This window comes from Cupressus sempervirens, chromosome 9 (assembly GCF_028749045.1).
Source record: "Cupressus sempervirens isolate cs-2001-9-10 chromosome 9, ASM2874904v1, whole genome shotgun sequence".
Taxonomy (NCBI): domain Eukaryota; kingdom Viridiplantae; phylum Streptophyta; class Pinopsida; order Cupressales; family Cupressaceae; genus Cupressus; species Cupressus sempervirens.
In genome coordinates, this window is record NC_143126.1 from 391781633 (window position 1) to 391853721 (window position 72089).

General features: G+C 34.1%; 1 pseudogene; it reads left to right on the forward strand.

Annotated features, from left to right (window-relative positions):
* Positions 1-11192: 11192 nt before the first annotated feature.
* LOC149538909 (U-box domain-containing protein 45-like) lies at positions 11193-34261 on the forward strand (annotated as a pseudogene).
* The last annotated feature ends 37828 nt before the right edge of the window (positions 34262-72089 follow it).

The window sequence follows — 72089 nt, forward strand, 5'->3', positions numbered from 1 at the left end:
TCAAAAAGCAAACATTAGCACCTAGGACTCCACCTTAGAATGGTATATCAGAGAGAAGGAATAGATTAGTTATTGACTATTTTAGGACCTTAATGATGGAGAAAAATGTTGCACTCAAGTACTGGAGAGAATGTGTGAGCACTGTAGTCTACACATTCAACAGAGTTCAAGTCAAGAAAGGTACAAATGCAACACCTTTTGAATTATGGTATGGACATTCTCCTAATGCAAAACATTTCAAAATATTTGGATGCAAATGCTATATATATAAAGAGTCTAGAAATAGAAAGTTTGATGCAAAGAGTGAGGAAGGAACATTTCTTGGTTATTCTACTAGAAGCAAAGTTTATAAGTGATTGAATGGTAACACTAACAAAGTAGTCGAAAGCACAAATGTGAAATTGGATGAGCTTGCAAAAGTTCAAAGTGTTGAAAACACCAAGAAAGTAGAAGAATAATAGACCTTTGTATACTTTTATGAAGGTATACCTAATAATGGTGAAGTTGCAACTCAGAATGACAATTAACAAAAAAATGTAGTATCTGTTGAGTCATAGATAGTGAATGCCGAATAGTAGACACATTCAGAAGCCGAGCTGTAGAATATAGAGAATGTTCATTCAAATTTTGAAGATAGCCAACATGAAGAAAACAAAAAAAATCCTGATGAAAATATACATGAAGATTCAGATTCTAAAAGACACAATATGCAAACAAGGAAAGAACCAGTATTGGAAAAGTATGTGAAAAGACATCATCCTGCAGATCAAATTATTGGAAATAAAGAGGTAGGACCAATGACAAGGAATAGACTTAGAAGTGATACATGCCTAATCAGAAAAATGGAACCAAGAACAGTAAGTGAAGCCATAACAAATGATGACTGGTACAATGCTATGAAAGAAGAAATAGAACAAATTGAGAAGAATAAGACATGAACCTTAGTCTCAAGACTAGTTGACAAGAATGTAATTGGAACCAAGTGGGTGTTCTGAAACAAGTTAGATGAGAATGGTGAAATCACAAGAAACAAGGCAAGACTAGTTTGTAAAGGATATACACAAGAAGAAGGACTAGACTATGGAGAAACTTTTTCTCAAGTTGCTAGAATGGAAGGAGTAAGGACCTTACTGGCATATGCAACCTTCAAAGGATTTAAAGTCTATCAAATGGATGTAAAGTCTACATTTTTGAATGGTATACTTGAAGAGGAAGTCTACATAGAGCAACGAGAAGGTTTTGTTGATGAAAAGAACAAAAATAAGGTATGCAAATTACACAAGGCTCTATATGGATTAAAGCAAGCCCCTAGAGCATGGTATGAAAGACTTCAAAAGTACTAGTGCAAATAGGATTTGAAAGAACTGATGACAACAACAAAATGTACATCAAATCAGAAGAAGGTAAGGATATTCTTGTATTTGAAACATTTGTGGATGACATAGTTTTTGGAGGAAAGGAAGTACTTTGCAAAAGTTTTACTAACAAAATGAAACATAAGTTTGAGATGTCTATGTTTGGAGAAATCAAATTCTTTGTAGGATTGCAAGTACATCAACTAAAACATGGCATATTTGTGACACAATCAAAATACATCAAGGAGATACTCAAGAAATTTGGATTGGAAGACTCCAAACCTGTTAGCACACCAATGGCAATAGGACATAAGCTATCCAAAAATGATGAATCAGCTAAAATCAAACAAACAATGTACAGATCCATGATTGGAAAAATACAATATGTTGCACATAGCAGACCAGACATAGCATTAGTAGTTGGAATAGTGGCTAGATTCTCTGCTAATCCTAGAGAAAATCATCTCATGGCAGTAAAAATGATAATGAGGTATCTCAAAGGAACTGATGATTTTGGCCTATATTACAAAAAGAATGAGAAGTTTGAAATCAATGCATACATAGACGCAGATTGGGGAGGCAACATTAATTACAGGAAAAGCACAAGTGGAGGAGCATTATTCTTAGGTAAGAGGTTAGTTACTTGGACTAGCAAGAAACAAACATGCACATCTTAGTCCACTGGAAAAGCAAACTATGTAGCAGCAATAGTCAATTGCACAAACATTGTGTGGCTCAAACATCTACTGAAAGAAATGAAAGAAGAGGTATTCAAACCCGTGACACTGTATTGTGATAATATAAGTGCTATAAACATATCCAAGAATCCAGTAATGCATGCAAAAAACAAGTATATTGCAATCGAGTATCACTACGTCAGAGAATTGGTGGAAGAGAAACAAGTGACGATGGAGTACATTCACACAAAGGAACAAACTGTAGATATCTTCACCAAACCATTGCCCAAGGATGCTTATGGATATCTTAGAGGCAAGTTGGGGTTAATGCCCCTAACTCAAGCAGTCTAAAGCAACAAAGAAGCTACCCTACATCAACAGGGGTAGATCATTGAAATATCATAAGAATGATGCAGAGGATGACAACAAGAGTAGAAACTCTAGATTAGTCACAAGCATGGTGATAGAGGGAGAGAAAATGAAGATGCAAAGCTTATATTTACCATGTTGAAGATGCTACATCTTTGGCATTTATGGCAAAGAGGGAGATACATGAGAAACTGATCAATATAAAGTAAGAGGGAGATATATATATGAGAGATGTATATGAAAGAGGGAGATTCAGAAGAGATAAGAATCAACAAGCAACTATGAAGGATCAGGAATACAAAGTAAGGATGCAACAGTCCAGAGGGAGAAGTAGAACAAAGGATTTAGTTTGTATCAGAAAAAGAAGGAGTTATATACCAAGTAGAAAATGTATGTAATTTTGGTGGTAACTAAGTTGATCAACTTAATCATTTGATCAGTTTGGTTTGCCATCAATGCCAAAGATGAAGATTGTTGGAAATGATTGAAAAGATCATGAATGAAGAGAGATGGAATTGGTAAAGAATATTTCAATCATTGTTTTTTCATTGATGTCAAACTTGCTACTTGTAGGAATGACAATTGCTTAAGTGATCCAAATACTATCAATTGGTTGATTGACAAGGAGGTGGCAATAAATAAGATGTAACTAGAGTACTAAGAGAAAGGTTGAAGTTATGATGTTGTAATGAAGTATTAGGATTAGCTAAGCCATTGATGAAATAATGTATTGATGACATACTCTAAGATACAGAGGATGGACACACTAAGATATATCAAAGATGTAAGGATTAATTAAGTTCATTGGAGAGAGCTTAGGAGATTCTCAGTTGAATCCAAGAAAGTTTAGCTTTAGTGTGTGCCGAGTGATCTTCAAGTGCCAAGTAGCCTTCAGGTGCCAAGTGAAGATCAAGTGTCGAGTGACTTCAAGTGACGAGCAAGATACAGGAGTCGAGTGATATTTAAGTGTCGAGTAATATTCGAGTGCCAAGGAAAGTAGAAATAATATAGGTGCCGAGCACCAGTAAAATAACAATAGAAGCTGAGTAACACAGAAGGAGCCAAGCATTAGTAAATCAATGATGCTAAGTTGTTGCATTATTTGTTAAAGTCAAAGATTTTCTAGATCAACAGTGATAAGTTTGTTACATCAAATTTTGTGAATTAATTGGATGATAAGGATGATGAGTAGATGTCACAGAATTTTATGTAAACCATGCAAACCAATTCAAGTTGAATGCTAATAGATTTATCATGAAGTTTCTAGAAGAAGCAAATTGGAGGGAAAACAATGCCTTTTTCTCAAAAGATTTGAGTAGGAAAATTGAGAACAAAACTTCTTTATAAGGAGTTGCAGGTTTGAGATCAAATGCACATGCATGAGATGGAGTTGGTCATAAGTGTGATCATGCAAAGAAGCCAAGAGGAGTAAGAATAGAGTATCAAGACTCTGAGTTGATCAAGCGACCATAGAATGCATTAGCATAACAAGTGAAAGAACTCAAGGAGACAGATCTTGAAGGGTGAACAAGCTATCAACACTGCAAAGGAGGAAAGCCAAGCAAAGAAGAGAATTGAAGAGTGATAAAAAATTTGCACAGTTAGGGTTGCAATCTGTATTAGGTCAAAACCCTTCTAATACTTTCTTACCATTGTATTAGATATTGAAATCCTACATTGCTACGTTAGCTTAACAGCTAGGTGGATAAGCCTCAGGAAAAGGATAAAGAGATCCCTAGGAGAAGGACAAAGAGATCCTTAGGAAAAGGATAAAAAGATCCTTAGGAGAAGGATAAGAGATCCTTAGGAGAAGGATAGGAGATCCTTAGAGAGGGATGAAAGATTCTTTTGAGAAGGTGACTGTAAATCCCATAGACTTGGGTGAGCCTAATAGCTCTATGTAAATCCTTTAACAGGGTGAAATTCCAAGTTGAATGTTCTTAAATCCTTTAACAAGGTCACATTTAACAATGTGTTGTAGCCTTTAACAAGGCAGGCCTTTAATAGGGCAGACCATCAGAAGTGGTTGAAATCAATTGCACAGTTATTCAGTGGGCATCATCCCCACTCTAGTTTTACCTTCTTATTCCTGGAGGGTTTTTGGGTCATCAAAATCCTTAGTGTTATGGTGTGATGCATGTTTACTTTTCATGATTGTTTAATGTTCAATTGCATGCATGATAATTTCAGTTATGTGCCATTAGGGATTAGAAGAAAAAGTTGTATTGGACATCATTGGACCTTGGATAACTGATTCACCCCCCCTCTTAGTTATTCTAAAGAATTCTAACAGTTATAACTTATAACTAAAAAAGTAAATAATAGTAAAACATAACACAAAGTCATGTAGTAATAACAGAAAGATTTTTAGTCTCACAAGAACCCTTGGTTAGAGTGCAAAATTGTAGTGGGGATTGTACCCACAACTCTCCATTGCAGTAGGAAAATGTTCCTGACTAAGAGCTACAAAATGTAACTTTCTAGGTGACTCACTTGATTAAGAGTGTCTGTTACATCATTAAGTGTATCTAATATTTTTTTATGGAATGACTCTATTAATATATTGTATCCCACCAATTTAGCATTCACTTGGTTAAAGAATTTACAAAAATATCATACATCGAACTTATCAATTTGGTTAGAGACTACCCGGTTAAGGGATTTTACAATACCTTGTAGAATTGTTAGGATCTTTACAAGATAGTAAATGACTTGTATCTACTTCCCTGTCAAATCTTCTCAAATCATTTCACTCCTCTTAATCTCTGATCTCAATCCTCTATCTTTATTCACTTCCCAGTTCTCTTATACACTTGATTAGTCCTCCTAGTCTCTTGCTCAATCTGCTCCTTAGTCTTTTATCCTTGATAATTATTCTTGGTTGTTGATCCTTGCAATTTGGACCTTTGATTTTAGGGTTCATCAAAATTTTAATCTTGAACTTTTTCTTAGATTATTTTCCTTCTCTTTCTTTTGTCAACTACTAAGCTATTTTTCCTTTGATCAATTGTTGTTAGCTTTTGATAGCTTCCTTTTTCTAATAGTTGTCTAGTTACCTCATAAATCTTCTTTATGTCAATAGTATACTTTATATGCCAATAAGAAAAAACTATTTATCTATTGGATTCTTCACCATCATCATATAGATTTCTTTAGCATTAGTAATTTAAAAATAAAATAAAATGATAATCATCATCATATGCCAACAATCTCCCCCTTTGGCGTTGATGGAAAAAACTTTATCATTCAAAATTTTCATGATCTTAACAATAGTTTTGTATGTTGATTTTTTGCCTTCTCCATGATTCTATGAATTTCCCCTATGATAATAAACCATTTTAGCAACAGTGCAAAAGATAAATAAATTGCACTCTTTAGGGTCATGCTAATTATAGTTTATCAAAGATAAACTTATATATGTCACCTACATTGTTCAAATCTTTTTTCCACGATTCTTTTAAATAATTTATACCAATCATATGACCTTTCAAGTCTAAGGCTAATTCCTTCAAGGTGTTAATTGGGCTCAATTTCTGTGTGTTTACTATTTTGTCTTACATTTCATCATTAGCCCACATGATGTGTATATGCGATGTTACGATTCCTTGCAATTCCAATATCCAAATTTTCATGCTCTTATCTTCTACTTTTAAATCCTATTCTTTTGAAATATTTTCCCTTATTTTTACTGAATATTCCATAAAATGAAAGCCTGAGAGCTGTAGGATGCTGATATATAGTGACAGTTCATTCTTTATTTCTACAGGTTTGATTTCAAAATTTCCTATAAATTCACTAAAATCGCATAAGAATCTATACATTACTTTTGCACTTTTCAAAGTTTCCTTGATTTCTTCAATTAATTATAACAATTCAACTTTCAAAATTGCAGTCATATCTAACAATTTTTGCATGAATTTCTCTTCCATCTTCTTCTCGACTTCTTTGGCCATATTTCCATCTAAATCCTATCCAAAATTTCTAATAACATCTAAATACACTTTAAATTGATCCATGAGTGCCTCTTCCTCATCCACTATGGCATTTGACACGAGGTCCTAAAAAAAGTCTAATGTTTTAATCGATATTCTCTTTTTCATCTTCTTCCTTTCTCTCTATTAATTGATATTTTTTCTCAACTACTTTAGGATAGGCTTCTTTATCATTTATTTTCTTTAATTTTCTTAGTTTTCCTTTAATATTTTATATTTAGAATTATCATCATCTGTAGGACTCTCTTTTCTTCATCTTCTTCTGGAACACTCTTTCTCTTGCCTTTGACATCTTTCTTTTCCTTCTTCTCTTATTTATTGGTATCGTTATCTTTATCTTTATCTTTATCATCTTTTCCTTCTTATTTATTTTCTCATTCATTCTTTTCATCACTTGTATTTGTATTGCTTGACTCTCTAAGGGCCCGAGAAGATTGATCATTAGAACTTTGTTCACCTTCACCCATGTCTCCTGTATCCTATTATTTTTTAATGTTTTCCTTGTTGGTGTTCTGTACTATGTTAGTTTCTATTGGCTATTAGATTTTGGGTGAATGATGTTGTTTTACTAATATAATGTTGTTCTTACGTGTATCTTCAACTTCTGTAGTTATAAATTTATCTATCTTCTTCATTTCCTATAATATCTTCTATGTATTCTATAATTTTGGATCAGACATATCCATTGGTTGTATTATTAGTATACTGACCTGTCCATGATCTTGTAAATATCCTTTGTCCATTTCAAAGGCTATGTTGATAGTGTTGTTAATTTTTTTAGTTTCTCATTCAATTATGTTTGCTTGTACAAGTGCTTCCATCTTTTCATTCTCCTTATATTTCCTTGTTGGTTCTTCTATTACTTTTTCAATGGCTTGTTCAATTTTTTCCATATACATGTCTTTTTGCACTTGGTGCATGACCAATTAACTCATTTATTATGAATGTATCATCAACACTAGATTGACCTACCTTCAGTAATTTCTTCTATAATTTTTTGATGTCATGTTCTAACATAATTTCTTCATCTATTAGAACCGTAGTTGTTAAAGTCTTTATTCTAAGCTCATTCTTATAATTATCCATAGTGGTCTCTACATCATAGTTTGATAGTTGTAGTGTAAGTAATTTCAATATTTTCATTCTAATTTTCTCAACTTTGTGATATGTTGAGGTCCATCTAGTTGTTACAATTTCATACAGTTCACTTAGTACATTGTCTTTAATATCTCTAGAATATTTATTGTACTTAATAAAATGTTTCAAAATAGTATCCTTAATCAATTTCTTTTCCTCCTTAAGTAATTCACCAAATGATATTATGTTAATCCTTCTAACCAATCTAGTTTTAGTTATATGCTTAGCTATTTCAATAAGCATCTTTGGAAAATTAAACATTTCCCTTCCTATGAACCTACCCTATTTGGTAATTTCTCTTTCTGATTCAATATCCTATTCCTCTATTTTGAATTATTTCAAAGTGGTCAGCAGAGTCCTTGTTTGAATATTAGTAGTTATTTTTTCATGTGCTTGATGTTGTGGTTACCTACTTGTAATCAATTTCCTTTTCAATGTCTTTTCAACTTATTTTTACTCTCCATCAATAGAAATCAATGTCTTCATTTCCAATTCTTCCTCTTGGGCTTTACTATTATCAATTTCTTGAATTGTTGGTAAGGCCTACGTCTCAGTGGATTTTTCATTGTGCTTTGTTCTTTCCTTCTTGATTGGTATGGTGAGGATCTCTAATAAATTTTCTTATGTTTTCCCCCTAATCTATAGGTTGCTTTCCCCTTTACCACTTCCATATTTTTCTTCCAAAAAAACCAACATTGCTTTATTTTTGTTCTAAAATTTGGGTATCTTTATGTCCAATGAAATTCTTTGGTAAGCTTCCTCATATGTACTAAATTTGTTATATATTATATCCTTAGGTAAACTTAGTAAATAATCAACACATCTAACTATATCTTTCTCAGTGACATCATATCCAATGTTGGTACCCAAGATGTTCTTGGTTCCACAGATTGTATGTTGTATGTATCAATATCTACAAGAAACAAAATTGTATCTCTATACTTTCTACAACCAATGGGGGTATTTGATAGCATTCTTACATCTTAATTTGAAATTCTTTGAAGTATCCCTGCATAATTTGATTAAAATCATTATACAATTGTGTGATATAATCAATAATTTGATATATTACATGTTTATCCAAACTCTAATTCACTTGAATTATTCCAAAAAAAATCTTAACATAGCAAAATAGGAAAATAAGTAAAGAACCATATCTAGCTTCTTGTTTTCTATCTTTCTTCAATCTCTTCATATTTTTAATCAACTATGTTAGAACCATTTGGACTAAGTCATAACACTTCCCTAACTTTTGAATCTCATAGGATACATGAGAAATACTACCTAGTACATTATTCAATTGGCTTGACTAGTAAACTTTGTATTTGACTATCATTGTGGCAAAAAAAATTCTACATCCTTGATCCTATCAACTCTTAAAGCTTGTCCATCTTTGGTTGTCTATATAATATACTTTATCTCATCAATATTATTTCATTGCAATGTGCACTCCTTATTGTCTATCAATAGACCAATAACCATACGAATTAAGTATTTGGAAATTCTCAATAGTTTCTCCTCTCCTAACCATAAAAATTCTTCATGTACTCAGCTCAACACATATTTGATCCACTCCTCATTGATGAATTTTGGTAAAAAGACCAAATGAGTTAAATCCTTAGTCTCAAGATGTTTGTGCATGTGCTTCAAATTTTTTTTGTCACATAAGTCCATGTAATAGAACATATTTTTTTCACTCTCACCCAATTCAATAATTATATTGTGAATGAAGTTTTAATATCATCAATCAACATGACTCTTTGAGGTAATGAAGATAACACTCCAACATTATCTTTTTATGTTGCCTTCAAGCGACACAACTTGAAATTTTGTGCAGGAGCACCTTAATCAAACTCCCTAGGATTAGTTCTTTATTTTGGTTTTGGCATGTACTTACTCTAACCAAGTTAGGAGGGTGAGTTTAGCCCTTACTATTTCATCTCTTTATTTGAGTTGGTTCCTAGATGAAGTTTCCATTCTAGGAGGTTTTGGTTTGATTGATTAAGGGTTGTTTGTGTTAGGGGTTATGGGTCTAGGAAAACAAAAGCATGAGGAAGGTATTGTTTTTAACCTATCTTGTCCTCCACAATTTTTTACATTCCTTTGCATGGATTGGAGATCCTCTATGTCATTTGGAGAAAGAGAGGAGAAATATGTCAAAAAGATGTCAATATTGACAAAGTGGTCAAAAGACATGTGCATTGATGCTCCAAAGGATAAATCATGCCTAGAAACTATAAATGGACCATGTTAGACCTACTTGGAAAGTTCCAAGTGATAAAGGTTTAGAAATTTCATAAACTCCAAAAGTTGTTAGCAACTTTGAAAAGTTTCTTGATAACATTTGAGCAAGAAGTGCATATGTCATGGTCTTGAGCTAGATTGTTTCCATAACTATATCAAACCTCTTGGTAGGCTTATAAAAACCAAGAAATGGCCTATTCCAAGGGTTGGAGACTATAAGAGGAAAGTTTTATCATTAAGAATTATGAATTCTACCCTATTTTGATAGTTTTTACTTGTTTTCAGTTTTCTATCCTCAAGAATAGACTGAAGTTCAAGTTTTTTCTTTGGATTAGTGTAGTTCATGTTCATACAGATATCTTTGTTTCATATTTCTAGGTTGTAGAAGTTCATCTAGATAGGTTTTGTAATTTTTTGGAAAATGGCTCCCCTATGAGTTCCTATTGTGAATTCATCATGAAATTAAGGGAAATGGAAATGGATATATTTTACATAGTGTATATAAATTCAAGGGCCTTGGAGATATGTGCAACTATTTTTAATGTGATGCCCTAGGCAAGTCACAGTTACTTGGTTAGGTAATCATAGTGTTTGCAGGAAGGATTGGGGGTCTAAATGTGATGGATAATTCAAAATAGGAGTTGTAGAATGGAGAGGGGTGAGAGAATCTATTTACCAAAGGGGGAAGTTAGACCTTAGCAAATGATGTCATTCATTTTGTGTAACCCTTAAATTTAGGCTTAAAAATTGCTTTCAGGTGTATGGATGGCTTAGAGACCCGAGACCCACAAAATCCTTGAGGTTTTCCAAAATGGAAATCACATATAATTTTTTTTTTTTGCATATTGTTTAGAGAAAATTGGAGTTAAAATCCAAAAACCCAGGTAGAAGGGCTAATTCAATTAGGCCCAATTAGTGTAACTTGGGCTTTTTTTCAATAATCAATAAAAACACCTATTGGACTTGAGTCTAGAAGGTTGGATGATGTTCAAAAACATCATAAGGGAGTCTCTTACTCTTTGAGGTCATTCAAATGAGAAATATTGATCAAAATCTCAATTTGACAATGTAGCTTGAACAATGCATTTGGTGAGTGCAAGAAGCCAATACATTGGTGTAATTAGGTAGTGAAGAGTTATAGGATAGGATAGAGATAATCTAGTGGTTAGAGAAATAAGGTGAAACCTAAGAGGTTGAGAGAAAGCTTGATTAAGTCCTAAAGAAGAATAGGGTTGAGTGAGCATACTACCTTGCGTTACATTAGAGTAGTACTAGAGCAAGAAGATTTGGGTTTGTGGTTAGATATTTTAGACTAAAGAATTAGTTGGAGAAAAAATCATGGTGACGAATGTAGAGTTGGCCAAAGAAGTGGGTGAGAAAAAGGAGAGAAAAAAATCCTTGAAGAAGCCCTGGATGAAATGAAAACCAAACTAGAAGAAGTAGCTGAGGCAGCTAAGAAGAAAGACCAAGAAGGTGAAAGCAACAGTAAGGGTAAAGAGAAGATTGATGAAGAAGATGTTATCACTAAAACACAATCTCCCATAGATGAAGATCCATTCCTAAAGTTCATCAAGACATTAGGTGTAAAATCACTAGAAGGGATTCCTTTATTTAGTGGGAAGATGGACATTAAACTTGTAATGGAGTGGATTGAAGGGATGGACAACCACTTTGAGTGTGAACGGGTAAGTGAAGCACAAAGAGTTAAGGTAGCCAAATCTAGGCTAAGGGGATCAACCCTAACATGGTGGAAGTACCTCCAAGAAGAGAGGGATAAAGTGGGAAAGAAATCAATTTCAAATTGGAAAGCCATGCTAACAAAGGTGAATGAACAATACTTACCAGATAACTATGAAGTTTATTTACATAAGAAGAGGTAGAGTTTAAAAAAAAAAGACACAGATGTGGCAACTTACACTGAATAGTTTTAGAAGTTGTGTCTAAGGTCAAGAGTAAAATAAGATGAAACTATCAAACTGGCTAGATATTTAGGAGGCTTGAAATGGAACATACAAGAAGAGATCAGCTTGTGGACTCCTACAACAGTCCACAAATGCTTCCAACTTACTCTAAAAGTGGAAGAGAAGAACAAAAAGAAGGCAAAATATAACTTTAGAGCTACAGGTAAAGACAAAGATGGAAGAGGTCAAATGGGATATGGTGGAAGAGGATTAGATTCTAGGCCACAAAGAGACAACAAGTTGATTGAAAAAGAAGAAGGAAGTTCATGAAGAGGAAGTTTCAATAGAGGTAGAGGCCCTAACACTATTTGGAGAGGAAGAAATGACAGCCAAGAGAGAGGCTCCTATTTTTCCACCATGAAGTTCTATCATTGCAATCAGCTATAAGGACACCCTACACATAGGTGCCCTAAAAAAGGCTTAACTTCCCAAGGAAATACAAAAAGGGTCAACTATGTCCAAGAAGAACTAGTAGTAGAAACAAACACTCTAAGGTACCCTAGAGTTAGAAGAAGGGAAAAATATAATGATCAAGAGGACCTTGATTAAGGATCCCATAAAGGAAGAACCAAGTCAAAGAGGACACTCTTTAGGATCAAATGCAAAATCATGAGGAAGGTGTAGTCATCATTGACTCAGGCTCAATTGATAACATAATTAGTGAAGAGGTAGTTAGCAAGCTGAAATTAAAAAGAATCCCTTGTGCCAACCCATATAAAGTCACATGGCTCAATAAAGGACAACATGTTCTTATGGGAGAGAAAGGACATGCAGAGTTAAACATAGGGAGGTACAAGGATAGAGAATTATGTGATATTCTACCCATGGATACATGCCATATTCTACTTGGAAGGCCCTACCAATTTGATAACCAAGCCATACATGATGGAACTAAAAGTGCCTACTCATTCAAAAAGGATGGGGTGACTTTCAAGATTTAGTCTTTGATAGAAGAAAGAGAAATGAAGACCTCAGATCCAAGTGTGCTCATGGTTGGTGAGAAAGAGTTCTTAAAGGCCCTAGAGGAAGGAGATGGAGTTGGGTTTGCATTGGTTTTGAAACCTAAGGATGAAATTTCTGCCAAGAAAATAGAGATACCAAGGGAAGTACAAGAATTTCTTGAAGAGTACAAAGCCATTGTTAGTGATGGACAACCTGCCACCCTACCTCCTAAGAGACTTGTTAACCACCAAATATAAGTTATCCTAAGAGCTATCCTACCCAGAAAATCTTCCTATAATATGACCCCTCAACAAAATAAGGAAATTGCCAAACAAATCCAAGAGCTCCTAACCCAAGGCCTAATTAGGAAAAGCATTAGCACATGTGCAGTCCCTATTATTTTAGTACCCAAGAAAGGAGAAAGTTGGAGACTTATACTAATTCTAGATCCATTAATAGAATCACCATTTGGTATAGGTTCCCAATACCAAGAATTGAAGACCTAACAGACTCTCTAGGAGGGGAAAAGTATTTTGATAAGATAGATTTGAAAATTGGCTACTATCAAATTTGAATAAATGAAGGGGATTGAAAAATAACCTTCAAAACTATTGAAGGTTTGTATGAGTAGATTTTAATGTCATTTGGTTTATCTAGTTCCCCATCTACCTTCATGAGGCTTATGAACAAGGTATTGGTAGATTACATTGGCAAATTTGTTGTTGTCTATTTAGATGACATCTTAATTTTTAACAAAACTAAAGAGGAGCATATCAAGCATTTGTAAATTGTTTTTAAGAATTGCATGAAGAAAAGCTAACGATCAATTTTGAGAAGTGTGACTTCTTGAAATAGGAGCTAGTTTATCTTTTTTTTTTTTTGTCTCAACGTAAACTTAAAATAGTTCAAGAGAAGGTGGATGCCATTCTAAGTTGGCTTACTCCCAAGACTACATCAGATGTGAGAATATTCCATGGTTTGGTACAATATTATAGGAATTTTATTAGAGATTCAATGGCATATGTGCTCCTATGTTGGATACAATCAAGGGTGGTATGAAGATAAAGTTCCACTAGACCCCACAAGCTGATAATGGTTTTGAGACACTAAAAAAGAAGATAACAAAATTGCCCACACTAGTGCTTCATAGTTTTGAGAAACTTTTCCAAGTGGAGTGTGATTCGATTAATGTAGCTATTGGGGATTTTCTAATCCAAGAAGAGAGGTCAGTGGCTTTTCATGGTGAGAAGCGCAATGATGCAAAAGGGAAATACTATTCCTATGACTTATAGTTGTATGCTCTAGTCTAGGCTCTAAGGAAGTAAAGGCACTATTTTCTTCCAAAAGGATTTTTTGTATACTTAGACAACCAAGCTCTCAATTTCCTTAACTCCCAAGATAAGCTCAACAACAAGCATATAAAATGGGTAGAATATCTACAAACCTAGATAGTTACAATCAAAGATAAGAAGGGAGTGTTGAATAAGGTAGCTAATGCATTGAGTAGGAGGCTCCTCACAATCCAAGAAGTTCAAATACAAATCATAGTCATTAAAAGCTTTAAAGACCTATACACTGATGATGAAGATTTTTCTCAAATCTACAAGGTACTAAAGGAGTTCAAAAACAACTTTCATGGCGAGTTTTCTGATTATACATTGCATAATGATATATTGTTTAAGGGGAGTCAAGTTTGTGTTCCTAGAGGGCAAATGAGGGAGAATTTGATCCTAGAAAAGAATAATGGAACACTTAGTGGTCATTTTGGAGTCAATAAGACTCAAGAGTTAGTCACTAGGTTCTATTATTGGCCTAGGATGACTAGAGATATTAGACAGTGTGTCAAAATTTTAATAGAGTGTCAAAAGGAAAAGGGAATATCTACCATTACTCATCTTTATCAACCACTTCCAATCCCTAGGAGCCCATGGGAATGCATTTCTATGGATTTTTTAGTTGGCTTATCCAAGACAAGGTAGGGGTATGATAGCATCTATGTGATTATGGATAGATTTAGTAAGATGGCCCATTTTGTACCTTGCAAGATTGTACATGATTCTTGTTAGATTGCTCATTTTTTTGTAGAGAGGTGGTTAGGATCCATGGAATACGTATGAGATTTATTTTATTCAGGGGCACCAAATTCATGAGCCAATTCTGGAAGAAACTGTGGAGAAGGCTTGGGACTAACTTATCTTTTTGCTCTTCCTATCACCCATGACTAGATGGCCAAATAGAGGTTATTAATAGGAGTCTTGGTAACCTAATCAGGTGTCTCACAAAGGATTATGGTTAGAAATGGGACCAACTCACTAGGTAGGATGAATATGCCTACAATGAAATAATGAATAAATTAATTGGTAAGAGCCCTTTTGAAATAGTTTATGGTTTGCATCCTAGAAAGATATTTAAATTGAGAGAGTTGAAGGATGGAGCACCAGGTAGTGGTTATGCTAAAGAGTTTACCCAATCCATGAGGGAAGCCTATGAAAATGTGAGGAAGACTCTAGCTAAAAATGGTGACAAACTGAAACAAAAGGTGGATGCATCAAAGAGAGAGGTACAGTTCTAGATAGGGGATCTTGTGATGGTACACCTAAAAAAATGTAGATTTCAAAAAGGGATACCACACAAGCTCCAACTGAAAAGGTTGGGTCCTTACAAAATACTTGTCAAGTATGAAAATAATGCTTACAAAATGGCAATTCCTGAAGACATCAGACTATCCCAAATCTTCAATGTTGTAGATTTGATTACCTACAAAGGACCTATCCATGATGTTGATTAGAGTCTTCAAGAGGTCACACAAGATGTAGCATACCTACACCTAACCCCTACTCCACCTTTGCAAGTAGATATGATTCTAGATTCAAGGGTTTACAAGCTGTCATGTCTCAAGTATTCAGAGGAAAACCAAGATTGTTAATATCCTCCCTTTCTAGACATGATGAATCTTCTACTGGCCTCCCTTTCCATTTGACCAAGTATTCATCATAAGTTTTGATCCTTGTACTTTTTCCAACACAACTATCTAGTATCTGCTCAATCTCCTTTATAGCTAAATTATCTATTGGAATACTCCACTGCACTTCTTCCACTTCATCTACATTACTCCTTCATAATACTTTGTCAAATTAGAAATGTTAAATATTGGTGAAAATTTTAATTCAATAGGCAACTCCGCTTCATAGGCATTTCCAAAATCATGCCTTTTCACTATCTTGCAATGTCTAAACTTCTTCATTTTTAGCTTATTATATGTACCCACTGGAAAATGATTCTTTCTCATATGAACCATGACTTATCTCCAATATAAAATTCCTTATACCTCATTTTAACATATGCCTTATCCTTGTAATATGTATTCATCTGTGTAATGTGCTTCCTCACCTCCTCATGAATATTCTTTATATGTTAAGAAAATTCATCTACTTCAACACTACTCATCTCTCCTTTATCAAATTACCTTAGTTCAGAAGCATTTCTAGGACTTCTCCCATATACAATTTGGAATAGTGATTTACCAATACTTCTATTGACAAAATTATTATATACAATTTTTTCTTGTGGTAAGACTAGATCCCAATCTTTTGGTTAATGAACTAAACTTCAAATTTGTCTTCAATTTCTTCCACAATGTATACCCAAAATACCCAAAAAATTTAGCATCTCGATCTAAAACTATACTCTTTGGCAAACCATGTAGTCTCACCACCTCTCTAAAAAAAACTCTACCACATGAACAACATCACTAGTCTTCTTGCAGGGAATGAAATGTGCAATTTTAGAAAGCCTATGAACAAAAAGAGAATCATGCCCTCATTGAGTCCTTGATAATCCAAGAATGATATCCATATTGGCATCCTCCCATAGTTTCTCTAGTAAAAGTAACGACTGATACAACCCCATATTATGCTTCACTCATTTTTCCATCTAACATACTTTACAACTCTGTAAATTTTTTTTGACATCTTGCTACAACTGTGGCCAATAATAGTTCTCAACAACTAAGGCAATGGTTTTATCTCTACCAAAGTGTCTAGCCAATCCTCCACTATGCTTCTCCTTAATGAGAATCTCTCTCATTTAACTTCTTGGAATGCACAAATGGCTTCCTTTGGACAACATACCATCTTGGATTATGAAATCCATCCACTTGGTCCTATCAAAAGTAACAAGTTCTGGACAAGCCTTCCATGCTTCACAAAAATCAAGATTCTCTTAATACAAATTAATGAGTTCCTTGAACCCAACCACCTCAATCTGCATCTCTATCAGAAAAAGTTATCTTCTACTAAGAGAATTTGCAACTCTATTAGACTTCCCACTCATGTCTTTCAAAAAAAATGTATAACTCTGCAAAAACTCTACCCACTTCAAATTCCTTTGGTTTAATTTTCATTGACTATTCAAATATTGCAAAGCTTGATGATCAGTATATAAAACAAAATCCTTACGAAGAAGAAAGTGTGTCCACTTCTTCAATGCTTGTATTATAACATAACATTCTTGATCATAAACAAAATAGTTTCTTTTGGCATAATTCAACTTCTCACTAAAATAAACAACATGTCTACCTTCTTGGTTCAAAAAAGCTCCTATTGTAGTACCACTAGCATCAAAATCTACTTGAAATACCTTGTTAATATTTAGAAGTACTTAAATAGGTTTCTTTTTAACTTTTTATTTCAATAGATTAAAACTCTTATATGCTCCTATAGTCCACTTAAATTATTTCCTATCCCCTCTTATTGTTTCAATCAAAGGTCCACAAATACTATTAAAACTAGCCAATCCATGAAAAGATCTTACCTTTGTAGCACTCTTTAGAGCAGGCCATTCAAGGATAGCCTTCACTTTCTTCGGGTCCATTTTCATACCTTTTGCCAAAAATAAAAGTCCTAGGTACACCAACTCCTTCAAAAAACTACACTTCTTCAGGTTTATCAACAACTCTTTTTTCCCTCAACTTATCAAATACCTTTCAAATGTGCATTAGATGCTCCTCCAATGTCTTACTAAAGATCAATATATTATCTAGGTAAACAATGACAAAATTACCTAGAAACTCCTTTGGTACCTCATTCATGAGCCTCATCAAAGGGCTTGGTGCATTGGTTAGCCCAAAAGGCATGACTAACTACTCATACAATCCTTCCCTTGTCTTGAAGATAGTCTTCCACTCATCTCCTTCTCTAATGTGAATCTAATGGTACCTACTCTTCAAATATATCTTTATGAACTACATAATTACACTCAAATAGTTGATAATATCATCCATCCTTGGCAATAGAAATCTATACTTGATTGTGATCTTGTTGACAACCAAAAATTTGTACACATCCTCCATTCTCCATTCTTGTTTGGTGCTAATACTGTTGATAGAACAAATGGAATTAGACTCTCTCTCAAATCAACCCCTTCTTCAATAACTTATGAAATTGTCTATTTAGATCTTCACTTTCTATTGGTATCATTTTGTGTGCTTCCTTATTTGGTGAGCTAGCTCCTAGAATCAAATCCATTTGGCATCTGATCTTCCTCATTGGGGGGAATCCATCAAGTACATTATTTGACACAATATAAAATTCTCCCAAAAAGTTTACAACTTTTTCAAGAACCTCCTCTACTTCTTATATACCATCTTTTTGGATTACAAAAAATACATATGCTCATGCTTCATACCTTTGAGAAACTATTTTCCATCGACAAAACATATTTTGGTAGCAGTACATACTTTTTCTTCTTTCTCCTTCAATGACTTCAACTTATCTTTTACTCCATCCTTGGTCAGAGTGTAGGTATTTTTTCATCCATCATGCACAACGTGTATGTCAAACTTCCATGGCCTACCTAGCAAAATATGAAATATGTACATACATATGACATTGCAAAGCACCTCATCTTGGTAGCTTCCAATCTTGACCTTCACTAGGAACTACTCATTGACCATGAGATTTAAGTTTGTGACCTTCTTTTTTGACACTAGATTATTAGTACTTTAATGAAGGATGCTCTGATACCACTGACGAAGGGCCACACCACCCTTACCAAATCACAACCAAGAATGCAACAATATGAAGACAATTTTATTATACTTGAAAATCCAATAGCAATTACAATAACATTTCTCCAAGATCTCTCAAGATCCAATCCAAGCCTAAGCTAGTCTAGATCCACACTCTGGTAGAAACCTATGAGATCTCAACTTGTGCTCGCAAGCCACCAAGCAACCTCCTTGTTTCTAAACCACAGTCACTAGCTCTTCTCCAACTTTATCCAAGATCCAAGTGTAAACTGCCTCACATTCGGCGCTCTGTCCACAGACTCAGGAAAACTCACTCTTCACATCCTCCTTCTCTTTCACACCTTGAAGCCTTCCAAGCTTTCCAAGCTTAACCTTCTTGAGCTTTTCCTTCTCAAGCTTCTACTCCTCGAGCTTCCACTTCTCAAGCTACTCCTTGAGCTTCTACTCCTCAAGCATCCCCTTGAGCTTGATTTAGAAATGCTCATATGCCTTGCTTAAATAGGCACTTACCACCCCATGCATGACTTATCCACAACCTTCTATAATTCCTTCACAACTTTCTACAACTTCCACAACCTTCTACATCTTCCACAACCTTCTAGAACTTCCAAAACTTTCTACAATATTCATAACTTTCTAGAATTCTTCCCACACACCTCGATAAATGGAATGCCAACCATTTATTTATTTATTTATTTTTATTATGCCACCTATACACCTCAAAAATAAAAATCCTCTTTTCTTTTCTTTTCTTCTTTTTCCCCTTTTTTATTTTTTAAAATTATTTCTCCTCTAATTTTTGTCACTTTCTCTCTCCTCCATAAATTTTTTTTTTTCAAATTTTTTTTTTTTCAATAATTTTCCCATGCAAGATGCTCCTGCATCATACTTCCAGCATCAATGATCACATCATAACACTTATCTTCACATATGCACCTTGTGCAAAACAAGCTCCTTACTTTGATGAGGTTCATTCTCACCAATCAACATGACTCTTCTAATAACTAGGACTTCTCCTCTTTTATTATCTTCAAAACGTGATGATTTGGCATCTATATCAACATGCACAAATCTGACCTAGCCTTCTATTCTTTGATATGTGCTTCCTTGGTGTTAGGAAATTCAAAATTTTTATGCCCTTCTTCTCCATAATGGAAGCATTTTTCATAGAAACCTCCTCTTCTAGATCCTTTCTCTCTTCATATTCCTCTCCAATCTCTATTGTTATGATCATGGAAGAAATTAGAATTATTTCCTGTCTAGATATGATTTCTACTACTTACCTCATCCTTGTTCTTTAAATCATCATTTTTCCTCCATAAGGCTATTGACCAGATATTCCACCGCAACCTCTTCCACTATTCTTGTTATCAAAATTTTTGTTTAGCTTCTCCTTAACTCTTAGAGAAATCTGGTATGCCTCCTCAATACTGGTCATTCAAACTAGACTCATCTCCTCTTGAATGCTTGGCCTTAACCCATTAAGATAATGAACAACTTTCTCCTTATCAGCTTCTGCATGGCTAGTTGTAATGAGAAATTAGTAGAACTCTTTAGTATAATTTTGAATAGATCTTCTTGCTTACTTTAACCCTTGCATTTTCTTTAGAAGTTCTAACTCATAATCCATGCGAATGAATTGTCTCTTCAATTTAGCTATCATCTAGTCCTATCTAGTGATGTTTTCCTTTCCCTTTCTATTTCACTCAACTTGAATCTCTGGCCTCTAGATCTTTTCATGTCCCTTCAATTTTTCCTTTGCAAACTTGACCCTGTTAGGATCCTCAATATCTTCATACTCAAACTATTCCTCAAATTCATTGATAAGAAATGTGGAAACCTTGAACTTAGGTCTTTTTCCAATCTTGGAGATGGCCTTAAAAAGCCTCTCCTCTTCTAGGTTTAAAATAACCTCCACTTTAGCATTTTCTTCTTCTTTGTCCTCATCCTCACTTTCATCTCTTATGAAAAGATTTATCACATTTTTTCTTCCAATGCTTGCATGTATCTTTTGAAGGCTCTAAAACCTTCAAGTGTAACACCTATAGCTCTTCCACCATGCTCTCTTTATGGAGGTATTTTCATGCTTTCATTGAAACCCTAGTGCAAACTACCTCAAAATCAACAATCTGTGTAGACACTCAACCCAAACCATAGTCTTGGTGTAACTGCTATTAGAAATAACAATTGGAAGTAAACTCTAGGGGGGAGGTGAATTAGTACTTCAAAACTCTAACCATTAAAACATTCACCACACATCCATCTAATAATTTTCATGCAAACTAAAATACCAAACTAAAAATATTCATCCATAGCATGAAACAATTAACACATATGACACAAGATATTTGGTTACCTAGAAACCATCCAATGAAAAGGTAAAATTGGGGTGGGGATGACACCCACAAATCTTCACTATAGTAGTTGTATAGTGTAGCCAATTAAGGTTACAATAAGTTTGATCATAAACTATGATCTACCCTATGAAAGGTCTTCCCTATTAAAGGCTTAAAAAGACTCTAAGGTCTCACCCTATTAAAGGATTTCAACACCCTACTAAAAGTGTATTTGGTTAAAGGACTTTAACTTACAATAAAGTAAACAACTTGTTAAATGATTTACAAAATCTTATTAAAACTACTTTGTTAGGAGATTTTGAATGATTCACCTATTAGAATGTTTCAGCCTTGATCCTTTGGTTAACACCTCTCTACTAGATATTATATTTTCTCTTTCCAATTATATCCTTGATCCTCTTGATTAGATGTTTCTTCTCTATATAGGTTTAGAACTTCCTCTACTTTAGCATTTTCTTCTTCTTCTTCCTCATCCTCACTTTCATCTCTTATGACAAGATTTATACTCCTACAAATTTGTTCTTCCAATGCTTACATCTATCTTTTGAGGGCTCTAAAACCCTCAATTGTAACACCTATAACTCTTCCACCATGCTCTCTTCATGGAGGTATTTTCATGCTTCCATTGAAACCCTAGTATAAACTGCCTCACAATCAGCAATCTATGTACACACTTAGCCCAAACCATAAACTTGGTATAACTACTATTGGAAATAACAATGGGAAGTGAATTTTAAGGGGGGAATGGGGGGGGATTGAACTAGTACTTCAAAGCTCTAACCATTAAAACATTCACCACACATCCATCTCATAATTTGCACGTAAACTAAAATACCAAACTAAACATATTCATCCATAGCATGAAACAATTAACACATATGACACAACATATTTGGTTACCCAAAAACACTCCACTGAGAAGGTAAAATTGGGGTGGGGATGACACTCACAAATCTTCACTACTACAATTATTAAGTGTAGCCAATTTAGGTTACAATAAGTTTGATCATAGACTATTATCTACCCTGTGAAAGGTCTATCATATGAAAGGCTTACAAAGACTCTTAGGTCTCACCCTATTAAAGGATTTCAACACCGTACTAAAAGTGTGCTTGATTAAAGGAATTTAACTTACAATAAAGTAAGTACCCTATTCAAGGATTTACAAAACCTTATTAAGACTAATTTATTAGGAGATTTTGATTGATTCACTTGTTAGAATATTTCAGGCTTGATCCTTTGGTTAGCACCTCTCTGATAGATATTAGATCTTCTCTTTCCAATTATATCCTTGATCCTCTTGATCAGATATTTCTTCTCTATCTAGTTTTAGAACTACTTCTACTTTAGCATTTTCTTCTTCTTCATCCTCATCCCCACTTTCATCTCTTATGCCAAGATTTATTATTCCTAAACATTTGTTCTTCCAATGCTTGCATCTATCTTTGGAGGGCTCTAAAAAACCTAGATATAACACCTATAGCTCTTCTACCATGCTCTCTTCATGGAGGCATTTTCATGCCTCTATTGAAACCCTAGTGCAAATTGCCTCACGATTGGAAATCTATGTACACAATCAACCCAAATCATAGTCTTGGTGTAACTGCTATTGGAAAAAATAATGGGAAGTAAACTCTTGGGGGGGAGGGGGGGGTGAATAAGTACTTCAAAAATCTAACCATTAAAACATTCACCACACATCCATCTCACAATCTGCATGTAAACTAAAATACCAAACTAAACATATTCATCCATAGCATGAAACAATTAACACATATGACACAAGATATTTGGTTACCTAGAAACCCTCCAATGAGAAAGTAAAATTGTATTAGGGATGACACCCACAAATCTTCACTACTGTAGTTGTAAAGTGTAGCCAATTAAGGTTACAATATGTTTTATCATAAACTATGATCTACCTTGTGAAAGGTCTACCCTTTTAAAGGCTTACAAGGAATCTTAGGTCTCACCCTGTTAAAGGATTTCAACACCCTACTAAAAGTGTGTTTGGTTAAAGAACTTTAACTTACAATAAAGTAAGCACCCTATTAAAGCATTTACAAAATCTTGTTAAGACTACTTTGTTTGGAGATTTTGACTAATATACCTGTTAGAATATTTCAGCCTTGATCCTTTGGTTAGCACTTCTCTTCTAGATATTTAATCTTCTCTTTCCAATTATATCCTTAATCCTCCTAATCAAATATTTTTTCTCTATCCTCTAACTACTCTGTTATGTTATCTCTAATTGATTCTACAACTCAATCCTTTCACATCTCCTTAGTCCTCATGAATTCTCTATCTATGCACACAAACCTCTCTGTTCACACAAGAAATCTTTTAGGGTTTTCCCTCTTTAATAAGACTTAAGTGACCTAAGGTTAGGTAGGAATCAACGACTATGATTCACCCATTTTGCTTCTTAATTCATCCCTTTATCTGATTGGTTGCATGTAATACATAGGGAACCTTAATGTAGATTCATTATTATCTTCTAGAATCATAAAAAAATTCTTAAGTCAGCCTAAAAATGGTTTACATAGGAGTTTGTGCCATTATAAACAATTATGTACAAAACTATTTACTTGGCACTTGAAGCCTTTGATTCTTGACATCCACTATATCTTAAATATTGTTGTAACATGACCTCTAAATGACTTAACATCCACTATTCATTTAGCATCTAAATCACTCAACATGTATTAGCTTGCTCATCACTAGAGTGACTCGACACTAACTATCTGCTTGACATATGCTAGTGCTTGGCACATACTATATATTTTGCTCGACATGCATTGTCTAACATCATATGCTTGACATACACTACTTGCTTGACATTCACTAAGTACTGTTAAGTAATGTCTTAAGTGTATTGTCACTCATATGTCAAAAACAAAATGAGATAAAAAATCTTCCCCTTTAACATGAGTGGCAAAAAAACTTTATCATGTATATATAACATTATATATGAGCATAACTCAGATAATCTATATTCTTTACTTGGCTCACATACACAATTTCAAAATGTCAAAATTTTGCAAAAAATGATGACTTATCAGTCATACCTTAAAACTTCATAACTCCTTCTGAGTTGAGTGTTTTTTGCTATATCTGATTCTGATACTCCTATTGAGTAAATTTTATAAACTATTATCTTCCTCTATTTTTGTACTTACTCCCCCTTTGTGTATTCTCTCCTTTTTATCTCAATACCCCCTTTTTTCTCAATATGCCCCTTTTTTCACACTTATGTCATGGGTGGTACACTAATAGTGTGTTTGTCCAAATTTTTTCTATGGACCTTCACTATAATCTTGAGTGATACATCCTAATTATTGCACGCTACCTCTAGAGATTAAAATTGATCATCTAGCTTTACAAAAAGGTCTACTAAGTCATCATGAGTGGAAAGATGAGAAACTTTCTTCATAAATGTTTTAGCAAAGGCTAATTCCTTGTGCAACATCTCCGTGTGGGATCAACATGGATTGAATACTTATCAAGGTAGCCCAAATGTTTGTATCTTGTGCATGTAATGTAACTAGCTGACCTTGAGTGTATAACAATATTTGAAAATGAGCTTGTCTCTGACTAGGAGACAATTTAAGAATGTTACCTATTGTTTGTAGGTCTCTATTAGCCAAAAATGCCCTCCTACCAAAAAATCAAATTCAAATAATAATCTGCTTAATGGTCACCTAGGGTTTTTTTTAATGAAATAATTTGACATTGGCTATATTCCTTAATTCATATTATGCCTTAGAATGTTTTAAGTTGTGACCATGCAATTTGCACAGCCACGATTGGTTAAGTGCTAACAAAGATCAAGATCATAAAGTTGTTATTGACTTATGTTCACATTGTCACAGAGTATATTGACTTAACCAAGGTTAGGATGGCAAAGACATGATTGCTTTATTTTTTCTTGATCACATAGTTGTATTAACATGCTATGGCTTAAGTTGCGATAGTGTGAAAAGGGAAAATCTTCAATGCTTTATGGACACATTTTGCACCATTAGATCTTTAAAATCTATGACCAACACATGGTCACAATAGGTTAAGAAGTGGTTAAGTCTTGAGTTGTGATCAAGAAATTCCCCTTTTTCACTTGGATGCAAGGATTAGAAGATGAACCTTGAGTTAAGGTGGTCATAGTGTAGATGTGGTTAGGATCCTAGTCTTCACATAGTCATGGTGGTTAATGAAAAATGTTAAGAGTGGGTTACAAAGCAATGATAACCAATGGGTCATGATTTTACAATAAGGAATTATTATTAGAGAAAGGTGGTGGTAAAGTTGCGATCATGGGTAGTCAAAACACGAAGTATAAAGCTGAATACTTACAAAGTGGTAAGATGCTAAGAGATGTTTGGTCCATGTGGCAAGGCTTGATGGATAACTCCAATTGACCAAATGACACGACTGATTTAGAAAATTAATGATAGTGAAAGTATCTCTTGATGATGAGTCTAATATTTTTGATCTCTTGCAACCACTTTCATCATTCCCTAGGTTTGATAAATGCAAAGAGATGCTCCACCACTACCTATTGATCCATCCATTCAGTTAGAAGTTAATGACTATTGTTCTTAACCTCTCAAAGCTTTATTTGGTGAGGAAGTGATCTTCTCATGTATGGATTTGTGCTATGATTATATCTTTCTAATTTTTGTAGTGATTATTCTCTATAGATTTGATTGTAGTAGTTGAAATTTATCTTATGATGGAAATTATCTAAGTTATGCTTACATATTAAGGTAAATGTTGTACTCTTTCTTAGGGTTAGATCTTCTCTATTTCTCTGGTATTGCCTTGGCATGCTAATATAAATTACTTCTTTGCCTCTGAGTTATATGACATCCTATCTTATCTCCTTTAACCACTGATCTACTGTGCAAGCTTTGTCTACCTCTCTTTGGTATACTGTGATTATCTATAATTTACATTTATATATCTCTATTGGCCTACGAATGATAAGAAGTGAAGCATTCTTTCCTTGTGTCACTCATGTGGTTGTTTGATCTTTATGTAGTTAATAGATTAAAGTAATTCTAAATCCATATATCTTTGGACTGTCATGATAATGGTACTATGTATGTATGGGTAGATATTCGTCTGAACACCCTATTTTGGTGCATCACCTCTTTAGAATAGATTAGGTAGTTACTTTCATGTATTCCTTCTCCATTTTCACTTCAAGAATAGTTTAAGTGCATCCTAATAGTAGAGAAAGCTAGCCTTCTCTAGATACTCAACCTCATAGTTCACATCCCATAGCTTAGAGGTTGTTTCCATGTTTCATAAGGTTGTTCTTAGGTAAAAAATTTGGACAAGGGTGCAAGCTTTTGTGGAAATAGTTTTTGGCATGCCTGGTGGGACCATATATTAAACATTTAAATTTCATTAGAGTTGAAGAAAAATTCTATGTTCATGCTGAGGACATATTACTACCTTCAATATAAAGCCTTCAAGAGGCTTATTATTCAAAAGTACTTGGCTACTCTAAGCTTCAAGAACAATCCAATTTTCAGACTAAAGTTGCTATGATTCATGTCCAAGAAACACAAAAGGGCATCTTCCAAAAGTATTTTCCAATACCAAGAGCTTTCTTTTTATAATCCAAGAAGAAAGGCTAGAGTATCTCTATCACCAATTAGGAGTGCGATAGTAACACATTACCCCTACAAGATCTATCTCCACTCCTCCTGTTGTTAGGTCTCAGCCTAGAATACCATTTGCTCATATCAATAGATCACTTTTTTACATGGTTGGAGCTCATGCTTTCACTACCTTTAATGGTGGAAGCCCCCTTTTATTAGCCCAAAGGCATGACATGCTAGTATTAGCTCTTAAGAGTATACCTAAGTTTACTAGCAAAACCTCCATCCCCCTTATTGAGCATATTTAGGAGGTGTCTAATATATGCAATATTCATAGTATCACCGAGGATGATGTAGTAGTTAGGCTTCTGGCCTCATCCTTGAAAGGGGCATATAATGGTATAGAGGTTTTCCTCATAACTCTATTATCAATTGGGATGGATTAGGGGCAGCCTTATGCAAGAATTTTGAGGACAAAGGTGATCACCTATCACTATTAGAATAGCTAAAAACTATCAAGAGGCCCCCCATGAATGTATGACTAATTTCAATTATAGATTTTAGAAGACATGGGATAGAATATCTACTACATTGAAGCTCTCTCCTAGTAATACATTCTTGTATTATCTCAGAGCCTTCAATAGTGATATTGCTACCAATCTACAATCTATGGGAGGGGGTACTCTACCAAATGCTTATGAGGTTTCTATAATAGCTAAAAATATTTTGATATGGGGAGGGAAGTTAGCTAGAAGGCCCCTAATGCATTTCTTCCCTAACTTGCCCAATCATCAACCTACTATAGCCCCTATTCATGTTTCCTATGTAAGTTAGCCTCTACATCCTCTAATGGAGTTGATAGGATTGAGGCTATGATGCAGAATGTAGAGAGGAGGATGTTGGATCAAGAAAATAAGATGGAGGACAATAGTTTAGTAGTACAAAAAATGAGAAATGAGTTCGTAACTATGAAGAGGCAATAAGCTCAAAATAATAAGCATCTCCAACTCCAGAGTCAAGGTCCCATTTATGGTAGACCTCCAAACCAGAGTTATGTCCCCTATAATTAGAATATACCTGACCTCCCTCATGATCAAAATAGACCTATCGACCATCCCTAGCCTTCAAACACCAACCTAAATAGGACTTTAGTCCCTCAAAACAACCTTGCCTAAGATCAAGATTTTTTCCCTTCTTGTAACTACTCCTATGGATATTCCATGTGTCATAAGGCAACATATTACTTGGCTTTAACTATACTAGAGCAAGTAGTTTCCCAACAACACAATGCTATTCAACTTGTTGAAACTATTCAACAGGATGATTATTCTTTCATGAACTATCTAGTAGAAGAGCATGGTAATGTAAACTAGGATTCCTATGCTTACAATACCAAAAGCAAGAGAAGAGCTATGGAAGAGGTTTCTCCTCAACCTCCTAATAGAACTTCAACATCAAGAGTAGTGCCATATGTACAAGAAATTTCCTAGCAACAAACTATGAATGAACTTGCTAATGTCCCTTGACAACAAAGGTAAGGTGAATGCAAAGATAATGTGGATAACCCACAGACTATCCCACCTCAAGCTTCTACTTCTAGGGCTTCTACTAGAACATCTAATGGCTCTTTTAGTGTGGTAGAATAGATGAAGAGGAAAAATGTGAATATTTCTATGTGGGATGTTGTAGCTACTATACCACACAAAGGAGGTTGCTGTAGCAAGAGTTGGAAAGTATCAAACTCAGAGATCAACCACCTAGCATGGAGAATGCTATGAGTTTGGTACAACCATAAAAGAAGGTAGAAATAAGTAAAAATGTTAGAACTCCTCCATTTTATGTTTCTTTAATTATAAGAGATAAGTTAGTCCACATCTGCATGATTGATTTAGGGGCTAGTAGTTTAGTAATACCCACACTAGTACATCTGAGACCATTTTTGACCATTATTGGTTGAAATTTTGACCCATTTTTCAACCAAAATTTGACCAAAGTCGACCAACCCATTGGTTGGAATTTTTCAAGTCAAAATTTTGACCAACACTTTGGTCAAAAAACTTCCATAGCCATTGTGCAAGTTTTGTCAAAAATTGGTCAAAATTTCGACCAAAAAAGGAAGAAATTTTTGACCAGAGAAGGTAGAAATTTCGACCAATGAAGGTCAAAAATTTTGACCATTGAAGGTAGAAATTTTGACCAATGAAGGTCAAAAATTTTGACCATTGAAGGTAGAAATTTTGACCAATGAAGGTCAAAATTTTTGACCATTAAAGGTAGAAATTTCGACCAATAAAGGTAGAAATTTCTACCAATGCCTGGGTGTAAATTTTTTTCAGGCATTCTATAAAATAGTTCACATGCCTTGCGTATGATATGAGATTTTGCATGCATCCTGCACTCTCTCATCCTATTGATGATGGATTACGGAGAGTGATATGAAACGATGACATTAAAAAACACACAATCAAATCCAAAATGAACTTGCATTACAAATGGATTGTGGAAATCTGATATTGTTGATTTTACACACCTGTCTACCAGGAAAATCACAATAAGTTGTGATTGTCCTAGTAGACATGCGTTCAAAATCAACAATATCAGATTTCCACAATCCATTTGTAATGCAAGTTCATTTTGGATTTGATTGTGTGTTTTTTAGCGTCATCATTTTAGATCACTCTCTGTAATCCATCATCAGCCAGATGAGAGAGTGCAAGATGCATGCAAAATCTCATATCATACGCAAGGCATGTGAACTGTTTTATAGAATGCCTAAAAAATATCGACAGTAACTAATATGATTCTTCATTAATATGCTCAATACAATAAGCAAACTTGGCAACTATGCACAAAAAGTTATACGCTAAAAGGAAATCATTTAGGAGATACAAAATTTGAACAACCATATGTTAAGATTCTACAATTATAAGAAAATTGTCCAACATTCTTTCTAATGGTAGGCTTTGTTACTATCAAGGGCATAATGAAGCACTTTGCAGTAATCACAAAGGAAATCTTCTAGTTTTCCATAAACCAAATCAAACTTAGATATATCTCGCTGATCTAACAACATCCCATCATTAAAAGTGCCAGAAAGGCATGCAAACATTTGTAGATCAGCATAAGATCCGTAATACTGAAATGTACTTGTAATATGCACTTGGAGATGATGCATAGAACCTCTATCTACAAGAGTCATTCTATGAAAATTCCTACAAAAATAGCAAAGTTCCAGATACAAGTAAACAATAATGTGCTACTCATCTTGCATCCTATGCCTTCCCACACCTGAGATATTAATATCTTTAATTTATGAAATAGTAAATGCTACCACCAGAATCTCTTCAAATTCTCAAGCTACCAACTAGTAGCTTGTATAATATTTCTGCACTTCGATTCTCATTTAGCAACCTCAAGCTACAAGAGCCTCTTCTCATATAAAAAGAATGTTGCCTTTAAAAAATTAAGTTATGCCTCTTAGAGCCTGATTCTATTCCAGGCTATGGCAGCCTCATGATCACATATCTTTATGCCATAGATAAGTGTTAAATAGACATCATACTAAGACAACTATGTAGTCTACTACTCAAACCATAGTAAGGTCTCACAAACAAAAGATTAGACTTTATTATTAGAGACTAAAATTTTACAATAGAAAATCTGACAATTATACTTATAGTTTAATAATAGGATGAGCCACGACCACTTAAGTATCTACCACCCATGCCATGACTTGAATACAAAGATGAGTAAGAACCTCCACCAATCTGAATACAACAAGAACTAGTTAATATTGTTACAAAATTAAACAAATCAAAACAGAAAGATATCAAGTTACATACATCAGCATTGCTAGATGACAAATAGTCAAACACATCACAACCTTTGTTTTCACACTGAGAAGATGTAGCATAGGAGATGAAAAAATAAAGGAATTAAGTCATTATTTATCTTCATCAAGCAATAGGCATACACATGATAGTTTCTAAACTGTAAATTATGTTGTCTTCAATCAGAGGTTGATGTGGATTTTGTTTATAGATGCATAAAAATCATTACAACTACCAACAAGACGAAAGGAGGAGCTCAAGTAGTTCATATATAGGCTTTCATCAGCATCAAACACTTTATGTTGTATGGGTAAACCATTCAAAAGGACAGTCAGCATGACATCTTCAAACTAGTCATCATGTAAATTGTAAAGTAATAACCATCACAAGATTATCCATGATCAAATGGTGAAGGATCCTCAGCATGACATCTAGTATTGAGCAATCATTCCTAGATGAAGGAAAGTACTCATATTAGAGAATCACAACTATGGATAAATCATCATTTAGAACTATTTTCACTAGTAGCTAAGATATCAATCTGCATCATACATGGAAGAAGTTGAAGAGCAGTCAATACACATCAACATCATGAGAAGAAGTGATTTGGTTAATGAACCAATTACTAAATCAATATGGAGTGCTACTTCTACTATCTTAATTACCTTAGACTAGGTAGATTCAGTTCAATCTTAGCTTTTTTCTTAAAAGCAAGAATATCATTTCAAAAAAATGCTACTCAAACTCAATGCATTAAATTTTTGGGGAGCTGTGACTTGAGCCTGTGCTTGGATCCTTAAAGAGTTCAAAATAGTCGAAGAAACCATTTCTAGTGAATATAACTATTCAAGTTTGTAAGCACAAGGGTCTTTTGATAACCCATGCAGATACTTTATCCTTCACTGCATGCTGCTAATAGAGTCAAAAACTGACAAATGCAACCATTCTCATACTGATCCCACCAATTTTTCGCTAGAAGACTATCATTTCAACCAAAGTTTCCTGTCATGCTCACCACATCACAAACTCATCCTTCACAAGGAAATGTGAGCATGACATTGGTACTATAGAATGTTTGTTAAAAGAAAAATATTTGACCTGGATGGATAAGATAGGTTAGTTAATATGGCCAAGATCAGACATCACCAAATCAACTAATAAGACTATACTAAAACTAAGAATCTTAGGGAAAAAACATAACCTTGTAATCTCTTCTTTTAACATTGAAACCAAGAGGCTTTGCATGCTCCTCCATTTTTGTGATGATATCAGTAGCTGGATACTTGGACGTGAAGTGTACAACCTATTTAACACTCTGCACAATACACATCAAAATCACTCATGTTTGAGACCTAAAAGACTCAGTAGCTTAAAATATTCAAGAAAGAAAGAACAGTTCTATGTGGGTATGGTACAGGTTATATTTCTTAATAGATTGGGTTGTATTTCTTAATAGATTTTTCTTTCAATAGTGATTTTTAGCATTTACTTCAATAATACCACTCAAAAAGAAAAATGACTCGGCCTTAAATAAAAAATTAAATTAACATTTTTCAAAACAGAGAAATTTTATGTTATGAATAAAATAATGTTGATGAATAAGTGAAATATTTTGGTAAATTCTATGCGTCGTAGTTTTCCTTTTGTTGGTAAGTCTATGTTTTAATTCTATTGTTCAAGTGGTTTGTTCCAATATATACTAAATGTGATCAGAAAGATAAATTTTAACTTTATCATAATGAGTTATACTTGTTCTTTTTAGAAAGTGCAGTCAAAATCCTATGCAATGGTATATTGTTTAGTATTTATTAATTTAATATATACCAAAGGTCATGTTTTTGTACAGATTACTAAAATTTTCAAGGAGCTCGAACAAGAAATATTTGCTCTTGAACCCACATAAAAGGAAATCGGTAGGGATCTTATAACATTGTTGCAGTAGGACAAGAATGTTAGTGGTCTAAATCATATATCAGAACTAGAAGCTTTCCATCAAGCAACTACACGGTTGGGAATAGTATCTCCTAAAACAATTTCAATGGAGAAGAGAAGTTTGAGGAAGCAACTTGATAAATCTCATTGTGAGGATGACAAGAGAAAAGAATCAATTATTTCATACCTCCTACACATCCTAAGAAAATACAACAAGTTTTTCACAAATGAATCTATGGATGATGCCGATTCTCAGTACTCTGATCCATGTTCTCCTATAATCATCAGTTCTTTCGATGAAGCTCATGTTAATAGCAGGAGGAGGGACCAAGATGATTCTAAAATCCAGTCATTCAAATTGGGTTCCAAGGAAACTCTTAGAAGTTCCATGGGAATGTTGCCAGCAGTTCCTGAAGAATTTAGATGTCCAATTTCCTTATAGTTAATGTTGGATCCTGCGATCATTTTCTCTGGTCAAACATATGAAAGAGTATGCACAGAGAAATGGTTCAGTGAGGGTAATGATACATGCCCAAAAACATAGCAAAAATTATCGTATCTTTTTGTCACTCCTAACTACTATGTGAAGGGATTAATTGGGAGTTGGTGTGAGAAAAATGGTATCAGAGTTCCAGAACCACCTCCCCCAACTTCTTTACCTTTGATATACTGGAGATGGAAGTGGTCAAATTCCATGAAAAGTGTTGCTGATGGTTGGTTGAAAAGAGTCAAGGTGGGATCATCAGACGATGACCAAGTTGCAAATTTTGGTGAGGGAGATGCTGGTGCTTTATCAACTCCCACTTTAGATCATAACATCTCCTCTGAGTCCACAATTTTATCTATACAAGGAAAATTGATGAAAATCAGTGGTACAGACCCTTCTTTGACTTACAATATGGTGGACACTCAAAATCTAGAAAAGCAGAGTACTGAAAAGTATGAAAGGTTGCTTGCAAACCTTAATTCATCAAGTTTAGGAGTACAGTGTGCAGTTGCATAGGAAGTTGCATTATTGTGTAAGGATGATGGTGCTTGCTCTTATATGGGTTCCAATAATTTTATTTCTTCTCTTGTGAATTTCTTGCAGTCTTCTGTAGATGCACTAGATATGAAGGCTCAAGAAGTAGGGGCATTCACACTTCTCAAAATAACTTGGAACAATAATAGGTAGACAATTTTAATCTAAAATGTTGAAATAATTTTTGGCATTTCATTCAACCATCTTTAGCAATCAATTGTTTAAATGTATTCATGTAATATCTACGAAAAATTTCTTACAGTGTTCTTGAAATTTTTATTTTGTAGGAACAAGGCATCAATTCTATCTTCAGGTGTAGTACCATTGTTATTGAATCTTCTTGATTCGAAAGCAGCTGAAGTAGCATTGGTAGTTTTACTAGCGCTATCTAGTTGGGATGACAATAAGGCAAGCATTGGTTCCTTGGGATCTATTCCTTGCCTATTTAAACTACTAAGCTCAAACTCCTACCAATGTAGACAAGATGCTCTAAACTCATTATATCATTTATCCACAAATGCTGAAAATAGGTCTAGAATGGTGTCAGCAGATGTTGTTTCCAAGATTGTTCATCTCCTCACTATCTGTGAAGCTGGTTTTACAAAAAATTGCATTAGCATCTTATATAATCTAGCTACCATTGAAGATGGAAGAATAGCGATTACCAATACTGATGGTTGCATTGTGACTATAGCAGAGCTGCTTGATACAGGCACCCCTAAGGAACAAGAACAATTGGTGGCTATACTCTCATTGCTATACACCAAGAGCTTTGACCATTGTTAGCTGGTTTTAAGAAATGTACTTTGAAATGATGTACTTTGAAATCAACAAATGCCCTCTTATATTATTCAAACATTATTTTGTAGACTTGTAGGCAAATATCAACATGAGGCCAGAGTTGTAGATTTGAATATTGATTATTAGATAGGTTCAAGAGATACTAACCAGTGTCAGATGCCAAATAGATGATCACCATAGCAACATCCCATTTTTCTCCTTCTTTATAAAGAGGTTGGTTTTTTTGAAGATCACCTAGGAATTCCTTGGGTGAAAGTATGCCCATTCCAGGAATACCTTCAATTGGACCAAATGCAATACCATTTACACATATTCCATAATGCACAATAATTAATAAATATTGTACAGATTATGGCAAAACTTAATAAATTTCTTGTGCTACTCTTTGTTTGAAGGAATTACATCTGGGGTTTATATCCAATTTATAAGTTATCATCATACAAAGGACTTAAATTGGATCCTCCATGGCATGGATCAGAAGGCACATTCCAATTAACCAAGAAGATTATGCCTACGATATTGTCATGTCCCATGAGAAAGAAGATGATAGAAACTGCAGGTAGAACAAGTAAATAGAAATCACCCTCAAAAAAGAAATCATTGAGTTCCAAAGGAAGCTTAAAGATCAATACAATTTAGCATTACCAAATGAACTTCAGGATAAAATCTCAAAAGAAAACAGTCAAAACAAACCTTGTGTATAGAAAGAAAAGAAAATTATATTAATGTCCACAAGGGACTAGAGATAGCAAAAGTTTAAAAAAAGTTGTAGGAAGATGAAAAGCAGAATTGTCTGAACTCTAAACTTTGAAGGTGTATTTATTATTGAAGTAATATGTTAAAACTTAAGACAAATAAATCATTGATAAGTAGGAGATATTTTCCACATCAAGTCAAATTCTGATGTTGCTATCAAGATTCAACAATGTAGTTTTTGAGTCAAACTGATTGAACCATGATTCATGCATAGTAGTTCACACAGAATCATTTCTCATGAGAATGAATGAACACTTTGCACTCATTACATTGAGGGAATGCTCACAAAGATGAAGCACCATGACTTGCTGAAAGGCTCAACCATTCCAATACTACTCCAGCACAAGAAGGCTTAACTATGGAGTTTTCTCCATGGTTTAAACCACTCTACTTGGAATCCCATTTGCAAAACCTACAACAAGTGTTGTGCCTTATGAACCATTCATTAGAAAGCCCCTTGAGCTCATCAATAGATAAGCCTAAGATATTTTCCATAGCAAGTCAAATTGTGATATTGCTATCACGATTCAACTGTACATTTTTTGAGTCAAACCCATTGACCCATGAATATAATATATGACCCAAGAAAGAGGGTGAAATTGTAAATGTAATGGATTATACATCCTTTCCTCCTACTACCAGATGACTAAAGGTGCTTGTGTACTAATTGTAACCCCTTTTCTTGTAGTTATTTGCAAAATATATGTGGAAAAATGAAATTTTTGAAATGAAAACTCACAGTAATACAATCAAATTTTGAAATGAAATGTAACCATAAATACTGGTAGAAGCCTTCAATTAATTGACACAAATATATAATTGGATTTTCATTGAATTAAATCCTACATTGGTCAAAATTAAATAACAAGGATAACATATCGAGCATCACATGTCCCAAAATGCTTTGTCAATAGGACAAGTGGCTGGATAGTGAAAATCTCAACATGGGAGGATTATACCATTCACTACTCCCCTACTAACAAAATCTCAAAAAGTCTTTAAATGACTATGTGCCATGCAGGTCCCTTTGTCCTTAATACCAACATACATGAGGAAGATATGTCTTAGTTCAATGACTAGTTGTGGAGATTGCATTAAGATGCTTTAAAAACACACAAGTAAAATAACCTCAGCAAATGTGAAAGTCCAGAATCAATGAATGCATGAGTTTATTTCAAACAATATACTTGACAACTTAGACACATAAGAAATCAAAAGTATAGTCATCCACTTTAAAGAAGTCTTGAATGCCCCTCCATTTGACTTAACTAAAGCCCAAATAAAATTTAGATTAATGTGATTCTTATGCAAAATCCAAGCTACAAGTACAAGTTGCCTATCTTACAGACAACCTCATCAATATTTGCAAGATGACTGTTGCAGTACTTGCAGACATAAATCCGCCCCTTTAGCTGTACCAAAAATAGCCTCCCCATGTTACTAACCAGCAGTAATATCAGCCCTTAATATTAGACTAAAAACTTCTCACTGGCAAGATTTCAATTATTGCACGACCCCAATTAATTTTCCACAATAGAAATCGAATTCCAATTAAATTAGATAAACTGATTGATCAAATAAGATACCGTTGCAATTACATACATCTTGCCCATGGTTCAAAACACAATAAAACTAAGAATATCAGTTCAAGCACTCATTAAGTGGCAATAGATGCCCTAATTCATCTACCACTCAGAAGAGATCCCCACTGCTATTTCAAGATCAAAAAGAGGTCTCTGAAGAAATTTAATAGCACAAAAGTGATTTCAAAAACATTCTAATGAAGACCAAAATTCTACCAAAAGTAGTGATAAAATAAGTGATAAAATTCTACCATTTATGGAAATATCATCTGAAATGTTATAACCAAAGAAAGCCTTGCATGAAAGAATTTTATCAAGAAATAGAAGAGAGCTAGGAATTGTTCAAGGTATTAAATGTTGGTGGAAAAGGTGGAAGTTTTCTACGTTAGATTCAGAATTCCAATTGGTCATTTAAGACAGTAGTAGTGGCCTTAATCGATATCATGGTGAGGCTACTGACAAAGTTTGAGTGGGATTTGAAGATGGATGTTGGTGCAGAGGATATGATGAAAGCTTATAAAGAAATAAAAGATCTGTTAGAATTTGTGGACTTCCCTAAGAACATAGCCATTCAACTGATGGATATGTTTGGTTCATGTAACTTTGAAGCTTTTGAGATGAGTTTGGAAGTGACAAGCACATGAGATGGTTAGAAAAGAAAATTGAGTAGCATGGAGGAGGAGATGCTCAATGGACTACAATGAGTCAACACCTTTTTTATTTCCTCAAGGAAGAGAAAGAAGAATTAGAGAAGGAGATGAAAAATTCAGAGTGTAAAATTGGAGATAATGTTTCCTATGTGACACTTTTAGGATTCGTTCTCATATTCATTTGGCCGTTCATCTTGATTCTGGAAATGTGGAAATGCCTAGATGAATGGTTGCACAAATGGGAGAAAAATGGGAGCCTGTGAATGAATTTCAAGAGCCTCCAAATGAGTCGCAGGAGCCTATAAATGAATCACAGGAGCTTTTGAATGAATTGCAAGAGCCTGTGATTGAATCGTTGACCGGTGTAGATGGATATGTGGTTGACTATCTTGTAGTGTGTCTTGGGTATGTGGTTAAATGCCTTGGAGTCCTACTTCTAATTTGCATGATCATAATTGTAATAACGATATTATACTTACTATTATTTGTCCCAATTGCAATAACAACTATGTTCCTCTGGAGAGATGAAAAAGAAAAGCATGGATACTATAAGAAACATGCACTAAACAAGAGCTAACATTTTGTCTACATCCCTATCTTAGATTCTTACATCTCTGAATTGGAAAATGATAATAATTCTAACGATGGTAACATTGTAATCACTGGCTTGGGAAATGAAATGATCGATTGCTTCAGAGAGCTTATTCAGGGTTGTGTTCAACAATTACCAGATTTGTTGATAAAACACTCCAACAAGCACTAGTAAATTTAGGCCTAATTTGCAACGTGAAAAGGTCTTAATTTTGACAAGAATAGGTCGCTAAAGTGACCAAAGTCATCGTCGCACAAATTTGGTCAGTTTTTTGCCACATTCATTTCGCATTGGAATTTCGACTACATAAACGTGGATTTACCGACACAAATTTTGTCAATTTCTCTAGTCAACCTAAACTGTTATTTTCTCAATTTCGATGTAAACTTGCCCAATTTTTCATTGAAATTCTGACCACAAACCCTTAGCTTTCAACGCTGGTGCTATACTCGCAATGTAAAAGGTGCTAGTTTGGTGTCTCAATTGTGACAAATATTGGTCGTAATTGAGACCAACATGTGTCACAATTGAGACACACTATCCCATTTTTTTTGAAAGCTTTGCTCTCATAGGAGCATTCAAAACTACACAAAACTTGATTATACAGCGTAATTTCTTGATGCATGAGAGTCAAGGTATCATGCACATTTCTACCTCCACCCCATTGTTTCATTCATCAAATGATTTATTTGACGACAAAACAATGGGAAGGAGGAAGAAATGTGCACGATATCCTATTTCCACCGAGCAATTATGATTTACAACTCAAATTTTGTGGAGTTTAGAAGGCTCCTATGAGAGCAAAGGCTTTGCAATAATTCGCACAACACATCTAAATTTTGGTTCCTATAGGGAAGAATAAAATTAGGAAATAATTATTTATCAGGAATGAAAGCCAATAATTTCATCTATTTTTCAAACAGATAAACGTGACAAAAAAAATTACAGTCCCAATCACATCATCATAAGAGCACATATATAACTATAACTATAACTATCTAAAACCAACATAATTTACAAATATCCACAATTCAAATATTATCCCTTGATGTTTTCTTTAATAATGCTCCAATGCCTTAGGGCATTTAGTTAGAAACTTCAAAATTAATGCTATCAAGTTAGATGTCGTTTCATAGCCACCAAGGATAAGGTCCATAATAAGATTCAATATCTCTTCATCCATAATGTACATTAATGCTATCAAGTTAGTTGTTATATTAATAAGATTCAATATCTCTTCATCAATATACCTCTAGTTCTTGATGGATACGTGCTCCAATCAATAGGAAATGTCATCATGAAGCAGGAGGTGAGGTTGAAGGATTTTATGGAGGCATTCAGAAGTTAATTACAGAGGAAGAGATTTTAGCCTGGAAGAAGTTGTGGCCAAAAGAATCACTAGAATGATTGATTGTTACATTAGAATTATCTTCTTTTAACATTAAAGCTACATGCATATTGGAATGGCTGACATCATCGTTAAGTGCATTTGATGATAGCACATTTGTTTAGGATATACATAGAGAATGTCAAGAGTGTTGTTGACAACTTTTGTATTTCTTTTGGCTTTAACATTGATGACTGTGTTCCAACTATTTTGGGCTAATATTTGCTTCACAAATGGCTGATGCATATGAATCTTGTGCCAATAGAATGACTTTTGTTGAAGTTAACCATAATGTATACATATATTTGTAATAATTATAGTCAGGATGACAACTATTGCAGTTCACTTGCCCATTGAAGAGTTGATTTTTTTATGACGACACAATAAAATTTTCTGAACCATAGATTGCTTATCCTAAAAATCTTTCATCATCCTCCAAAATTGATCAATAATAATGCAATATATTATAGTATTAACTATTTAAATTATTCCTGAAATGAAGAACTTAATATAATTTGATTGAGCAACCTTACATTTTGTACGTCTCCATTTTGTATTATACCTCAAACAAAAAAATGATGGTGCCATGTGATGAAGATAGCAAAAATCTCTATGGAATGTACAAACCTCGGCACTAGACTTCTCCATCTACGAGGCATTCAATGTTGGAGACAGAACCTTGTATCTACTCCACAAATAATGTGCTTACTAAAGTTGCTATGGCAGAAAGTTCTCATAGGTTAGTTCTAATCAGGTCCGGTGAATAATATGTGAAAGCATCAATATAGCCAAGGCACTAATTTTGCCCCATTTTCCTCATGTATGAGAGCCTTGAAGAGAAGCTCGGATAAAAAAAAATTAGTCTTATGGATTAACTTAACAGTAGCAAAACTGAAGAGAAAAATTGTTGGCGGTGAACTACTTAAGCTACAAATACAAGAAAAAGACTGGTCGCAATGTATGGGCTATCCTAAGTGGCAAAAAATGGTCATAGTATAGTGAAGTTCACAGTTTCAATTAATCTAATTTGCAATTAAAAAGAAATTTCACTGTATGGAAATATGAGGGCTTCTTTTACAAACTTTTTTTCATTTATAAGAATTTTAAGAAACTTTTTTTGTCAAATTTTAAACCAAAAGGATTGCATTGAGCTAATGTTTGAAACTCTACCAAGAGGAAATTGAACTAAGACATCCAAATCTTAACACACTATATTATAATAATTTCATAGTTAAGAGTTGTGCTTGTAGACAACATCCAAATCTTATCTGGTGGATGCCTCTCATATTAAATTTTAAAATTATTTTTTTCTAGTTCAACATGGAATGACCTTTCATGTTGGTTAGTCTACTAACCCTAACTCATCTCATCTAGGTCATATCAAATCTTGATAAAGGCTAGTTTGCAACAATTTAACTTCTAATAGCTAGTTTGTAAAAGTAGTTAAAATAACTTGTTAGTAATACAATTATCTTCATAAGGAGGTCTAATTTGCATTCTTAGTACAACACTCACCCAAATATGCTTTCAAAAGGTATTTAAACAACAATTAGATCTTGACAAAATTAGATATGAAAGTGGAAATGATAATCAGGTCATGTACCTCTTCTTCATCTCGTTTGCGCTTGTTTTCCTTAACCTTTTCATGAAGATTTGCAATGTACTTATCAAATATCTCCCGACAGAAGCTTTCACCACTAATTGCCCTGAATATTCATATCTAATATATTTATAGCTACTACTATTGTAAGGTACATGATAACTACCTTTAATTACTCACAATAAGATTAATTCCTAATAGTGGCTCTTTTACCTATATGCTTCCGCATCTTTGAGAAAAGGTATGCAATCCTCCCATTCTGAGGAAGCAACAATTTCCTGAAATGGAAAAACAATATATAACTAATTTATCATTACATAGATAGAAATTCATTTATGATAAGAATATAAATTCATTCATATTTAGGATTTTTAATGTACAAAACTCTGTGAAATTTTACTCCAGGTGTAAAAGTAGTCGAGGAAAAAGAGACTGCATTAGAAGGATTTTTTCCAAAATGAATAATGTAAACATTCAGAGAATAAAGAAAATTCGTGAAATCATCTGCTAGCCTTTCCCTCCTTTTTGCTTCTTTCTCTTCCTTTTCCTTTACTTGTTCAATCACTTCTTCAAACACAAGCTGCAAGCAATACACAGGATGTCAGTAAGGCCTAACAAAATCATATTTCCCAAAACAACTTGCATTACTTTCAACATTTGCAATTGTTTCAATTTAACCTAATAAAAATCCATTATCCACTAATGAGAATAGACTAATGCATTTGTGATAGTGATTCACTTCTAGCAACTACTTACCAGTGCAAATGAGTCAAAACATAATATAGCTGATGCAATGATCGAATCAGTTAGGAACCAGAGTCATATGGAACATAAGGATAAGATCCTTGTTTGTATAAATAGTAGTTACTAGGAACATAAAAATATGTGACAACATTGTTCAAAGGAAAATACCAAATAATTTTATTGTGAAGTCTTTTGTAGCTGAGACAAAAAATCTAGAAATGTAACTAGAACAAACCTTAAGATTTGTTTCAGATGCAGCAGCCAAATCATATAGTTCCCCAATGGAGGCTTTGAACTTGTCAAGAGTCCATGCTGATGTTATTGCGAGCTGCAATCATTACATCAAAAAGATTACAATATATTTTACATCCAATGGAAAATCTTAAAGCACAAAAGGAACACCTTTTCCTGACTCCATAGCATTTTTTATGTTTGATTTGTCCTCCTGGTATTGCCAAAGATACATATTCAAAAAATGGTTACATCAAAGGAATCAAACATACATTGCCTTGAGTAATAATGATTGTAAGCTTGCTTGTGAAAGTGCAATTAAATCCTGCAATCAAATCATTAAAATATATGCAACTTTCTTAACTACTTTTTCATCCCTTTTGCAACATCATCAAACAAATCCTTGGGTGGTGAACCAAATGTATTTGAAGCAGGCTCTTTGCTTTATGATCCTCCAGTTCTTTGCTTTATCAAAGAACTAGAGGATCATAAAGCAAAGAGCCACTTCAAATGAAGTGTGTCTTTGCTATAAGTAGGCCAGTTGCTTTATGATCCTCCAACAATCTTCGAAATTCATCCCGATTTTTATGTTCTTTTTGGCACAGTTCTTCTTGCATTTAAAAATATTCAAGTCATTCCAATATACAAAAATAAGAAAGATGAAAACTATGGAAGCATACTACTCTCTCATTCTAGACAACCTTTTGAATCATTTGTACTTCTTCCTCCTCCAAATCAGATATAACATGTCAAAATTTTAGGATGTTCTCAAGTCATTAGGTATGATAGCTTTTGGAAAGATAAGATGCTCGTAACCAAAGCCATTATCCACATAATGACAAAAAACTATTCATCAATCAAGATAAAAACCAAATAGCTTTCCAAACACAAGCATTTCACAGCTATGCCATCTCCAGTGCGCCTTCCAAATTTGAGTACAAGAATATGGGTTCTAAGATTACACCAAAAGCAGTTCCAAAGAGAAAGTCAGATAAATTCGCAGGTTAACATGTGTATTCAACACAAGATCACAATTTCCTACAGGCAAGACTTTAAGATAGAAAAAAAAGAATGTGAATTTTAGATTTGGTGGGATACCTTGCAAAGTCATTACAATTTTAGAGATTCCTGATTTCAGAATTCATAAAAGAAATGGAATAATGTTTTAAGGAAGATCAATGGGGGTTATAAAACCCAAGCATGAAATTGAGGAATAGGACAAAGAATGAAATGTCATTAGTTTATCAATCTAATTTCGTGTTCATATTTTCTACTCACCATAACCTTCCCAAAATGGTAATAAGTACTTAGTGGTATCCCCAAAACAAGCACCATGCCTGAAAACAAACAAGACTTTTAAACACCTATTTTTTGACAAGAAGCCTTAAATCGTCAATCATTTATGAAATGTTAATCACTTAGGCTTTATGAAATGTTAATCTTTTAGACCATCACGATAGCTAATGCAGATAAAACATATATTTCCCACCCAAATATTTATCAGAGAAAACTGCTGAAACTTAAGCACAAACGACATCCCCTTAAGCAGGGCATGCAAATCTCACAAGCTGTGTAAACCAGATAAAGAAGACTCCAAATGCAATTTTGGAATGCTTTACAAATACCTAAATTTCCCAATGACCAGGAATAGATTGAGAATCATAAGAATAAAAAATTCCATGATTAGGGATATAAAATCATGTTTATAGGACCTATTAGAGGTCATCCCTTCCAAATTGCTCGTCGCTAATAGTTAAGATAGAATAAGAAATCTCTTCCAAGAAAAGTGGAGGAAAGAAAAAAAATAGGGATCCCTTCATATTTGATTAAGTCAAATTTGAGATAGGGTTAATCCTCCAAATGATAGCCGATCAACCAGTTAATGAGGACGTCTTATCTTACACTAGACATGAGCAGTTATCGAATGCAATTGAATAATATTTTATTAAATGCAATAAATCATTGCCAAAGAAATGAGTTTAAGTCTCAATAATAGTTTTATGGAGGATTCCTAGAATCAAATCTCAAAATGACACCCACTTCTGAATGTCGCATACCTTAACGTATACCAAAAGATTCTTGATATAAAGAATAATGTTAGAGGAGTCTTATACAAATCTTGTGGAAAAGGTTAACTAGTAGTTAGGGATGTATGTGTGGATGACAAGATAAGTCTCAACTACATGACTAACTCAAGGGCTGCAAGACTTCATAATAAGAGATAATTATCTCATAATAAAGTCAGATACTTTTGGAAGGTATGAGCAATTGTTATCCAATTTGTCTAATGTCTAGGATGCACCAATATACAATTAACTTTTATACACCAAATTTATATGTTGGGTGCTTCCTATTTCAATAAATGACCCACTCTTCCTACCCATCTCAAATATTATAATGTGAGCAAGTACCGAAAACTCACCTTGGTTGAGCAACTTGTCCACCCTTTTGATTCCCTCCACTGTTGAAAGAACTAAAATATATCAACAAATTAAGTGTTAGTGAAACTACTTGAACAAATGAAAGGGAAAAGTTAACAAATTTTGTACAATCTAAGGGATTTATTGTGAATTAAGTAGACTTCGAGATCATTTGATTTCTAACATATGATAATAGATCACACTATTGAAACATTGATATAACAAGCATACAATATATTGAAAAATAACAACAAAAAGCATTACATATTGTAAAAACAATAATATGTACATGAGATGTAAGGGGTGAGGACACCATCTCCTATAACCATACAAGTCCCCACAAGGGCTAGTATTAACAAACATCTCTTGGCAAAGTTACTTTGTTCAAGAGCTTCCTTTATCCTAATGGCTCTATTGGGCTATCTACCTACAACTTCAAGTGTATATGAGGAGAGTTTCCTGTCTTCTTCTTGGTGATTGGGTATCATGCTGAAATTTGCATGGCGGAAAATCAAAGAATAAAGAGCAAACATTCCACTTGCAAAAGAAACCATCCCTTTAAACTTAGAACACATGTTTTCACATCAAAAAGATCAAACTTTGACCTAAAAACAAAGTGAAACTAGAGCTGTTATAATCTTACCATCTCCATTATTATTGGCCCACAATACAATGAAGACATATTTGATGAGGGGCAAAAGAGTGAGAGAATATATGATCAAAGACAAACCCCCAAGAACGTCATCAGGAAAAGTACTCGCATACACATAAAGTGGTGATGTTCCTATGTCCCCATAAACCACACCAATACTCTGAAATGCCAATTGCACAACTGCAACCATGCTCAACATTTGAGAAACATGATTTGTCATAAAGTGATGTTAGAATAGTTACTAAAATGGTCATAAATTATGTTGTTATAATAAAAGAATACTTTAACTTAAGAGAAAAAAATATACACTATTAAAACATGATACCGTGCTTTAAAAACTAAAAAGGTACCTGTAACGAAGAACTTCATTTCAACTTGCTAATTGGTTGTCACTATTAACTATAAGCTTATCTTTAAAGTTTGAGCTTCACTTAGTTTCGAGAATAGTTAAATATTCTCTACTTAACAGGGCCAACCACGTGAAGGTGGAAGCTCATTTGGCCCCTCCTCCCCCCCCTAACATCACTCTAAATTCCCCATTAACAATTAATAACATTCAATTCATCCATTTTTGAAATAGAATATTCAATCATTATAATCACATGATAACATTCATTAACACATAAAATTCATAAACACACAACATTCATGAATAATTCGTTAACACGCAACATTCAAGAGTAAGTCATTCATGAATAATTCATTAACACAATATTCATTAACAATATTCAAGAGTAAGTCATTCATGAATAATCATATCTTTTTTGCTTTCTTGCCGTTTCTTTTTTTCATAAAATTTCTAAGAGGAATATCAATGTCCTCGTCATCCCCATTAACATTTAATAACATTCAATTCATCCATTTTTGAAATATAACATCAATCATTATAATCACATGATAGAATTCATTAACACATAAAATTCATAAACACACAATATTCACGAATAATTCATTAACATGCAACATTCAAGAGTAAGTCATTCATGAATAATTCACTAACACAATATTCATTAACAATATTCAAGAGTAAGTCATTCATGAATAATCATGTATTTTTTGCTTTCTTGCCATTTCTTTTTTTCATAAAATTTCTAAGAGGAATATCAATGTCCTCGACAGGATCCCCCTCCTCTACTGGTTCTAAAACATGTCTCCTCCTCATCCGTTCAAGAACACCATGAGGCCACTACACCAAAGGGGGGTCCGTTGCAATAACAAGTACTTCATGAGTTTAAATTCCCACCATTTTATATTAGTGAATTATGATTTTTTATTTAATTAAAAGAACTATAAATCAAAAAATTAATTTAAAAGAACAAAACATAGATTTTCTTTACCTGAATGTGCCACATGATCTACCTGCTGATCAGTCTGAACATCCTCTAGCACTTGTTTAGCACGACATGATTCTATATCCTCAACACAAAAAGGTTACACCAAGTTCAATTAAAGATGTTAAATTGTATTAATAATTACATAATTAGTTTTAAATAACAAATGAGCACCTCCATCGATGGTACGATGCACATTAGGGGCTTCATGATGCTGCGTATGATCTATGTCAGGATTAACAGGCTGCATTGTAATGTCATGCACATTATTATCAAATAAATTGTTGCTCAAGTATTCAATTTCTAATATATTTTTTGGCATATTTACCTGTGCACATGATGTAGGAGGCTGTTTGGTTGGGGTGATGGAAGCTTGCCGTAGGCATTCAACCACCGCTGCATAGCCTCGCTTGAAGGTAATTTTTTTGTGTTCTTCTGTGGCCTCCAGATTAAAATCAACGCCCTACATTTTTTTATTAATTAAAAAAATTATTTGCATTTTATAAATAATTTTTCTTTGCAATTCATCTATTGCTACTTACAACACGTGCTTTGATTTTCGAATATGCCCTAGAGCCAAGTTTGTGCTGCCCAACCTTTTCCAGCCTTGCCTTTGTTGCCTTTGATGTGTCCTACAACCTATGAAAAGTTTGAAATATGTTAGATGATATAAAGAGAATACTAGAATCATTGTGGAAACATTTACTTCACTTGGGTTTGATGTCTTTGGAGGAAAAAATGCGCCATATGTATGGGTTCAATTTCCTGGTCAAAATTCATGGGATATTTTTACTCAGATCCTTGAGAAAGCACATTTAGTTACAACTCGAGGAAGTGGGTTTGGACCCGCAAGTGAAGATTTTATAAGGGTGAGTGCCTTTGGTCACAGAGAGAACATATCAGAAGCTTCATTTGTCAATATATCTTCATTTGTCAATATATCTTATGTAGGATTTATGCCCAGATTGATATTGAGATTTATAAGCAATTGTGTTAGCATATGAATTACATACCTTTCATCAATAGATAAATTAAATTGAAGGTGAAGGTTTTATAAGGGTGAGTGCCTTTGGTCATAGAGAGAACATATTAGAAGCTTCATTTGTCAATATATCTTCATTTGTCAATATATCTTATGTAGGATTTATGCCCAGATTGAGATTGAGATTTATAAGCAATTGTGTCAGCATATGAATTACATACCTTTCATATTTACAATAACAAAATTTAAATAGCAAAATTGAGGATTATGCATGGTAGTATGTTGGAGAAATAACTCCTATTTTAGGGATTTTGACAAAACAGCATAGCGAGAAATATTGAATTCAAAAGGATGAGAATATGAAGGAACAAGAGGTGTAGGTGAAGGTTCAAATCACATAAAAAGTCATTTGTACACACTGTGAATTTTTTTGTACATTATGTTTTATTTTAAGAGTGCTCCCCCAAGGTAGATGTGTTAGGCTTGGTACTTTATCTCTTTACTTCACTGATATATGTGTTTGAATTATTCTACACACAAATAATTAACATGTTACCAAAGCTAATACACTTTTTGTGAGCTTGCAAAGAGCTAAGGAATGGAAGAGAAAGATTGGAAGCAGGGTGATATCAGGAAAAATCTCTTAATGAGTTTCCATCTTTAGAGTTTCCACAGGAGAAAAAGTAGGGATTCCTTAAAAGGATAATCTATTGGTTGGGTATAGACACATAATCCATGTGATCAAAGCTTCAGAAGCAACGGAAAATACTAAAAAAGAAGAATGGATTTTAGATGTGGTAGAAATGCTCAGCTTTAAATTCTTTAGGATTCTCATACTACATTGTTATCTGAAGATAGAGATTAGATTTTGTGATGCTTCACACTTAAATCTGATGTATAGTGTATATGCACTTCTTTTTTGATATGCAACAAAGCACAAAATGGAATTGATGATAGTATAAAATAACAATCACTAATGACAACATTATATACTGTTATCATAGTTAACAGAATACTACAGAATATGGGATTTGATATCTTCAATGATGGATTTCATCAGGATTTACATGCAGATTAAGTGCAGATTTGATGCACACATGACCCAAAAGAAAATAGGGGATAGGAAACTCAAGATAGCGAGCAATTATTGTAAAAGAAAGGGAAAGTCAACAAGTATAGTGGTCAAGGCGTTGCCTATTTTTATGACTCAAAATCTAACATGGTACATCATATCACAAGATTCGGTTGTCAAAACTTTGAGTAGGAATTTCTTAGTTGAATTCGAGCTTGAGTTCAGCGAAGATAAAATGTGAGAAAAGAACCCATAGGAGACATAGGCTCTAAAATTTATCACTAAATATGAATAAAGGGATTCATTTTGTCAATATATCTTATGTAGGATTTATGCCCAGATTGAGATTGAGATTTATAAGCAATTGTGTCAGCATATGAATTACATACCTTTCATCAATAGATAGATTAAATTGAGCTAGTTGAAATTGTTGATACTGAAGTTGAACCCTAAATTTTCTCATTAATGTACTAGTAGTTAATACTATTGCATACCTTTTTGGATTTGCTGGTGTACTTTCTTTTGGACGTTTCTCTTTCTCCTTTGCATCCAAAATGAACTCATTCCAGTCCCTCACTGCAACAAAGGGAGGATGCTCGTACTTCGGGTTGTGGACGAGGCTCTTTGTATATGTGTCCCTCACAACCTTAAGATGTCTGGCAAATTTTTGTAACAATTTCTTATGATAAAAAATATTTCTACCAAACTCATGCTCTATATCTTTGATGAGCTCATCTTTTAATTCTTGAGATTGGTAGTTCCACCTTTTAAGAAAAAACACAAAATTTTTAGATATAGCTAGTATAAGAAAAGACTCAAATGAAAGGAAAAATGTTGCACCAATTAATGATATGAAACAAAAAGGTGGGATAAAATTAGTTCAGTTATGATGTACAACAACCTAGTATGGATGGTGGGCTCGAATCTTCACAGCGTGAGGTCATAAAGCCTCCTATAAAATGTATTGTTTCCTGCAAAAAATGTCATGGGATAATTAATAGTAAAAACCATTAAAATGAATCATATGAAAGAAGACTCCCACTTTTGGTTCTCTGTAGAAAAATTGGTTAGTATCTTCTACTGAAAGCATGAAATTGCAATGTACCAAATTACTAAACTAGAGAATTACTAGTATAGACAAAAGGTCATTGATAATTTAGATGATCCTACCAAACCCCTAATAAAAAGGAATTCCAGAATAATTAAACAACTTGCACAATACGACACACTAAAGAAGGTCATGAGGCATCACTCCACATCAAAAGCCCTTGCATTCACCACTTCCTATCATGTTTACATCTTGCAAGAAAATCCTTATTACAATATAAAAAATAATTATTTAAAGTACCTGGAAGCTTAGGACATTTCAAAGGCATTAATTCATTATCGTCAATCAACAACGATGTCTCCATAGATCCCGTGCTAGAAACACGAGTAGCTCTAGGAAATAACGATGAATTATCACCAATAAATGTACTATGATCCGCATTTGGCAGTGTACCAGATGGTGCATCTCCTACCACAAAAAAAACAATACACTATGTGATGCATCCCAAGATTAAAGTACATATTATCAACTCATAATTAACACAAAACCAAATATATCAAAACAAGGATTTACCAGCTAGATGTCCCCTTGTTGCCGACATTGCAGTCAACAATCTCGTATGAGCGTCCATCAACCTCGTAGGAGTCTCCTACACTAGATGACTTGAACAATACATTGTTAGCAAAGACATTCTGAAATAATAAAAGTAAGAGTTAAGAAGTTTTGAATGTTCGAAATAAAAAATTCCTTCTAACTTGTCAACTAAAAGATTATTTTACCAGTGGCAGCCGGAGCTTTGCTACTACCGCCCTCACCACGTTGTCCTCGACTAGGTTCTGGATCAATTCCCAAAAATTCCTGTATAACAAGAATTTAGTAGTTAAAGTTTCTTACAACTCTTTAAAAAAATTGCATCAATAAAGTATTTGTGCACATATTACATATTTTACTTCACAACATAAAAGATTATAAAATATAAATCTTTATTGAACTTTTTTTATAACTAAATATTTATTGGAGCTTACTTCATAATGCTAAGCTTGCGCTTTCAAATCTGATAGCCTCTTCCTCATCTCCCTGGGTTCCATATTTGCCTCATCCAAAATTCTCATTGCTTCTAAATTAATTTGCCTAATTTTTTTCTTCAACATTTTTATGAAATTGGGAGTATCAGCAATATCCTCATCAGAATGCATAGCTAGTGGCTCGGTGCTTACTGCTGCTACTTTGCCCTTATCCTAAACATCAAATTGTGAGAGGAATATCAGTAAAACTATCATAAAAACTCAAAAACCATAAATAAAATAATGTAATAATATAACATTTTTCAACTATCTAATTTGTACAATTTCAAAAAGGTTTACCCTCACTGAAGAAGGGGTGGGAGTAGCATCCTGGTGACCTCTATCATCTGTCGGATCCATATCATCCTGTCACAAAGATTAAACATAAAAAATTCAGCTAACTGAAAGCAATAGACAGCAAAAAAAAACTTATTAACAGAATGGTAAATAGTACTTATAGCCCTCATGATAGTAACTTTGTTTGTATCTATGTGATTTAAATGGTAATCAATTAGCAGTTCTTTTCCTGCACTTATTGATTTTATTGCACAAACAAAAACTTCATTCCCCTCACGCGCCTCAAATATGCAATTGGGTTGCTTACTAGTTGAAGAAGGTCGTGTACTATTTATAAAACCTGCAATATTACCTATTGCTTTTGGTCTCCCATCAATGTACATAGCAAATCTTTTACTTTGATCATTTTCTTTCCGTTCTATATAATTAGCTGATACCCCATACCTACGCATACTTTTTTTATATCGAACAATCTGCATCCAATCATTGTAATTGTAACATGGACCGACATACTTGAACAATTCTACAACTTTGTTGTAACATAACTTTATCCCATCCATGGAAAATAGGCCCAAACCATGTAATGAGGATGTAGCAATGCGATATATCCTCTCATTAACACAAAAATCTGTGTTAATTGGAGGTAGCTCATTGGGTATCCATTCTTTCTCAATGTGTGAGTACTGAAAGGGCACCTTGATGTCATGAGAACATGACCCCCCATTAGCAAGGAAAAATTGCATGCATTTATCAAATTTTTTTCTATTCTTTTGACCTCTAGTTGACATATATAAAATGTAGTAAGTTGAAAGTGATTATACAATTATATTTCTATACGGATCTTCTTTGTCTATATATACATTATATGATTATATAATGTCTATTTATAACATACGTGCTCAATGATAAACAAGAAGAATATAAGAAAATTATGTCTATTTATTGACTTATACTTGCTGATCCATGTCACTGTGCACAATCCATGCCAAACAGGTCAAATCTCATGTAGTCAATTGACTGTTTGCAAAAAGGGTGACAATCAAACACAATATAAACATTGGTAATTATAAATAACCTATGTTGTAATCATTATAAATGAACACAATAAATATGTAATCAAATTTCTTGAATATATTAATCATTTACCTTAAGTTAGTTAAAAATTACATGATACACGTTTGTTACAAATAACTTAGAAGACAACATGAACAATAGGCAACATTGCAAACATGTCAACAGAAGGGGTGACGATGTAACTATAGTCAATTGACTGTTTGCAAAAATGGTCATAATCAGACACAACATAAACATTGGTAACTATAAATAACATATGTTGTAATCATTAGAAATGAACACAATAAATATATAATCAAATTTTCTGCATATGTTAATAATTTATCTTAAGTTCGCTAAAAATTACATGATACGTGTATGCTACAAATAACTTAGAAGACAGCATGAACAATATGCAACATCGTAAACATGAACAATATGCAGATAATTCTTGGTATGAGCGAGGTAGAATGTTTGATGGTGGTAACAAACACTCACCTATCAACCTACGACCAAAAATATAATTTCTTAATTTAAAGAATATTAATTGCTACACGAACCCAATGTTAATTGTAAGGGAACTATGAGTAAAATAATGAAAGAAGATGGCATACCTTAACATACGTGTCATTGCTACATTGGATAAACCATTCATTACCTTCAAGTTCACCAATAGCAATACAATAGCAAGAAGAGTTATTTTGGAGCCTTCATATAGGGGCTGCTCTGCCTTCTCAAGTAAAGGTACATCAAACTTTGCATCATCATCACCATCATCATCATCATCATTATCATCTTGATCATCGTGATCTTGATCATCGTGATCTTCATCATCCGGATCTTCTTCCATGGTATCATTACCTTCTACTTCAATATTCACACCTCCATGTTCCCTCGTTTGGAAAACCGCATTCTCTGAATTATCATGGTCCATAACATGAAACTCAGGGATGTTGACCTATATGAAAATGATGACCTTATATTAACCATGACCATGATGTCATCATCAAATCATGTCTCATGTAATTTATAAACTATTAAAATACATACCAATGGGCAATACTCATTTCCCCCTTCAATGTGACCATGTTGCCTACAATGTTGCTCAGTTGTTGTGATTAGATATCTTCGAGTCTTTAAGCCCTTACACATTTTGCAAGGACAATAACATTTTCCATCACCTTTTCTTTTTAAGTTATACTGTAGTCTAGCAATTGCCTCCCTATTTTTTTGTGCATTGATATCGTCAGACATGGTCTTTCTTGAATGGAATGACTCATTGGTGGAAGAAGGATGATTTGTTTGCAACCTACAGATGGAGTAGTAAGAGGAAGACACATATAAAAAGAATTTAGGTCTCTAAACCAAGTAGGAGTTAGGACATGCTAGAGTGGGGTCAGCCCAAGATATTTTGGAATCTTGAAGAACCTCGTAAAGGGTATCTGGAAAGGTGAAAATAAACAAGTATTTTTACAGCTACAAAGGAGGAATCAAGAGCATTATAAATAATGAAGAAGAAACTTAAATCTATACAACTTCACCTCTATTTACAATTTGACCTTTCTGCAAGTGAAATATGACAATATACAAAATTTCCAATCACATTTTCACTTAAAAAAGAACACCAAATATACCTTTGCTACAATATCTTCTTCAAATTCTTTGCTATCAGATTCTTTAGAACTGCAAGCTCCTGTGTAGAAAAAAGATGAGATGTACTAAGTAATTTTTGATGGGAAATATTTAAACAAATCGACTATCAAAAAAACAATTTATGAAATTTAGTTGCTTTATTATGTACTGAAGACTTGGCAAGATGTTCCCAAGTCTATCTATAAAATGCCTATCTGCATGGTTGTTTGCAAATAGTCTAGTATGGTGCCGCTTTTGAACAACAAAAAATGTCACTGGGGCTGGTAATTTTGCTCAAGAGATGCACAAGCCTGTTAACACCACAAAACTTTTAGTTCATCATATAGCATTCAGCTGTCTTCTTTAACAAAATCCAAAGAGAATACAAACACACTAATGAGCTGTGTCTATCTCAATTGAATAGCAAGTACTATAGTGAGTATTAGGAAACTAACCTTGTGAATAGCATCCAGTTCATAAAGTATTAGGAAAGTGACCTTGCTGATTAGTTTAACATAGATTGGTGAACAAAAAATTCATAATAAAAATCTGATTTTTTTCCACACTTGTTCAAACCATATAATGAAACGACAAAAAAATGAATTGTATATAAAGACCATACTGTAGGCTATCCAAGTTGAAAGTGAATAGATGACCTTTATGGGGTGCTGTACCAAGTGGAGCAAGTATGTGAGAGCTTGAAGATGAAGGGCTCCTATTTTGGGGCCAATATTTGGTGGTTTCGAGGTGCCTAGGGAGAACCTTTGATGCTAAGTCTTAGTTATGTAGACTTTGGCGAATCTGGTGAGCTTTCTACGAGTTTATACCTGCTGTATCAGCAACCACTATGCCCTATTCTAGACATTCAGTATTCTGATTGACATCAATTATAAGTGTGCATCCAGATGTTAGCTACAATTGATTGGGGTGGCTTTTAGTGTGTATCAGTCTAATTTGACATGTGAAATGGCAGTATCAACGTGTTATCAACATCTTACATTATTTAGAGAGGTGTAGTTCAGTGGGTAAATGTTTGGTCATTGTGGGAATGGTATTCTATGCTTTCTGTTAGGTTGATTTGTGTTGTTGCAGCAGTCTGATTTTATAATCTAAATGTTGTATCAGTTTGTTTCAATAATGTTCTTGCTATTTTGCTATATTGTAATGCATCTCACTATAATGTCCCCTTTTTGACATGACATTCAATAATAAAAATAAAAAGTAAAAATATAAAAAATTAAAATAACATGTAATATAATTATAATTTAATTAAGTTTAGTGAATGATCAAAATGAATGCAATAAAAAGTTATGAGTATTGAAGGATTAAGATATAAAGGAGAGACCATTCAATATTTAAATTTATATTGAAAAAGGTAGAAACGAATACTTATTGATTTAACTCAATTTATAATTGTTATTTAAATATTTCTTAAAATAACATAATCCTTAATCATTTTTTTAATTCTCTTCCAACTATCTCTATTTAGTGCCTACCATGTTTATGTGCATGTTTTTTTATGTTTTTTGGATAATAAGTCTAATTTAATTTGTCTATGGACTAAGACCTTAAATTATTGAGCTTCTCTTTGTTTTGTGAAAACTATAGCATTCTCTACTTAATAGGGCCAACCACATGAAGGTGGAAGCTCATCATGGCCCCTCCTAGGAGTCTCTTATGACCCTTTACCACTCAAATTTATGTTTTCTCACTCCTTAGCTTTTTCCTTTGAGTCGAGATAAATTTTAAATAAAATATTAATAGATTATATAAATAAATCTTTTAAATTCACATATGTGCTAGTTTTAACATTTGAAAAATTTAGTTAATTTTTTTTACATTTACACTAGCCTATATCTTTTTCATAAGAAATATTTTGGTATTAATTTTTTTTTTTGTAAAGATTTAATTTTTTCTTATAATATATTACTATAATAAAAATATATTAAAGTAAATATTAATTGACATTTTGGTGATCTATTTAGAGCTGGGTCAAAATAGATAGGTGAGGCTGTCATCAAGGTTCAAATTTTCACTGGTCCATTGTACTTATAGATTTGTGTCTATGTTGGGTGGCTATATTGAGGAACTTGAATGACTGAAGTGTTTGGCAGTCTTAAATTGAAAAAATAAATGAGTAGTCTAAAGTCTTAAAATTAAAAATAAACACAATTGAATTTATAAAATTGGCATTGAAAAATGTTACCATAGTGACCTTACTTTCTATTAATAATTTTGTTTTGTCCTGATTGGCATGTAGTTACAAATTATGAATAGGTGGTGGAATTAAAGATTTCTCTAGATAAAATGACAAGAATTAGATGGTAGGTTTCAAGGATTAATATAGGCCGCCCACTTTGCAACCCTATATGATTGCTTTCACAACTTGCCATCTCCGTGCATTTTTTCTATATGTATGCTAATTTGATTTAAGGAACTGTCAGGCTATGTAATTGTATGATTTGATCATGAGAAAAACTTTGTGGAATAATGAAATATGATACAAGAAACAAGGAATATGCACTATGTTTCAATGAATTTTTAAAAATGTCAAGGTTTATTTTGCAAGATGAGCATCATAGAACTTTACAAAATTATGAAGACAAGGCAGATTTTGTGTTGCTAAACAAGAAAGCATATTTCTATCTGAAGTATTGACATAAAAAGTTTAGTAACTGTCCTAGAAAGTAATCTTGATGAAAGAGAGCATATTCTTAAAGTAGTGACTTGGTAGAAATCCATTAAAAGTGTCCATTAAAAAACACAATATAGCCTGAATATGTCAGTATATGGCAGAGAGTTTTACATGGCATTCCTGGGATAAATAGAATAGTAGTCAAGCCCTATTCAAGAATGAAAAAGCTTGTTATTTTCCAAGGAGAGGACTTCTATCAAGATGAATCATTAAATGTGGAGTGCACTTTGTAACATACACAAAAGATTGCATGAAAGTTGTGAAAGGGGTGTAGAAGATGCTCACTTTTTCCTTGCAGAGTAACAAGTAGTTAGTGTTTCTGTTTCTATTAGTGTGAATTATGAAAAGTAGCCAATTGCATTTGATAAGAAACTCAGTGTCAATTCAAACGACATCCATTTCAAAGGAAGAAGACTTGATAAAGATAAGGCTCTTCAAGCCATAAGGAGATCAAAAGTGTTCAAAATTCTAGAACCCTACACAATCAAGAGAGGACAGAGTGTGCAAAGTTTCCCCTAATAGTTGAGATCATGAACATAATCCAAATAGGTAGTTCGTGGAAAGTCACATAGTATGAGTGAAGAATCTAATGAGATGATACACTGCATATCATAAAAAGGATGCCCCAAAAAAGAGTTACAGACTACAATCCTTATCCCTAATTATGTAATCTGATCTATGCCGAAAGCTAATTATGTCACTAAACATCTCTTTGACTCCCTAAAATCTCTACCCTTAGTTTCACCATTTTAAGATTTATGTATTCACCCATGTTTTATACAATTTTTTACATTTTCTGTGCAATTTTCCAATCATTCCCTCAATAGACATACCTGTAGTATACAGTAATAAGTTGAAAGATTGACCACATGATGACCTTTTTGACTGTGATGTTAAATGATGTCTTGCATGGGCTATATAATTGAGATATTGAATAAGTTTTAGGAAGGTCCATTTTTATTATGGTGTGTGATGTGGTCTTGTTGAATAAAAGATTTGGAAAAAGATGTGCGGTGTAAATGGCATTCAACTATGAGTGTTGTGGCCTGTCACCCAACTCATTTGTTCCCCAATACTATGAGAAGCAATCTCTTCAAAGATTTATGTAATGTTGTTTGGCTTCCTATAAATGCCTATGCAACCATCTAATTCAAGTAAAATATAAAAAATTCAGAGATAAAAGCTGTTTCTTTGAAAAGCCGTTGTTCTGAATGACCCACTGATCTTTTTTTATCACTATCTGATATAAATGGTTAGTGATAAAAATGGTACTGTGATCAGTTGGAGTTCCTTCACAAATGAGAATAAGTGGAATGTTATGCCTATACAAATCAAAACATTGAGCCAACTTTAATTTTATATAATAACCAATTAATATGAATGCAAACTATCATAAACCCATCAACTGATGTCAAAGCATAATGCAGTAGACTGTTTGAAAGCAATTTCAAATGGAAATAGAAATGAAATGCACCCAAACAAATATTCCTAATCAGAAATTAGGAATCCATTAACCACTTCTCCAAACCACAAACATGGTAATATAAATAGAAAACCAAACTAAATGACAACACTCATTAGCCTTTTAGTTATTGAAATACAGGAAATAGTAAGATTGTAGACCCACCAAAACTCATTTCGTTCAGCTAAATTCAATAATAATAAATATAATGATTTTTGTCCTTGAGTAAGTAGCATGGTAAAATGAATAGTATAAAAAAATGCATCTGATATAATATATAAGTATATGTGCGATTGAATTTAACCATTTTACAATCATGCGACGGTACCCAATACATTATTTTATAAGCACATTACAATGGTTTTCATAAATTAGTTAAAGATCCAACTTTGTCCTAAAACATATTAGTCCCTGCCATAGGTTGGATACTAATGGAATCACATGGAACTCCTCAAAATTTCTACAATCAAACACACCAGATTAGACGTGCCCTCACGCTAATGTTGATGGAGACCCTCGCACCAATGTTGATGACCCTCATGCCACTGTTGATGGAGACCCTCGTGCCAAAGCCAGATGAAAATGATCTGTAGCAGAGCCAATGATCTATAGTAGAGCCAATGTTGATGGAGACCCTCACTTGCGCCAAAGCCAAATGAACCTCGCGCAAAAGCCAAATGAAATGTTTTGCCCTTTTTTTTTGTTTTTTGCTTCCCTATGTGTCGCAATTTTGACAAAACTAATTGGTCGCAATTGCGACCAACACGGGCTAGTTATTAAAAAAAAACAAAAATTTGCCCATTTAAAAAACTTGGTCGCAATTTTTGGTTGCAAAATGACCTCAAATGCTTAAGTGAAGTGGGCCAGAGAATTCCAGGAAGACAAGATAAGCAAGGCTTTGGAGATAGCAGAAAAGCTCATAGCACTGATGGAGATGACAGTAATAGGGGATATCAATATCAACCAAGCAAATAAAAAAAGAGAAAATGAAAGAGTAGAGAATGAAATTCAAATCGACTTGATGGATTGAAAGTAAAAGGTCATGCCATCTGCCTCATTTTCAACTTATCTATCACATACTCTAAATTCAACATCAGACCTTGTAACCATTATGTATAAGTCATTTGCTAAATGAATATTTTCTATTTTAGGTTTTTCCTTGTTTTGTTTGGATTGATAAATCGACGAAGTTAAGAAGTTTTGTATTGATTTTAAAAGTAAAAATTAAAGATATGCATGAGTTTTGCAAACTATCTTCAATAGAGAATGATCAGTCAACCAATAAATAATCAACATGTCCTAAACACTGACTACCCACCCACACAAAATAAAAAATATATACAAAATAGCCCTAAGAATCACTTGCCTTTTGGTTTTATAATAGCCTTGTTTTTGCTATTCAAATTGCAGAGTTTATCATCAAGGCTTAAAAACAATAAAATAGAAAAATAATTTTGGGCTATCTACTATCGAATCCCAGATTTTGCAGCAGAATGTAATGTTTTCATATCCTTGTTTAACTACACTTAACAGAAATCCCATAGGCTATCAATTAACAGATGATCTTGAGTTCAAAATATCAAATTTGATCTGAGTTCTACCCATTCTTCTTTTTTATGATGGATGGAACTCAAGATGGGATGCTTGAATATGGAATGTTGAAAATGAAATCTGCTAATTTTATTCTTTTCACATTTTGACTGAGCTAAGATTAGTAAACTTGAATATGTGGGTGTAGCATTTAAGTAGAGCTATTCCCAAGCTTTTACTTGTTTTGATGCATGGTATGTGGACTTGGTCCCAGGGACCAGCAATGGATTCCACCCCTTCCAATCACCATTTTTAGCTTCTCTTATTTCTCATTGGGAAGTCACCAAATAAAATGAATAATAGTGCTTAACATATGTTTTAACCATCTTGCCTCAGCTTTCAAGATGTAGAACTGTGAAAAGTTTATTAAAACATGAAATTTCAATCACTATGGTACATAATCTACATCCAAATGCAAATTATGTGTTACTACTAGATTTGGACATCATTGATCTATAAAAGATTATATATTAAATCTTTCCTCTAACCTATTTAGGTAAAGCACTTTTCATATAATTGTACATCTCTTTTCTCAGCCACATTCTCATCAATTTCCTAACTTTTAACAAAACCATATACAAAAAATAAGTTACGGAAGACATATTATTGTGCCATTTTAATTGTATGGACCTTCATTATCCTTGTTTTATTGTTACTTTACCTTGGGCAAGTAACAAAAATAATAATTCATAATTTAATAGAAAGAAAGAAATTTTATTAATGTTTATGAATGACCAACAGATAAATAGAAGTCTAGTCAAAAGTACAGCCAACAATGACAGTAGAAAGATGAGTGCCTAAAGTATCTCTGACTATGTTGGGAACTATAACAAATAGATATATCAATTTCAAATGCTATCATTATAGAGAACCAATATGGATATCTATCGTCATTAAATCCATACTTTATAGTAGATCTTATTTTCATAAAATAAAATGCCAAAGAACATTTGTCTTTTTAAAATAATATATTACCAGAGATTACCTGTAATCCATTATTCTAACAATTGGAGGGTCTTCGTCGCGGGATAAAATCACCTACACAGTAAATAGACACCAGGTTATCATACAAGTGAATGTATGAAGTATTATTTACTATACAAAACATTTAACACTGCCACTATATTGAATTTTGAGATATATAACAGGAAGCCTATGAAGCAGCTTCATTCACAATGTATAGTTGATCTCCCATGGAAAGCAATAACCAGACACTCCAAGTTAAACTTACTATTACATAATTGAACAAATCTATCTAATCTCTAAAGATTGTTTAAAAACTTAAAGCTGAGAAAAAAATTAGAATGAGTACGGCTATTGAAAACTTGAACAAGATATAGGTATCAAGTCTTTTTCAGGTCCAAGAGAAACATTCAACCACTCATTATGCCTTCCTATTAGTTAGAATAAATTTTAGAACAATTAATAAATCCTTGACGTCCTAGATATATATCATGGATAGTGAATATTTGGGGCTTATTTATTGTAACTTTCAATGTCATGGGTTTACAATTTGTGATAATTAAGTGATAGATCCACTGATAGGGTGAAAACAAAACCCACATATCAATAGAGCATTGCAGAAGAACTCCAAGATAATTAGTCCAAGAATAATTAGTAATAGCAATAGATGATTTTATTTACTAATTATAATGAGAAAAAGAAAGAGATTAGGGTTACCATGGTCCCTGATGAGCTGAGGAAGGACCAAATTCATCACACCCCAGTGGCTGGTGAAATCCCATCTTTGCTAGTGGCAGTGTTCTTGCATCCTCTGTCTCCAACTCTAACCGCAATAATTTTAGTCAGAAATCCATTCTCCACAAAACTCATAAGCCTCTCGATGAACCTCAAACTCCTTTGGATGATAGATTTCTTGATATCCATAACCTCGTGATTCCATACTATCAAGATGGGAAATCGATCATAAATGCTCTGCACAAAAATCACCACCTTGAAATCTAAAATCCATATATCCATCTACAAGTTTGAGAAAAAGAACTCATTTCCATTCATCGTCATTTGAACATTAATGGCCTTCATTCACATTTTAAGAACCCCAAAATACAGTCGATCACATTCACCAATTCTTGTGCTTGTGTAGCTCCCGCGTGCTCCATGTTAAAATTATTTGATGGTTGCCAATGCTAAGTGGAAGAGGGAAGCTTATTGTCTCCAAGAGGAGTCAACTCATATCATACACTTGAATAAGGTCTTGATAAGCTGACCCCCCAATAGCATAATCAGAAGAGAGATTTTGGCGTGGGCAAATTTGAGCTGAATAACATCCAATTCGAAACCCTTTTTTTCATGTTAAGCTCGTGTTGGTCAAAATTTCAACCAACATGGGCATGGATTTAAAAAAAAAAGATATTTTTCTTTCATATTCCGACCAATTTAAAAAATTTTAATAGATGGTTAAAAATTTAGGTCAAAAAATAGGGTCAAATGTACTAGTTGCATGGATATGCCTGTACAACCTGGACATTAAATTTGGATTTAATGAGCACTGCTTTGTTACCTCTGCTCTTGCAGGAGATGTCCCCTAAATTGGAAAATTTAATAATAGGTCATGGAATTAATCATTAACCAATACTGAATAGATAATAGAAATAGTCTTTCAGGAACAAGTTGATCTCTTTCTGTTCAAGTTTTTGGAGCCAAGGATAGTAGTCCCCTCACACAAAGATACATACAGAATGAATTGAAAAATTTAAAAGTCAAAGTTTAGAGCCCAAATATAAATGTCAATCACTTATTTCTCAATCCAAAGACCACTTAGAAATATAATGGTTATACCCTCCTCTTAGTTAGCCAACTTGCGCAGTTGGTGATAACAATACATCAAAGTGGCAGCAACATGTGGCATGAATAATTTCTCTTCCAATTGCTTAGGACTAGCTGCTTTACTGAATCAATTAGTGCACTCGTTCTGTCTAATGAATTGATACTGATCCACAAATTTTTTTTTCAAATGACTAAGCAGTAAAATGAGTGTTCAAATGACAAAATGTTACAAATGATGATACTGATAAAGATAGTTGGATGTAGTTATTGTTGTTCTAACTACAAGATAATTGCATATAGGCTTATTTATACATGATCATGTGTAAAGCTGAGTGATTGATTACAATCACAGGTAATGTATTTCTCCCGAAGAGTTCCTATCGCACCTGAGTGTCTGTAATCTTTCTTTAGATATAATAAAATAAGAAGATTTGATTTTTTTAAAGAAAATGCGATAGCCTTTGTGTGTAAAATGTTGCCAATATAACCATTTCTTATATTTATTCTTAATGGATTCGCTAACACTTGATAAGCTAACCATAAAGGTTAAAAGGAATCTTCTGAGAATTGAAGTTGTTTTCATTTTTTTAAGAAATTGAACTTGACTTTGAGTGTGGGATGTTGTCAATATATGAGTATTGCTTATGATTATTCTTAATGGATTTGTCAACACTTGCTAAGCTAACCATTAAGGTTAAGTGCCATCTTCTAAGAAATAAGGTTGTTTTGAATTCCATCAAAATGGATAATATTTTCTTCAACAGAGTCTTAGAAGAGAATGTTTGCAAACACACAATTCACGAAGAGAATGTGAACGAAGCAAATTGACCACACAATATGGCTGATATTAATTATATGTGTGATGGTATCATTTTAAATTTAAGAATATAAATAAACTACATGAATGATATTTTTGGTCCTTACCTTGGTTCATATTTTAATGATGTTATGATTTTCAATAAGAACAGAGAGGTGCAACTGTAATAGTTTCAGAAAGGGTGGGGTGTCTAAATAGACATGTCTCATAATAGTGCACTACACATGTCTTTTCCTTCTTTTTTTGAGTTTCTTAGTTGTCATTTTGCAAGTAAACACACAGTATCCATTACTGATAGAAAAATAAATGTGCTCTATTATCATTTGCGATGTAGTGTGTTTAATTTACCCAAATTTTATTTACTATATATTTTGTATTTCTTTGTGTAGACGCTCAAAAATGGTTCGCATCTACAACCTCATCACTTTTTCATACTAATTTGTCCCATTTTCTCATTCTACTAACTTTGATCTTTTGGCCAGACTGACCATATTTTTTCATTTATATCCCCTTTCACATCAATTTCATATAAACTTGGAATCATATCAAATCAACTCAAAATCACCCCAAATCAACTCGAAATCACTTGAAATCGGTCCTAATCAACCAAAAACATATCAAACATCTCAAATCAATCATCATTTATCCACTCCTAGGCATTGTTGTGGCTTTCAGTGCCTTGGAAACCTATCAACTTATCAATCTTATCAGTCTGACCTTAGTACTGTCATGGCTCTCAGTGCTAGGTCAAAATATCATTCATGTCATTCAATCTTTGACGTTTTTGAGGCTTTCAATGTCAGATCATGGCATCATCAACCATTTTAATAATATTGACAATGTTCATCCGTGTTATTATGATCAAACCTTATCAATCAATTTCAATCCTGTAGCATTTACAATGTTGGTTAAATGTTACATATTAATTTATTCATGTCATGTGTCCTTGGCATGTTATCAATTTTGATCTATCAATTAATTTGACCATGGTTTTGGTCTACCTTTTCATCATCTTATTCGATATCCATCATCGTCACATTTTCATCAAAGGATACAGTCGCATTCATTTAATCAATTTGGCCAATCATCTACTAATTTTCTCTATAGGATTAAATAACCCATAATTTAATTCTATTATTCTCACTAATTATTCTTCCTGATTATCATCCTCAATTAATTAATTTTATTAATTAATTGATTCATTATCTGCAAACCATGGAAATTTACAATTTCCTAAGTTCTATTTTCCATCATTAATTCCATTTTCTACTAATTCTTATTTTGTGGAATAAAAGGATTTTTAATTCAAATATTCCATAAAATATTTCATCATCATGACACTTGGATGTGACACCTCATGGATTTTCCTTTGACACTTGGCTGAGATTTTTCATAATCAAATATTCTTATCTCTTACGCTTGTCCCTATTTGGCTTATTCGTCATAGATTCTTGGCTTTAAGTGGGTTGAGGAATCTTATGATGCATCATAGATTCTCTTCCAAATTTGACTCTCGTGTGTCATAGAATCTTACTTTTGGCATATTCTGTCATATGTGTCATAGGAATTATTATTACCTCTTACGCATGTCCCTATTTGGCTTATTTGTCATAAGTTCTTGGCTTTAAGTGGGTTGAGGAATCTTGTGACGCGTCATAGATTCTCTTCCAAATTTGACTCTCATGTGTCATAGAATCCTACTTTTGGCATATTCCGTCATATGTGTCATAGGAATCTCTTGCCACATCGCATGTCTGTGGGTGACAAATCCAATGCTCTCAGCCTACATGAAAATTATAAAATGAACACTCTTTCTCTCATTTTGGGGTCTCTTGAATCTAGAATGCTTAAGTCTTGAGTCCTTGAATCCGGATGCTTAAGTTTTGAAAGTCCAAATCTTTGAATCTTTGAGTCTCTACTTCTTTGCATGTTGCATTCTCTCTCTCACATAAAATTATACTTCAAGTATTCTCATGGCTTTATCCCTATCATAGGCTTTTGCTTCAATCTTGTGTGCACTATAGGCAAATTGGAGCTACAATCATTTGGAGAAGAAAGAAGGACATGGGAGCTACAAACGGAAAAGGGAGTTTTTGATTATGTTTGCTTTCTTTTGTTTAGTTTGGATTTCATGGTAGACTAGTGGGTGCTAATACATGTTGATTGAGTTTGTGATTTTCTCATAGTGTGTTATGCTTCTAACCTATTTTTCTAGTCCTACATTTGGTGAACCCGACGTGAACATGCATATCTAACTTGGGTTTTCTTGTTTTGTCCTTGTAGGTGCAAGGAAGGAGATCACTTGGAAGGGTATAACGACTATCTACTCTTTCTTTTCACACCTAGATTAATTAGGGGGTCCAATAAAATGCTTATATGCTATTGTTTCATGCATTCTGTTAGCTTGCTATCCTAGGGCGCACTCTGCTCTGTTAGGGCACACTTGGGACCCTTAGGAGCAATTTTAGGAGCCCAAAAACTAACAAAATCTCATTCTACTATTTCCAACTTACCAAATGTGACCATCTGGGCCCCAACTATGTCATTGATGCAATCTGCACTGTTTGGGCACACTTGGGAGTGTAGCTCTAAAAATTTTAGTTTTTGGGTCTTGACTAGGCACTCATTTTCCCACACCCTGCACCTGACTTCCCAACTGCGCCCTTAAACTACACACTGGGCCCAACTAGGCCCCAACTGCATCATTGATGTAGTTGGAATTGTCTGGGAACACTTGGGAGTATTCTGAGCCATTTTGGCCTTCTGGGGTGCAATTTGCACTGTCGGAGCACACCTAGGTTCATAATAAGCACATGCACTAATCAAAATATGCATTTCAATCTCCTATCACTCTCTAGGACATAGATTAGGTGATTTTGTGTTACTAATGATCTATTTGCAGCATGTGGTGATCATTGGATGAAGATATAATCATAACAAACTACTGATGCGTGTGCTTTGCATGATGTTGTCGAAGACTTTGTGTGTCTTTCAAAACTATGTGTGTGGATTTCCTAGATTAGATAACATTTCATTTGGTGCTTAAAAAGAACCTTTTTCTTTTCTGCCTGACGTGTCTATGATGTTAGATCCCTAGGAGTTGCATTGGACGTATCCTCTCCCCTCGCCATTCATGGATCTTGGGTGTAAGAGAAATCCGTATAACTTCTATAGGAGGCCTACCTTGGACAAAGATACTCGATATTGGGTATGCCAAGGGACGACCTCAGAGTGGTAATGGGCCAAAGCTGGGTCAACATTCCAGCCACTTTATAAAATTTGATTACAGTGAAAGCTGTGTCGACGGTATTGCTGCGTGATAGCTCTCCTCTAGTACCCTTGTGGTGCATAAAACCCCGATTCTTGGGGCTAGGAGACCTTTTGCGGAAGTTTATCGTTAACTTTTCGAACAAAATGCCCTTACTAAAAACCATGTTTTAGTTGCCAAAATCCTTTCTATCCACTAGCTCAAGGGGTCACACATGCTCGTGAAGACATCCTACATTCTCATGGTCCTTAGTAGAGGCAACAGTCCCTTGGGAAGTCATGCCCCTTGGGAAGTGGATCTTGGTAGCCCTGAGAAGTGAGTGCACTGTAAGGGGGAGCCTGTGGTGCCAAGATCCTAGGTTTTTTGCTCTGGATAAGCACGGCTAAACTTTGGTTCAAGTAGGAATTCAATGGATATAGTTCTAAAAGCCTAGGTTGTGGTGTGTTTGTTAACTTTTACAACATCTATTCTTGTCTTAATGTGTCTTGCGTGTGTGTAAAACATAATCAAGATAAAAGCCAAAATTTTAAATTTACACCTTGTATATCATTTTAACTTGTCAAAAAATCACACATTTCCAAAACATTTCAACCTTATCAAACTTTGCAAAAATTGATTAAACACACTCGAACCTTGGAAAACATGGCGACTTGTTCTCTTAAATGTGCTTGGCAAAACGTAGATCTCATATTTGCATAGATTTCACTTGCACTCACCCTAGTCCAGGCTTCATTCTTGCATCATATAGACTTCATATTGCACCTTTTAGTCCTCATTTAGTATCTATTACTTTTCATATTGCATCCATTTAGGTTCAATTTTACTTTCCTTAGTTTTTTGCATTCCCATCTTAGAATCAACACTTTGCATTCACCACCTTGTATCTTTGCATACCTATTCATCATCTTGACCACTTTATCCATCATTTCAAGTGTCCTAGTCATCATTTTGAGCATCCAAACTGGCCCTAACACTGTCCTCTACCATTTACCTCTCTGTGACATCAATCTCGAAACCATAGCTTCTAGAATTACCTCAGTTTCAGTCCAGCTTACCAACTGCACCCAGGAACTACCAACAGCACCCAACTGGGCCCCAACTGAATCATTGACATAGTCTACATTGTCTAGGCACACTTGGTGGTCCTAAGATCTAGTTTTGGGTTCCAGATAACATTTTGGGGCTTCAGTAGTGTCCTTAGGTACCTAGTTAGCTCCCCTTGCACTAGCTTGCCCAGATCTGCATTCTACAACACCTAATCATCATAACCTTCACTTAAGACATAATTCTATATTTCATAACCTTCATTTTTCATCTCCCAACCCATCCTAACATCAACCCCATAATCCTAGCTTCCTGGCATGTCAGTTTGGTAACTATACCCTTTAGAATAAGCAAACATTCTTCCTAGTTTACCAACTGCGCCTAGAAACTACCGACTGCGCCCAAACTGGCTCCAAGTGTGTCAATGACGTATTTGGTACTATTAGGGTGCACTTGGAACTATTAGGGAACACTTGGGTACCTGCATGACCATTTTGGGCCTCTGAACTACACTTTAGGACCCCAAAATTGCATCTAGGAGGCTCTAGACCTCCCTATTCTGCACTTGACCCAAAATCATATCTTGCAACCAAAATCCCCTTTTGTGTCATAGAAATTTCTCTTATAACATATTCACTCAGCATAACCATCATTTTGAGTCCTCAAAACATCATTTTGAACCCCCAAAACCTTTGAATTTAGTCAAAAATCTAGAACAAAGTATGATTCTTAGAGTATCTCCTAGTGTTGACGGATAATGGATCTTGACTAGTCTTTTTATCTTTTCTTATCATTTTCTTGGGTCAAAATCTGTCTATGGCTTGATATATTTGACCTTATCATCTTTTATCAATTTGGTCTTTTCATCTTTTATTAGTTTTTGGTCAAGATCCAAAGTCCTTTATCACAAGGTTAAACTCCTAGACAAAATACTTTCTAAAAGGTTTTACCTAAGTTCAAAACTTTCCACATACCCTTGTCATAGCATAATCATATCCATAGCATCCCCAAATTTCATTTTGACTTACCCTAGTGGTATATCCCCTTCATATTGCATTGATCAAAATCCTTAGCATCATTTTCACTCCCAAACCCTATCAAATTGTCCATCAACCAAATTACCTTCTTGAGAATTTACCCTCATTTTGCATGTCCCAAATGTCATTAAGAACCCTAGAAAATCATCCTTTGCATGATATAACTTGCATACATCAAACTTTAGCATCCTTAACAAGTCCAAAACATAACCCTAATTGTCATTTTGCATACCTTAGAGTCATTTTCATCCCCTCTAGTCAAACTTCAAAACATCACCTTGCATTTTGCATTTGCATAACATCCCTAGGACATTTTCACTTTGCACATCAAAACCATAACTCATTTAGAATTTCCTCACATTTCATAACATTCCTAAACAATTAAAAATCCCAAAAACACTCATATCTTGCATACCCACCACTCTAAATCACCCAAAACACTCAAAAATTCCATTGCATTTGCACTCTTAGGTATCATGCCAGCACTTACTAAGAGACAAGCAGCTCAGAGACCAGAGGAACTCTATCAACCTTTTTTTTTGAGGCACAAGCACAACCAAAACCTCATCCAAGAGAAAGAAAGAGCAAGAAAATCCAACAAACCTTTGACGAAGACCAAATCGAGGCATCACAACCATTACTATCAGACCTTTTGAATATGTATCCGCCAGATCCTCATAATCAAGCTATGGTACAAAAAATCTTGAACAATGCACCTACCATGAGATTTCCTCCAAACACTTCCCCCACACATGGGATGGTTCAATGGAGTCCTGACTTTGAACCTATATTCATGCCAATGCCACTAGGAGAAGGAAGTGTACCAACCTCACTTGAAGATGAACAATCACATTCATTTGAATTCAGCAAACCTAACACATCAAACATACAAAAAGGTATTGTACACCTAAGTGATGACTCTAACACTGATTATGGCATCACTGATGAAGATGGCTAGGGCATGTCAAGACAAATTTTTTTGCAAGAACTTCAAACGTTTGGCAGCACAAGAAATTGTCAAATTTAACCCAAACTTGGAAGGTCCTAGGTCCAAAAATCAAACCAACACAACAATTGAAAACATCCAACCCATGATAAATTTGGACTTAGACAAGGGAAAACAACCTTTGGAGTTTTCAAACACAATAATGGCACCTATAAGGTCCCATCAAGAGTCAACTATCAAAATCCTCCAAAGTACATTTGAACACATCAATGTTAATCCCTTGTTTGATGAAATACCACCAATCCCTAAACACCCTGAAAGGACATTAAGACTTGATTTTAGTCACATGATGCAACAACAAGATGCACCTAAAGGGACTTGTGCTCTAGGAATGCCAAACATACCTTCTTTGGAGGCAAATCAAAAAACTACACCTTTGCTCCTAACTTTACCAAGTGTTACGACATCAAACACTATGAAGCCTCTCATAAATACAACATGTGAAACATCAAGCGCAACCATCCCTATGGACACACAAAGGAAAAGTCTTATTGACATTACACCAATTCCCAATAGAAATGTATCTCATAGTCAAGTCAATATGATGTCACAAGCAGGAACATCTAAAACACAAAGGTACCAAAACCACAATACAAACATGACGTTCAATTCTCAAGGACTTAGTCAACCCCCATGACAAAAACAACCTACAATGGTACAAGGACTCAACACTTCCAAGGAACAACCAAGTCTACATCTGCTTGACACACATCCCACATATCAACAACAACATCAAACACAATGACAACAACCACAAGTGGGGCAAACATCCAACATTCCTAACACGCAATCCCATGTGGACCCACTTGACTTACACACAATTTATCAACAACAATTTTAGCATCAATTCCAACAACAAAAAATGATGTTTTCTAAACAACAAGAGCAACTCAAGCAATAGTCGGAATACCAAAGATGCCTTGAGCAACAAATTGCATACCAGCAACATTTGTTACAACAAAACATGTGCCACAACAACCTCAATAGATACCTCTAGAACAACATGCATGCACATGGTCTCACATACAACCAACAGAGGTATCCCAAAAACAACCACAACACATGGCACAATAACAACACATGGCACAACAACAACACATGGTAAAAAAATCATAATCAATACCACAACAAGTGCCACATCAAATACCACAACAAGTTCCCCAACAATAGGGACCTTTCTATCTTTGAAGTGCCAACATACCTCCACCACCTAGTGACACTTCATCAGACTCATCAGACACAGAAATGTTAGAACTAAGTAGACATAGTTCTCACCATAGCAAACAATCTACTCACAAACATAAAAGACTTGAAGGAAAGACCATCATGCAAAACCCCAATGAAGAACTATTACAACAATTCAAACAACTTTCCAAACAAGTCGAGGCATTGGGAGTCCAAAAGAAATAGGCTCTATATATAGAAAGGGACCTACGTCCTAATCCATTTGATAAAAGTTTGTATATGCCTCCATTCCCAAAACACTTTGAAGCTCCAAGGTTTGAAAAATATCGAGGAAAAGGCAACCCTATTGACCACATCAGAGAATTTTGTGCTTCATGTACTGAACTTAGTGATGAACCCACTTACCTTATGAGATTGTTCCCTCATTCTCTAGGGGGGCCCACACTTGAATGGTACTTCAAACTTCCTAGTAATATCAAATCTTGGTCAGAGCTAGCAGACAAGTTTATCTCCCACTTTGCCTTTAATATTACAAATGAGGTATCACTTTCCAATTTGTGCTCAACTAAACAAAAGATAGGAGAATCATTCATCACATTCTTACTACATTGGAGAAGCTTAGTTAGTCAATGCTCACTAGACATTCCTGAGGAACAACAAATAAACTTGTGCATTGAAAACTTAGTCTCAGACTTAATGTATGAACTCAAAATGAAGAGTCCAAGCACCATTTCTAAACTAATGAAAAAAGGGGCTAGTATTGAAGATGCTCTTATCTGTAAGGGAATCCTCAAGATAAACAAAGAAAACACAAAAACCAACTCATCTAATGACAAGGCAAATTTTTCTCCAAAAACAAGAATGTGACTAATGATGGCATTGTGGATGCTCGCACGATTAGCACAACACAACCTCAATTGACTTTGAAAGGTGTAAACCCTACAAATTCACAAACTCCTAATCAAACAACACCTCAACAATAGAAAACTGAGGCTTCCACACAAGACAAAAGACATCCTAGAACTAAAGACAGGAAATTCACACCATTGGGAATACTACTTGAGACTGCATTACAACAGTTACTGAGTAATAACTTCCTGTAGCGACCCCCAATCAAAGATGAACCACTGACTAAAGCAGATTGGTGGGATAACAAAAAGTATTGTGATTACCATCGCACAAAAGGACACAAGACTTCATCATGCTTCCAATTGAAACATGCAATACAAGACCTTATTGATGATGGTGTAATCACAGTTGATCCATCGCTATTAGCATCCAACTTTGATCATACTATTTTCAAAGATCCTTTGGGTAATCATGACAAAGAGAAACCCTCAAGTTCAAACTCAAACTCACAAGGTAATTTGAATTACACACGCACTGGCTATGACTACACCATCAATTGCTTTAATGAGTCTGAATTTCGCATATCCACATTCACATTGAAGGTTGAAGACCCTCGTTGTGCTATCACTACGCGCCGTAGCAAGATCACCCTACCTGGAGCCCCATCTAGACCTACTACTTCTACTAGGCCTACACCCCCAAGTAGACCTATTGCTCCTACTTCATCTGATTATAGCCTTTTTGAACAACTCGGAAAAACCCCTACACAAATATCCATTTTGGACCTACTGCGTGCATCTCCCCAACATCAGAAGATCTTGGATCAAGCTCTTAAAGGGTTAGTTGTCCTAGATAACATGGATGTTGCCCAATTCCAAGCCATGGTTGGGAACCTATCTGCATCACAACATATCACTTTTTCACCCCGAGATATTTCTAAGGACAAACCTAACCACAATGATCCCCTTTATCTCGAAGTCTTCATCCATAATGCCAAAGTCAT